Below are 71,182 nucleotides of genomic sequence, written 5' to 3'. Positions count from 1 at the left end.
ATGAAGAGTCAGTACACGCCTAGGCAAGTAGGCACCAAACTACTTCCTTTCTTGGCAGAAGCGGATTTGTAGCACCTGGGTGCTCCACGCCCCTATACGAACGTTAAACTCAAAAAAATAAGAAATTTGAAAAAGGAAAACTGAGATTTAGGGAGATCAAACCTGGGTTCCGGTCTACTCCCATGTGAAATTTCATAAAAAAAATCAGGAAACTTGACAAAAAACTGTTTGGATGGATTTTTGTTCAAACTGTATTTTCTTCGCCACGGATACATTTCCTGGTACTTTTTCATGAAATTTCACACGGAAGTAGCTTGAGAACCCTGATTTGATATCCCCAAATTTCAAAGTTTTTTGAATTTTTTTGGTATTTCTTTATGTTTTATATTCGCATAGGGGTGTGGAGCATCCATGAGCTCTTGTGTATTTTCCCTTTATTGCCTCCTTATGTTACGTCTCTCGATTTATTTATGTATTCGGCTATGTGGGCATCTTCTTCAAGAAAAGAGGGCAGATGCCGTATTGTCACGGCTGATGCAACGCTGGCACGGTCAAACCTCGCATTGTTCTTTCTGCAATTGGCAGTCTGGCGGAAAAGATGTTGTTCGTGCCTGTTGCCATCATCGCCATGAATGCGACGGCTTAGTGCTCGCAAAAGGACGACGGCTCGCAACTTTGTTTCCGGCAAGGAGCCAGCGGCTGTACGCTTAAGTTAGCGTTGAGAGCAGGGAAGTGCACAGTACATGCAGGTAATGTTTCCGCAGATATGATCAAACCTACAAATTTTTGACTCAGACAAATATTTTGGAACGGAGCGAATACCATTCAAAGTTTTATTTTATGAAAAATCACACGGAATGGAACTTCTCTAAAGAGCACTTTGGACACTGTTCGGACACAAAAACACCTCTCCAACGGAGGCCCCAACTGCCCACGTTTGTTCGGACTGTCCGCAAACCTTCAAACTTGCCATCGATGGTACATGTGCATTCCATGAACCAGACACGCCATCCTTTCTCGAGACAACTCATGGAAGACTTTACTAATATCTCAAACAAATGTGCCCATCTGAGATGTTTCAGTAGTCGCCATTAGAGCATTCACGACCATGGTGTCGGGTGGTAGCTGCGACATATGCCAACGGGTGGCTTATCATTGTGGGAACCAGTAAGACGTCGCCGGTGTCTGGAAGCGGGATGAGGCGAAGACATGCACGCCGGCGAATCTTACCCAGCTTCGGGGCTCTCCGTGGAGATAACACCCCTACTGCTGCTCTGCGGGATCTCCGCATGATCACTAGATGAACAAGTAGCTACACGATGCTCCTTGAGCTGTTTTGTGAGGAGAAGAAGTAGAGCACGGCTAGCCCTCCTCCCCTCTCTATGTGCTGTCTAGAACTAGCTTGGATCAACCCTTTGCATGGGTGTCCCGGGGGTTTATATAGGCCTACCCCTAGGGGTACAATGGTAATCCGGCTGGGCATGGGACCCAGCCGTCTGTGACTACACTCGCCGGCTTCTGCACCGGCTGCTGGGGCCCGCCGGATGGTGGGTCCCGCCGGCTGCCGGCTCCTTGATCGACAGGCAGGCCCCACTGTCCAGGGCCTTGTCGGTGGCTGGTTACTGTTGCTCAATCCTGGTGATGAGGGCTTCGCCGAGGTGGGCGTGGCTATAGTGCCGCCGTCCGGCGGGTGATCATTGTAGCCTCACCGCGTCTTGTCTCCTTAATGGGGCGTCTCCTTCGAGGGAGGTGGCAAGCCGGCTGTGGAGAGCCGGCTCTGTCTTGGGCCGACTAGGGGAGGCCTGGCCGCCTTCGGGTGTCTCTCTGCCCGAAGGGGCCCACCGCTCGTGGGCCGCACTGGCAGCGCGTCGTGGATGACATCACGGTCAACGTGGCAACAGTGTCGTGCCGGACGGGCCATGGCCACCCGTACGACGCACTGTGCCAGGCATGCTCCGGGATTTGAGGGTGGCAGGCTTTACTGTAGCCACGCCCCGTCACATCGCCGTTATGTGGATGCAGACTTCGAGGGTACGATCTTGACCGCTTTGTGGGAGCCAGCTTCTTGGAGTCGGCCTTCTCGCGGCCGGCTTCTCGGAGCCGGCCCTCCCGCGGCTTTCTTCATGAGGGCTAAAGTCGGGTCGCCTTCCGATAGCCGGCCTGGGAGACAGCCGGCAAGGGGAAGGCGGCCCCACGTCTTGGATTCTCGAGGGCCGGATCGGCTTGTAATTTTTCAGAAGAGCCAGGGGGAGCCGGCTAGGCTACCCGTGGTCATTTACTCCGACAGTAGTCCCCGAAGCTGATCAAGCTTCGAGGCTGACAAAGGGACGAGAAGCTTGGTCAGCTTCCTATCCTCAGGGGCCGGCTTTGCTTGTGCGCGCCGTCTTCGGAAAGCCCCGTTCCTCGTAGGCGGGAACACGGGTCGGCCTGCGAGCTGACCGCGCGCCATCACGCGGGCCACGTGGCAAGGAAATCCTGCCAACGCACGCGCGCGACGGTACGCCGCCGCAGGCCCGGGCCCGCCACTCCCAGGCCTCAGCCCGAGCGCGGATCTTTTGCGGCCCACACGGACCGCTCGCCTTCCCACGGTGGTTTTATTACGCCATCAGGGCGCAGTAATCGCGGGACGTGGGGGAGTGGGCGCAGTTGATCCCCACGTTCCCCCATGCCACGCCTCCTCGGCTCCGCCGCGCGGGTCTATAAGTAGGGGGAGGAGGGGGAGTGGCAGAGGCTCGCACGCTCTCCCTCGCTCCGCCCCTTCTCGCCTTCCTTCTTCTTCCCTCCGCCGCCGCAGCAACCTATTGTCGTGCCGTTCCGCCGTCGGACCTCTCGGTTCCTTTGGTCCCGCCGTAGCGGGGTCATGCGCGTCTACGCCGTCGCTTCGTCTTGCTCCCCGCCGCATCGCTCCCATGGCGCTGTCGAGCTCGTGGAATGGCTCCAACGTCCACGAGGGCCACGTTGAGTCCCTCCGCCGGACGCGGCGCCTGCCGGGCGAGAACTTCTTGCGGGTTCGTCAGGCGCCGGCGAGGGAGATCTCGCCGGCACCGGAGGAGGGCGAGCGGGTGATCTTCCTCTCGCACTGTCTGCGCGGCTTCGGCCTCCCGGCGAGCGGATTTCTTCGAGCTTTCCTTGAATTCTACCACCTCCAGCCGCATCACCTCACGCCCAACGCGGTGATGCTGCTGTCGGCTTTCGTCACCCTGTGCGAGGGCTTTCTTGGGGTTCTCCCCACTCTCGAGCTCTGGGAGGAATTCTTCCAGAGCAAGCTCGGCACCGTCGTCGCGGGCGTGCCCGCCCCCTGCGGAGCCTTCATTGCCATGAGGCGGACGGGCGAGAACAATCCGTTCCCGCCCATCCCGCTGATCCAATCGGTGAAGCTCTGGCAGAAATCCTACTTTTACGTGAAGAACGTCGCCCCGCAAGGCGACTACGTCAACCTGCTGGCTTACGTAGCCGGCCCGCCGGCTGGGAGGCAACCTTCGTGGAGCTACCGGGCCAGGTCACTGTCTCAGGCCGGGAACGCAGCCGTCTCCCGGCTCCGGGTGATGATCCAGTCGGAGGGCCTGACTGGAGCCGACTTGGTGGCCGCCTTCGTGGAGCGCTGGGTACTTCCCCTCCAAGGCCGGCCTCACATGATTTGCCAGATGAGCGGCCGCTTCGACCCGTGCCGGCTAAGCACCAGGGAGATGCCTCATGCAGAGGTGTCTTACATGGTGAACTATATCTCCAACTGCAAGCTCGCCGAGGATTGGCGATACGGCAAGGAGCCGTATTCTCGCGCCAACCCTCCGCCTGCCGTAAGTTTTTCTTCTTTTCTTCCTTTTTGTAGCCGGCCTCGTGATAGCCGACCTTTGATCAGTTGGTTTTCCCTTAGCGGAACCCTCTTCTTCCGCCGACGGCCGGGGCCATAGGGGTAGAGCGTCAGCTCCTCCCCGACCGCACAGTGGACGACGCCGACGACCCGGACCTGGGAGCGGCCGCCATGGAAGACGCCATCGTGGGGGAAGGCGACGAGGCAGGAGGTGCGGGGCCCGGAGCCGGCTTCGAGGACTGGCCGGATGACGACGAGGTCGAAGCCGCCCCGCACTGCCGGCCGGCGCTTGATCATCAAGGCGCGGGCCCTTCTGCCGCGCCGGCTGCCCGTGGCGGCGCGCAGAAGCGCTGGGCCGCGTCGACCTTCTTCGGCAGCCGGCCAAAAAATCCAAGGCTTCCACGGCGGCGACCAAGCGGGATGAGGCGGCCGTGAAGGCGGCCCGCTTCCGCAAGGCGGTGAAATAGCCGCAGGCGATCTCGGCGTAAGTCGTCAAATGTCTTGTATATATATATATTTCATTGTCCTTTTCGATTGAAGCTCTTCTGAACCTTTCTTTGCTCGCCGGGCAGGGCACCGCTTTCCCTTGAGCGAGGTCCTGGCGGCTCCGTAGTCGGGCCGACTGGAGGGTCCTCCAGCTCCCGTCGCGTGGATCTCCGCGCCGACCTTAGGGAGGCCACGGAGCGGAACGCACGGGAGGCGCGGGAGGAGCGGGAGGCGGCTGAGCGAAGGACCGCCCAGGCGGCGAAGGAGAAGGCCGATGCGGCGGCCAAGGCCCGGGCGGAGGCGGCAGCCGCGGAGACGGAGGCAGAGGCCTCGCACAACCAGCCTCCGTTGCTCGTCGTTCCCCTCCGCGTCGTGGCCCCCGACATCCCCGTGCCCCCGTCGGAGGAGGTCGACCAAGACCCGCCGGTGGTGGAGAGGAGGGAGGACCACGTGGTCTTCATGAAGGGGGCGCCGCAGACGGCGCCGACTGGGGCGGGCCAAAGCGGCCAATCAGCCGCGGCGCCAGAGCAGCCGGCCGGGGGCGAGCCGGAGGCAGGGGCCGGCCTCGAGGTGCAGCCGGCATTGCGCCGGCGCGCAGAGGGAGGCACCTCCGCACCGGAGCCGCACCGAGCTGCGGGCGCCAGCCAGACGGCGGAGGCCCTGGAGGCGGCTAGCGTCAGCACGTCCAAGTGGACTCCTAGCGGGGGGACAGGCGAGCTGAATGCGGCGGCCCAGGAGGTCCGGAACCGGCTTCAAGCCCAAGCCGCCTCGCTGCAGCGATACACCCAAGAGTTCCTCGCGACGCGGGCTGTCATCCGGGTGAGTCTTCTGGCTTTGGTTGTTTTGCTCTTTTGATTTCTTCCATGGGGGCGCGTCAGCGCACCCACTGGGTGTAGTCCCCGAGTTCCGAGTCGGCTGCTGCGCAGGCGGCTTGGAACTTACTAGGTCCTGACAACTATCTTATTCTCGCCTCCTGTCTGATCTTCCAGGAGTATCATAACCTCCGCGCTGCTGCCTTCAACTCCCAGGCTCGGGAGCTGGGCCGGAGAACCGAAGACCTGACCAGCAGCCGAGTGCGTGCTTTGTTTCGTTCATCTCCTGTGGGGGCGCGTCAGCGCACCCACTGGGTGTAGTCCCCGAGATTTGGGCCGACTGCTGAGCAGTCGGGTCGGATCTTCCTTGACGACTTCTTCCTTATTGATTTTCCTTTGTCTTCATGCTTGCAGGGGCCAATGCCGACTTGAGGGGGCAGCTCAGCGGGGCCCAGGCCACCCTTCGCGCCAAGGAAGCCGAGTACAACGCCTTGGTCCTGGAGCGTGACCGCCTGGCCAAGAAGTTGGCCGACCAGGAGGAGAGCCACAAGGCGGCCCTGAAGAAGGCGCAGGACAGCGAGGATGCCCTGAAGGCCGAGTTCGAGACCGAAGCGGCGGGCTGGGCTGAGGCAAAACAAGCGCTGAGCGAGGGCTTCGGTCGTATCGAGGATCTGATCGACGGTAAGCCGCCTTCCTCACTCCTTGCTTGCCCCTTGCCCCCTGATTTGTGTTCTGATTTGTGTTGCTTTTTATTCTCTGTGCAGACTACTTTCCCAGCTACTCCGTCTTCGCCACCCAAACCATCGAGGCCCATCGCGAGGCGCGCCGGCAGGCGGGGGCTGAAATCGCGCCGGATGCGAGCCGGACGCTTGAGGAGCAACTCTTGGCGGTCCAAGCCCGGCTGCAGCCGGCTCACCGTATGCTCCGCCGCCTCCAGCGCGCTGGGGCGCAGGTGTTGGCCGCCCTCTGGCCAGGCGAGATGATTCCCCGTACCCCGAGTTGGACTGCCGACTGGCTAGAGGTTGCGGTTGGCCGCTTCGAGGCCTGGAAGGCATCGGCGGCCCGGCTTGGAGCTGGGCGGGCGCTGGAGTTCGTCCGAGCCTGGTATCCCGGGCTGAACCTGGACCAGCTGCGCACCTGGCGGCTGGAGGCCGACGAGGAGATGGAGGAGGTGCGGCCGGCTATCGCTCAGCGTGCCTCGACGATCACCGAGTGTACTGACATCAGCGTCTTTGCTTCTGAAATAAATGACGACGGCGTTGCCCAGCCGGAGGAGTGGTTCGGGCTGGACCCGGCAGCGGGTGAGGACTCGGCGGAGGAGATCGCCTCCAGCGATGAAGGCGAAGACGACGAAGGAGAGAAGGGCGAAGACATTGAGCCGGCCGGTGAAGCGGCCAGCCAGCCTCAGCCTGACCATGCTTCCAGCAACGAGGCGCGTGATAGCGCGCCCTCTGCGGGAGGCGGTGATCATGCCGAGGTTCGCCAGCCGGCCACTCCTCCAGCCAGCACTGTCGTCTCCACTGACCTGCCCGACTCGCCAGTCGCTCCCCTGGCTTAATCTGCCTTCCTTGCTTTTCCTGCTTGTTACACTTTGAACATTTTTTATTAAACTTGCGCATTTCCACCCACTGGGGGTGTATTCGGATTATGTTGAATGTTGGCCTTTTGAAGGTCTTTTGTGTAAATATGATCATGTGCGTGTTTGGTTTCCATTCATGTATGCTTTTTATCCTTAGGTTGTTTCCTTTGCCGCCTTCCCCTTTTGGGAAGGCAAGTACTCGAGCTTTCTTAGATTGAAGCAAGGCGAATGGAAGCCGGCCGGCCGGCTACTCTGGTAGTCGGTCGGTGGTGGGAGAAAAAACGGCTTTTGTTATATTAGTCCGTTAGTCCCTAGCCGTTTTTCGTGTGGGCGTCCTTTCCTGCCTTTAACTCTTGCCAGCCGGACAGCCGGTTCTTCGAACTGCGACTTTTGGCAAGAGAAGGCTTGGGTGCCGGCACACTACTTGTCTGGCCGCGGGTAGGACTTTTAATATAACTCTAGGCGGCCGGTCCCCGGGCCGACTAGTCGAACCCGGTGCCGGACGAAAAAAGTGAATGTAATGACAAGGTCATAAGCATGATATTCTTCATTCATAGATAAAAGATGGAGTCCCCGAGCTCTCCTCGGGGGGCCTACTGTCTCGTACTTAGTACAAAAGTTAGCGTGATACATACTGCATTTCAACTGTAAAATCTTCGGAGGAGGTTGGCGTTCCATGGTCGTTCCGACTCCTTGCCGGAGTCGTCTCTCTTTCGTGCCTTCGGCTTCTGCGCGTCGATCAGGTAGTAGGAGTCGTTGCCTAAAGCTCTGCTGATGACGAAGGGGCCCTCCCAAGGGGCCGAGAGCTTGTGCTGGCCGGCTGTTCGCTGGATCAGCCAGAGCACAAGATCGCCCTCTTGGAAGGATCTTGGCTTGACCTTCCGGCTGTGGTAGCGGCGCAGGCCCTGCTGATAGATGGCGGACCGGCTGAGGGCTAACAGTCGGCCTTCTTCCAGCAGGTCGACGTGGTCTTCTCGTGCTTCCTTGGCCTCCGCCTCCGTGTACATGGTTACCCGAGGCGAGTCGAACTCGATGTCAGTTGGGATGACCGCCTCGGCACCATACATGAGGAAGAAAGGAGTGAAGCCGGTTGACTTGTTTGGGGTAGTGCGCAGACTCCAGAGGACGGCCGGCAGCTCATCGAGCCAACAGCCGGCCGAACGCTCCAATGGTACGACCAGTCGGGGTTTGATGCCGGAAAGGATGAGGCCGTTGGCTCGCTCTACCTGGTCGTTTGACTGCGGGTGGGCAACGGACGCCAAGTCCAACCGGATGCCTTGCGTCACGCAGAAACGTGCCAAGGCTCCCTTGGCGAAATTCGTGCCATTGTCGGTGATGATGCTGTGTGGCACGCCGTACCGAGTTGTTATTTCTGCGATAAATGTCACGGCAATCGGCCCATTCAGCTTCTTGATCGGCTTTGCCTCAATCCATTTGGTGAATTTGTCCATAGCGACAAGCAGATGTGTCATGCCGCCGCGCGCCGTCTTGAATGGGCCCACCATGTCCAGTCCCCAAACGGCGAAGGGCCAAGTGAGGGGAATGGTCTTGAGTGCTGAAGCCGGCATGTGTTGCTTGGAGCTGAAGAGTTGGCACCCTTTGCAATGTTTAACTAACTCCTTGGCGTCATCCAAAGCAGTCGGCCAAAAGAAACCATGGCGGAAAGCTTTGGCGACGAGTGATCTTGAGGCCGCATGGTGGCCGCATTCTCCTTGGTGGATGTCTCTGAGGATTGCAATGCCCTTCTCTTGCTCGACGCATCGCTGGAGGACTCCAGTGACACTGCACTTGACGAGCTCTCTGTTGACGATTGTGTATGCTTCGGCTCGGCGTTGGACTTGTCTTGCCTCTGTTTCGTCAGCCGGCAGATCTTGGTTTATTAGGAAGTTGAGGATGGACTGAGCCCATGATGGATCTGCGACTTCTTCTATTGCCAACACGGCTACTGCGACCAGGGCGGGCAGGCTGGGTGGTGAAATGCTGGAGTCGGCCGCCGCCTGCTGCGTTGGTGCAGCCTTCGGGCCGACTACCGCAGTCCCCGAGCCGGGTGTGGCAGTCCCCGGGTTGGGCGTAACTACGGAAGTCCCTGAGCCGCCTGCTGATGTCCCCGGGCCGACTATCGAAGTCCCCGAGTCACCCACTTGGTTCTTCGAGCCGGACCCGGCTGTATCGGGGTCAGGCGGCACGAAGATGGAATCGGACTCTGGAGATGGCTTGATAGACGGCTTGAGGAGGCGTTGTAGAGAGACACCGGTTGGTATTGCTTGTCGAGTGGAGCCTATTCGAGCCAGGGCATCAGCTGGCTCGTTGTCGGCTCGCGGTACGTGGAGGAACTCGCATCCTTCAAAGTACCCACTGATCTACTGAACGAGGAAGCGGTAGCTTTCCATATTTGCGTCCTTGGCATCCCAGTCGCCGGATGATTGCTGGACCACCAAGTCCGAGTCGCCATACATAGGATCCGGCGAATGCCGAGCTCTTTGGCAAGCCGGAGCCCGTGTATGAGCGCCTCGTACTCGGCCACGTTGTTGGAGGCGGCAAAGTGAATTTGCAGCGTGTATCTGAGCTTGTCGCCTTTGGAAGAGGTGAGGATGACGCCGGCTCCCAAGCCAGTGCGCATCTTGGACCCATCGAAGTGCATGCGCCAATGAGTGGAGTCGGGAGCTGGCGGCAGGTACTGGGTCTCGGCCCAGTCGACGAGGAAGTCGGCCAATGCTTGGGACTTGATGGCGGTGCGAGGCTGGTAGAAAATCGTGTACGGGGCCAGCTCGATGGCCCATTTCTCCACCCTGCCGGATGCATCCCGGCTGCCTATGATCTCGGCCAGCGGGGCGGTGCATTCAACCGTGATGGGATGCTCTTGGAAGTAGGGCTTCAGCTTCTTGGCGGCGAAGTACATGCCGTAGCACATCTTCTGGTAGTGCGGGTAGTTCTGCTTCGAGGTAGGCAGCACCTCGCTCAAATAGTACACTGGCCTCTGGACCGGCTGGGCTCGGCCCTCTTCTGGGTGTTGGACTACGATGACGGTGCTGACCACCTGGCTGGTTGCGGCAATGTAGAGGAGCATGGGCTCTTTCTCAGTCAGTGCCGCCAGGACAGGCGGCGTGGCCAGCATCTTTTTCAGCTCGTGAAAAGTTTGGTCGGCTTGGTCATTCCACTCGAAGTGAGTGGTCTTCTTCATGAGGCGGTAGAGGGGGAGAGCTTTCTCTCCGAGCCGGCTGATGAAGCGGTTCAGGGAGGCCAAGCATCCGGTGAACTTCTGGACGTCTCGAAGTTTGGTGGGAATCGCCATTCTCTCAATGGCCTTGATCTTTACTGGGTTGCATTCGATGCCGCGTTCGGAAACCAGGAAGCCTAGGAGTTGGCCGGCTGGCACTCCGAACACGCATTTCTCGGGGTTGAGCTTGATTTGGAACCGGCATAGGTTCTCAAATGTTTCCTTGAGGTCTTCCAGCAAGGTGCCGCGCTTCTCCGTCTTCACCATAATGTCGTCTACGTAGACGTGGGCATTTCTGTCGAGCTGCTTCAGGAGGCATTTCTGCATGCAACGCTGAAAAGTGGCACTGGCATTTCTCAAGCCGAATGTCATAGTCAGGTAGCAGAAGGCTCCGAATGGCGTGATGAAGGCGGTCTTCAGGCGGTCTGCCGGATCTAACTTTATCTGGTGGTATCCTGAGTAAGCATCCAAGAAACTCAACAGCTCGCATCCGGCCGTGGAGTCTATCACTTGATCAATCCTTGGCAGGGCAAAGGGATCTTTGGGGCAGGCCTTGTTGAGGCTCGTGTAGTCTATGCACATGCGCCACTTGTTGTTCTTCTTTAGCACGAGGACCGGGTTGGCGAGCCATTCTGGAAAGAAAACTTCCATAATGAAGCCGGCTGCCAGAAGCCGGGCTATCTCTTCTCCTACGATCCTTCTTTTCTCCTCCGACAGTCGACGGAGGGGTTGTTTGACTGGTTTTACGTCTTCTCGGACGTGTAGCTTGTGCTCGGCGAATTCCTTCGGAACACCCGGCATGTCCTTGGGGGACCATGCAAAGATGTCCCGATTCTCACGGAGGAAATCGGCGAGCTCGCTTTCCTATTTGCTGTTTAGGTTTGCCCCGATGACGGCAAACCTCTCTGGGTGCTCGGGGTCAAGAGGTATCTTCTTCGTCTCCTTGGCCGGCTGGAAAGATCCTTGGGCATCATACTCCTTGGGATCGGGGGACAAGGCCGACTGTTTGCCGGCCATGGCCACGACTCGGTCCAACATCTTCTTTTCTTCGGCAATCACAAGGGACTCGGCCAGCCGGCTGCTGGCTGCTGCGCACTCGGAAGATTTCTTGTAATCGCCGGCTATGGTGATGATGCCTTTGGTGCTCGGCATCTTCATCTTGAGGTAAGCATAGTGGGGAACAGCCATGAACCTGGCCAAGGCAGGTCGGCCAAGAAATGCATGGTAGGGGCTCTCCAGGTCCACCACTTTAAACCAGATCGCCTCCCGGCGGAAATGCTCCTTGTCCCCAAAGAGTACATCAATCTTGATCTTGCCAATGGGGGCGCAGGACAGGCCGGGTACGATGCCATGGAACACAATCCGAGTAGGCATGAGTTGCTTCGTCTTGACGTTCAGCTTCTCCAGGGTGTCACGGTACAGGATGTTGATGTTGCTCCCGCCGTCTATCAGCACGCGGGAGAAACGGGTGGCGCGTCTGTCCGTTGCAAGGGTGGCATCCAGAACCAACGCATAAGAGCCGGGAGATGGCATCACCTCTGGGTGGTCGGCCCGGCTCCAGCTGATAGGTTTTTCTGACCAGTGCATGTGCTCGGCAGGGTTGGCAGCGAGCATGCTGACCTCCTGGTGCTCTCGGCGTCTGCCGCGCCGGTCTTCGGGCTAGCTTGTAAAGACGACATAGGCGGCATGCTCGTCGGGGAACTCATCGTGCACGGCTCCGACTGCAGGCCGAGCGGTCGGCGGCTGTGGAGCCGGAGGCGGCGGACCGGCAGGCGGAGGCGGCGCGAGCCCTTCGCCTTTGGAGATTCGGGTGAGCCAGTGGCACTTCCGGGTTGTGTGGTTGGACGGCTTCGCGCCGCTGTGGAACTTGCATGGGGCGTCAAGAGTTTGCTCGTAGGAGAAGGCCGGCTGCCAAGCCGGCTTGCCGCCCCTCTGCTTCTTGGGTGCGGGCCGCCCTTCGGGCTGCTCGTCTTCGACTGTGGCCACCTGCCGACTGGTGGAGGGCGGCACGGGGCCCTTGCGCTTGTGGTCGTTCTGGTGTGGGCGTCGGCCGGAATCCCCAGCCGGCGTCTTGGGCGTCGGGTTGAGTACTTTCCTGGACGCGTCTACCCAGAGCTCGGTCTTCATTGAGGAGTCGGCGGTGGCGTACTTGTCCGCTATGTCCAGAAGCTCGTCGAGGGTAGTCGGCTCGTCGCAGAGAAGCTTGTGCTTGAGGAGGGTGCCTTCTCGGCACCCGGCAGTGAAGTATTCTATGGCTTGCACCTCGTGCACCCCTTCGCAAGAGTTGCGGAGCTCGGCCCAACGCGTGAGGTAGTCGCGAGTGGACTCGGCGGGGCCTTGTACACACAAGGAGAGCTGTCTGGGCTTGGGAGCCCGCTTGTAGGTGCTGGTGAAGTTGCGGACGAAGGCTTCTGTGAAGTCTAGCCAGCTGTTGATGCTGTATGGCTTGAGGCTGTTGAGCCAGGTCCGCGCCGTGCCTTGCAGCATGAGGGGCACGTACTTCACGGCAACGCGCCTGTTGCCGTTTGCTATGCTAACCGCCGTGGAGTAGTCGATCAACCAATCTTCCGGCTTCACAGAGCCGTTGTACTTGGGCGTGTCTCTTGGGAGCGAGAACCCTTTGGGGAAAGGCTTGTCGCGGATGCGGGGGCCGAAGCAAGGCGGGCCGACATCATCTTCTTCTTCCAGCGCCAAGGGTCGCGCTAGGCGGTCGATCCGATGGCGGGCGTCGTTCTCGCCGACTCCTTCGCGGCGACCTAGTCGGCCGCTGAGAGTCGGATGCGCAACAGGCAGTGGGGTGGGATATCTCTCCCCACGGGGCCGAGGCGGAGGCGGGTTGCCCCGCCACTCCACGGCCCGAGGATGGCCTTCTGCGTCTCGTTCGATGGAGATTCGGGTTCGGCTTCGGCTGGCAGCCGGCTCTTTCTCGTGCCGCGCGTGGGTTTTACCCGCAGTCGGCGTCCGGAACGTCGCGCCGTGATCTCGGCGCGGGGGAGGGCTTTCCGCGCGGGCGTTGGCTTCGTGCCGCTGCGCGGCCGCATCGATTAGCTGCTGGATGCGTCTGGTCATGTGGGGGAGTTCTTCGGCCCCCAATCCGTCTAGCTCGTCTACGGCCGCCTGGGCGGCACGCAGGTTCTTGAGTGGAGTGGCGTAGACTGGGCGGTCGACTCCTAGCGTGTCAGCGACGACAGCGTCGCGCTGCCTGACAACGCCGGCCCGGCTGGGGGCGGCGTGCCAAAGGTGGCGCGGTCGGCTTCACGCCGGTGGGCCTCAGTGAGGCGTCTCATGGAAGCCAACTTCCGGCCCTCCGCGAGGAGAGCGAGGCGGCGAGCCTCCAGTGCTTCGGCATCGGCATCGGCCGGGAGGGGGATGGTCAAGTCGTGGACCGCCGCATGCGGGGCGTCGTGAGCGCTCTCGTCAGAAGCGTCGCCGTGGCCGATGACCATCACCTCGGTGGTGACAGCGTCGCAGCCATCGGCCCGGGAAAGCGGGTCGTTGTAGATCGTGACGTCGGTGGGGAAAGTGTCGAGTGAGGCCGTGTCGGAGTCGACTGGCATCGGATCAGTGGAGCCAACCGACTCCAAGTCCACAGCAGGCTCGCCGGAGACGTGGAGCTGGCCGAGGAGGTTGACGAGGTGGTCGGTGCCCGCGTCAGAGGCGAGCTCGTCGGAGATGAGGGTCTTGTCAAGGAGATCGGCGAGGCCGCTCGCTGCGCAAACGTTGGTGACGCCTTGCAGCGCGTCGTGGCAAGCGCCATCGGGCGTGCCGGGCTGGCTACGCTCGCTGGGGAGGAAGAGGGTTCCCGTCCAGAACAGGTCTCCGGACGACGGTGCACCTGGCCCCACGGTGGGCGCCAAATGTCGGGTGGTAGGTGCGACATATGCCAACGGGTGGCTTATCATTGTGGGAACCAGTAAGACGTCGCCGGTGCCTGGAAGCGGGATGAGGCGAAGACATGCACGCCGGCGAATCTTACCCAGCTTCGGAGCTCTCCGTGGAGATAACACCCCTACTGCTGCTCTACGGGATCTCCGCATGATCACTAGATGAACAAGTAGCTACACGATGCTCCTTGAGCTGTTTTGTGAGGAGAAGAAGTAGAGCACGGCTAGCCCTCCTCCCCTCTCTATGTGGTGTCTAGAACTAGCTTGGATCAACCCTTTGCATGGGTGTCCCGGGGGGTTTATATAGGCCTACCCCCCGGGGGTACAATGGTAATCCGGCTGGGCATGGGGCCCAGCCGTCTGTGACTACACTCGCCGGCTTTTGCGCCGGCTGCTGGGGCCCGCCGGCTGCCGGCTCCTTGGTCGACAGGCAGGCCCCACTGTCCAGAGCCTTGTCGGTGGCTGGTTACTGTTGCTCAATCCTGGTGACGAGGGCTTCACCGAGGTGGGCGTGGCTACAGTGCCGCCGTCCGGCGGGTGATCGCTATAGCCTCACCGCGTCTTGTCTCCTTAATGGGGCGTCTCCTTCGAGAAAGGTGGCAAGCCGGCTGTGGAGAGCCGGCTCTGTCTTGGGCCGACTAGGGGAGGCCTGGCCGCCTTCGGGTGTCTCTCTGCCCGAAGGGGCCCACCGCCCGTGGGCCGCACTGGCAGCCCGTCGTGGATGACATCAGGGTCAACGTGGCAACAGTGCCGTGCCGGACGGGCCATGGCCACCCGTACGACGCACTGTGCCAGGCGTGCTCCGGGATTCGGGGGTGGCAGGCTTTACTGTAGCCACGCCCCGTCACATCGCCGTTATGTGGATGCAGACTTCGAGGGTACGATCTTGACCGCTTTGTGGGAGCCGGCTTCTTGGAGTCGGCCTTCTCGCGGTCGGCTTCTCGGAGCCGGCCCTCCCGCGGCTTTCTTCATGAGGGCTAAAGTCGGGTCGCCTTCCAATAGTCGGCCTGGGAGACAGCTGGCAAGGGGAAGGCGGCCCCACGTCTTGGATTTTCGAGGGCCGGATCGGCTTGTAATTTTTCAGAAGAGCCAGGGGGAGCCGGCTAGGCTACCCGTGGTCATTTACTCCGACACATGGAGCAGTGAGATGCAAGGACCATGAACAACTTTACTAACATATAGATACATCCCCTTTTATTCATTTTGATGACAAGTATTTCCAGACGGAGAGAGTAATTTCCTTTCCTGATCCTTTTTTCTCTTATAAAGAGACATGAGATGGTCATCTTACAAGCTGAGTCGAAATACGGCCAGCCTGGGCATCCTTGGCTGGGGTCAGAAAATTTGGAAAGACAGACGTATTTAACATTAACAGTGACATATCCTTTGCAGCACATACCTGGTGTTTTTGTACAGAAATAACCTAAATCCTGCATTGCCTGTTTGGCCTTTACCTTTTTACACGCCGTGTCGTGAATCATGATATTCATCGACAATGAGCTCAAGGCAGGGGTTCTTCATAACATTGGCTGGAGGCCTTCTAAATCCTACCTATGGAAATGAAACTGAGTTGGTAATAGCAGTATATGTTGGCTTTGCCTTGTAATTTCTTGGCTAGTTTTCCCGATCATCACGACAAAGATCACATGATGTACAATTGATTTTATGGTATTCCATGTAAAATCTTTGATAGTTAAATCAAACTTGTATATATTTACCGAAGGCAACTTCAGTTAGACTGATGTTTCATGATGCTCTTCATTTCACGGATTCAGAAATATGGCAAGGGATATCTGAGGCTGTTCTTTCAAGGTTCAGTAGTGGTATTTAGTGCCTGTGGGCCGTGGCATACAAAACTATCTTTGTTTTCAGTTAAGTGGACAGAGCATTATTTATCACAGCTGCATCTGTTTCTTCCTTGCTTATGACAAGCACCATAACTCTGATCCCATAGTATGTTTTGTGGGTCTGACTATGCTCAACTTTGTACAAGCTAAGTTGGCACTATCAAATACTCCCTCTGTAAACAAGAATAAGACGTTTTAGATCACTTAGTGATCTGAAACCTCTTATATTTGTTTACAGAGGGAGTACCCCCTCCGTTCCAAAATAAGTTTCCACGACACTTATTTTGGAACGGAGGGAGTAGAACACAATGTGATGAATTAAATCCCCTTGCTGAACAGCTAATTACACAGGTTAAAACTAAAAGGTGCACACCATTCTTCATCATTGTCTCAGACTTTAACCAATATTCCAAATACTGCAGGAAGAGGTGGTACCTGGCTATATAACTCAGTAAAAGGTGCACACCATTCTTCATCATTTCCTCAAACTTCAATCGTGTAATATGCACATATTCTGAATGCCAAACACATGACTCTTCTCAAGAGGCATGGAGGCTGTTCTTCTACTGAGCTATAGTACATTATAATGCATTTAATTTGTTCTGCCAAAAAAGCATTGGCATTTGATCTACCATACCACTCTTTCTATAATATTTGTCATGTCATTCTTTCATAATTCATATCCATAGAGGGACGGGCGCAACAATGCATGCCTCTCCAATCTAGTTGCTTGTATATATTTCATAATAAACCACACTGGTTCTTACCAACAACAGAAACAGAGCAAGGTTTACTGTCCACTAAAAAAATTACTAACCAATCATGGTGGGAGTAGCATGCTATGCCTTGACACTTTGAAGGCTGAAAAACAGCTAGTACGACATGTTCAACAGATCCCAATACGTAAATTAGTCCAATCACAACTGAACGCTCGATGTAAAGTTCTGCACTTTATCTACTACATTCAGTCAGCTGCACATACCATGACGCCATAACAGATAGATGAATGTAGCAGCAGTTGCGAAGGAACTTCTGGTCGATGCAAAGGAGATGCACTTCTAATGCAGGTTTGGCAGGAAAACCAAAGCAGAACATGACACCTGATTTGTCAGGTGAACACTCCAGCTTCATCCTGACACAAACTCTCCTTACCAAACTTAACAATGTTAAACTGTTACACTCGGCGCACCCATTGTTCCAACCGCAGCTGTATCATCGGAGGTCCAACATTGGGCTTGCCTTTACGAGGGTGCTTCCATTTGCCGCTAATCTCCAGTGATGGAGCTCCAGCAACTTCTGAAATATTGGTCCTATCTGACATGGGGCTTCTAGTGCTACCTTGGCCCAAAGGTGTAGTCCCCGAAATGCAGCGGTTCTCTTGCAATGTTGTGTTCTCTCTTCCTGTTGAGACCTTGGAAATCTTGTTTGTCCTGCAATTCTCAGCTGACTTCACCTTTGTCCTGATGGCAACGAAACCATCCGCCGCAGCTGTTTCTTCTGTTTTCTTATGCTCCAGTTTACGCTTGCTTCGGCTGATTTCATCTCTAGGAAAGCTTTCTTCTGTGACAGCTGAACCAATACCATTAGAATTAGCAGGCAGCATGTGGTGTTTGATGCCAGTTATCTCAGTATCAGCTACGAGTTGACTATGAGAATTGACTGGTGGTTCGCTGTGTTCAATAGCTTCTAGGAAACCATCTTCAGTATCTGCTAATAAACTCATTCTACCACAGTTAACAGGCAGTCTGTTGTGTTCAATCACCCGGCCTGCTTGGGGATTTTCTCGAGTTTCAGCTATACCGATGACTTCATGATCTGCCAGTAGCTCACTGTATCCGACTGCGCCTTCATGGATATGTTCAATGTGAGGCAAGCCTGCAGCATTGCAATTTGACAGAGGCTGCACTGCATTTCTCTGTACAGCAGACACCACCCGAGTTTCCGATTCATTAGCTTCATCACAACCGTTGAGAAAACCTGCTCCAAACAATTTTCGCAGACTTCGCTTAGGCTTCTCACTACCCGCTAGGCCTTTACTAGGAAAATTATCCGGCAGGTTGCTATGTTTAATGCCATCTTCTAGGCTAGTATCTGCTGCTAAACTAGTACCAGCACAATTAACTGGCTGTTTGCTGTAGTTGGTCTGCTGACCTCCTGGGGGATTTACTTGAGTTTCAGCTATACAAGTGCTCTCACTATCCGTCAGCAACTCGCTGTCATCAATTGTGCCTTCATGGCTGCGCTTTCTATTCTGTAAGCCTATCCAGTTGCAGTTCCAATGAGGATCCACTGCACTTCTCAGCACAGGCAACACTGCCTGACTTTCAGTTTGAGTAGCTTCATCATGGTTGTCTAAAGAACCTGCTCCAAACAACCCTCGTAGACTTTGCTTAGTTTTCTCAGCATGTGCCAGGCCTTTACTGTGAGAATCAACTGGCAGGTTGCAGTGTTCAATGTCATCTTCTAGGAAACCTTCCTCAATACAAGCTAAACTAGTACCGCCGCAATTAACTGTCCGTTTTCTGTGGTCAATCTCCAAACCTCCTGCAGGGTTTTCTTGAGTTTCAGCTATACAAGTGCTCTCACTATCCGTCGGCAGCTCGCTGTATTCAACTATGCCTTCGTGGTTGCGGTTTCTACTCCGTAAGCCTATCCAGTTGCAGTTCCACGGAGGATCCACTGCACTTCTCAGTGCAGCCGACACCACCGGATTTTCAGTTTGAGTTTCAGCTATACAAGTGCTTTCACTATCTGTCTGCAGCTCGCTGTGTTCAAGTGCGCCTTCATGGATGCGCTTTCTACTCCGTAAGCCGACCCAGTTGCGGTTCCACGGAGGATCCACTGCACTTCTCTGCACAGGCGACACAACCTGACTTTCAGTCTGAGTAGCTTCTTCATAATCGTCTAGAAAACCTGACCCAAAGAGCCCCCGCAGGCTTTGCTTCCTTTTCGTGCCCTGTTCCACCGTGCTCCTACAAATCGGAAGGATATCTTCTCTGGCAGAAACCTCATCAGGTTCAGCTTGGCTCCCAAACCAGCCCCCCTTCAAATCGGTACTGCCATCCCGAGGGGCGTGCTTCAGAAACGAATGCCCAGCCACCCGGAACTGGATCCCAGCATGCACAATTCAGAAAATTGAATCGGTGAGAATACAATTGGGATAAGGTAGCAAGAGAAGAAGCAACTTGGGTGCAATCTGATAAACATAAATCAGCAATTCTTTACCTCCAACGGGTCTTGGGTCTCGCTGCTGTTGTCAACAGCAGGAGGGTCAACAGCCAGCTCCGGCACCTCCGGCGACTCGTACTGGTAACTCGAGAACCAGTTCCTGATGTCCGGCGGCTCTGACGAAAAACACCGAATACAACATGAGCACGTTTCAGAGATCTAAAATTGTCGGAACAGCACTAGGATATAATTCATCAGGATTCAGGGGAGTAGAGTGCACCCACGGGAAGGGAACGAGAAGGGGTACGAGCTGCATCCATGGGCCTGCAAGAACAGCGAAATCCGGTGAGACCGACGAAGGGCCCATTGCGCCGCAGCGCCGGCAAACGGGACGGCGGAACAGAAGCAAGGAGCGGAGATAGGAGGAGACCCTCGCGAAGAAGCATACCTGGGTTTGGGTGGCGGATTCGTCGGGGACGTCGGCCATGGCGGAGGTGGGGGTAAGCGAGCGGCGGGGATCGACGGGCGTGTCCCCGGGGAAGCGGCTCTGTTTTGGTATTGCCTCGCGGAGTCAAATTCCGAAGAACCCGGGAAAAAAGGCTCCCGAAAAAGGGAGAGCCCGCGCAATACGGAGCGGGAGTTTTTCGTTTTGGCGCTACGGGCTGAATGGGCCCAACAGCCCAGAAAAGGTTCACCGGGCTGTTCTTAGGCCTAGTTTCCCAAACACGAAAAATGGAAGCCTGCAATAAACACCGAGGAAACTTTGCCGTTTACTAGCAGGAACATCGCTGTTTGACGGGAGCAACTAGTTAACAAGCGCTCTTTCGGAAATCTCGCAACGATCAGCGTCATTTGGCGCGCTCTCAGCCATTTGCCACATGTCGCACTCTGGACGCTCCCTTCGGATTTTGTTTTTTTTTTATTTTTCCGCACGTGTTTTCGGCTTTTTAAACGGTTTTTTTCCGGGTTTTTTCGACGTTTTGGTTTTCCCCCGGTCTTTCTTAGCTTTTCGATCAAAAAAAATTCAAAAAAAATTTTTGCATGAAAAACGCGTTTTCTTTTTTTTTCCTTTCGCGAAAGTCACAGTTTTTCTTCCGCGAGAGGCACGGTTGTGCTTTAGCAAGAGTCATGTCCGTGCCTTTCGGAAACGAAAAAAAACGCGTTTTCTGTTTTTTTTTCTTTCGCGAGAGTGACGGTTTTGCTTCCGCGAGAGGTACGGTTGTACTTTCGCGAGAGTCACGGCCGTGCCTCTCGGAAAGGAAAAAACAAAACGCGTTTTTTGTTTTTTTTTCTTTCGGGAGAGTCACGGTTTTGTTTTCGCGAGAGGCACGGTTGTGCTTTCGCGAAAGTCACGGCCGTGCCTCTCGAAAAGAGAAAAAAATACGCGTTTTTTGTTTTTTTTTCTTTCGGGAGAGGCACGGTTGTGCTTTCGCGTGAGTCACGGTCGTGCCTCTCGGAAATGGAAAAAAACGCGTTTTCTGTTTTTTTTCCTTCCACGAGAGTCACGGTTTTGCTTTCACGAGAGGCACGGTTGTGATTTCGCGAGAGGCACAGACATGCCTCTTTCGGAAAGGGAAAAAAACCATGCTTCCGGTCCGGTTTTTTCGCCCGATTTTTTTCATCCGGTTTTTTCGTGAAAAAAAAAAGTTCGTCAAAACCTATCAGCATGGGATCTAATTTTGAAGATCTCGACGCGAGGAATCCAACGATGAAAACGGTTCGAGATTTGGACACACGGTTTAAGAGATAAAATGTTTTGAATAAACGGATCTAAAAAAAGGGAAAACTCTCGGGTTGCGACAAGTGGCGCGCTGCATGTACGCCACTTGTCGCGACCTGGGAAGTGGAGTGCTCTCTACAACGAGTACTCCTTAATTAGTGATTTCGCTATTTGACTCGGTATAAACTATTTGAAATAAGAAAACGTAAAATGTCAACAAAAAAGCTCCTTGCTAGCTCGGGCATCAGTTGATTAAAAAAAACTTGGCCATCAGTTGAGCATTGAACCTTTGACCTCTCGTAGTTGACCGCATTGACTTTTCAAGAATTCAAAAAGTTCATTGATTTTGAAAAACAATTCACAATTTTGGGAAAACATTCATCGATATAGAAAAAAGTTCATCAAATTTAAAAAGGTTCAAAAATCTTACAAAGTTCATCGATTTTCGAAATATTTATTTTTTTTGAAAAAAACTCATCCATTTCTAAAAAAGTTCACCATTTTTTAAAAAAATCATCAACTTTGAAAGGAGTTCATCAATTTTGAAAAAAGTTCATCACTTTCATGGAATTGAATAGTTCATCCATTTGGAAAAAAGTTCATCGATTTTGAAAAAAGAGTTCACAAAATTGAGCGCATTTGGCAAAAGAAAAACATAAACAAAAAATAAATAAAATAAAAAGAAATAAAAAACCTAACAAAGTCATTCTAGAAAAGAGAAAAAAAGGAACAAGCAAAAAGCAAAAATGAAAGAAGAAACGGAAAAAGAAAAAAGAAAGAGAAAAGAAAAAAAGTGAAGAAGATGTAAGTAAACACATCATATAAGGGTGGCGTGTTGGCTACTGTAGCATACATCGACAAGAAAGTCGCCAGTTCAAAAAATGCGAGCTGGTTGATGGGGTGTGCGGCCTTTTACTAAATGTACTATAATGAGCGCCTGAAGCACCAAATAGGAAATGCCTAGTTTCTGTTTGTTGTTAACGGGAGATGATTGAAAGAAAGAAGTCCACCCCAAATGTGTCTCGTGGACAAATAACCCTCTGAAGTCAATTTTGATACAATTTTAACCCTGGAATCTCTAAAACCGAATAAACTTGCCCCTTGAGTTGTTTTGTTATGATTTAGATTGTTTTGGGACATATGACATCATCTTCCTTCTTTCTCCCTCTCTCCTGCTTGTAATTCATCCGACCACCATGGATGTCGATGCTCACCACTGAGGTGCTACAGCACTGCCGAGGGACTATGGGCCTGTTTGGTTGAAGGCCTGGAAAGTATGCCTGGAAAAAAATAGTGCCTGGAGGAAGCCTGGGATGGCATCATTTTTCGCCTGGCCAGGATAGCCTGATGCATAAGCGTTTGGTTCCCTTCCTTGCCTGTTAATTTGTCCTTTTGTGTTTAAAACATTTCCAACACTGCTCTCGTTGCTTGTTTACTACCAGGCACACAGCCAGGCTTGAAAAGTTGGACGCCTGGTTCAGGCGGATCACACTGCCTGAGCTTAATATATTATTTTATTCAAATGTTTGAACCAGACCAAGCTAACCATGTTTCAAGCGACAACCAGGCCAGGCAGCCATTTTCTCTCCCAAGCATCAACCAAACAAGAGTCAGGCAAGAACCAAGCACATGATAGGCCAGGCTTGCGATCACGTGGACTCCAACCAAACACGCCCTATATAGCTCGCCCTCAGGTGCCCTCGCCCCCTCTATCCCCTCCCTCTGCCTCTCGCAGCATAAATCATGCGGCCCGCACGCTCCCATGTTGCAATCACCGCCACCATCATCGGCATCCACACGGCTATCGTCCACCTTGAGCCACACCGCCATGTCAAAAAGCTTTGCTGCACCTCCCTCATTTACTCTGAGAAAGCGATTAGAGCGAGTCATCCCCAAATTACAGTCTGGATATCGTCTTCCTCATCTTTGGGCTACCACCGTTATGGCTGATTCCCTAGCATCGACGAGCTCTGGCGCCTCTGCCACATTCCCTGAGCTCCCTCTAGTGTTCCTAATGCTCCTGACACCTCCCGACAAGACCATCGGCCCCGAGCTCCTCCATCCATGATGTGGTGCTCCGATGGTCGCTGCAACCTTCCATAGTGTCGTTGTCGTCCTCCCTGACCTGGTGTGTGAGCCCAGGTTAGATCCTCTCTGTTGAAGTGAGAGCCCCTAGTCTAGTTGCCAGGGTTGTGCATATGAACCATAGAGGTGGAACCCATGTGCTCCTTTCTCGCTTTTCTTCGACTAGATTGCGTCCATAATTTGCTCTCGTGGCTAACCTATTTTGTTTCCCCGCCTCTAACTGATGAACCAGGGATGTGAATGATCCACGGATGGCCACCCAAACGGAATAGCGGATCAAAGCAGACGCGGCGCCTACCGTCGTCGGGTCGGTGCTTGGCGGCTCCATGCAACGCCTATGTCCTCTAGTGGGCACCCACCCTTCCCGCCTTCAAGCTAATCCATGTCCTCATTCCGGTCCTAGCTGTGCCCACGCCACATACTCTACAGCTCATCCTGCCCCTCTCTTTCTCCCTTGTTGATTCCACCCACTTCAGTTAGTTTTGCGCCATGCTCACCATGTGTTTTTGTATGGGTCTGTGTAGGACTTGACTTTAGTGGAGAGAAGTGGAGGACAACGTCATTTCCCCAAACCACCTAAATCATAGCAAAACTTCTCAAGGAGCAATTTACCCGGTTTTAGAGACCTAAATCATAGAAAACTTGTAGCAAAATCGACTTCAGAGGGGTATTTGTCCATTGAGCCACATTTGAGGGTACAAATGGACTTGCAACAAGGATATTTATTTATTGGCAATTATACTAACAATGCCACAGAAGTTACGATCAGACCATTAATGAAATCAAGCTTAGATCAAAAAACTTCAAATGTATCTTTAGTTTTGAAGGTCGAGCTTCTAATTTTGAAGTTCATTCGCTAGCCAAGCTCTCCCATTCATTAGATCGGGCCGTCATGTTTGCTTGGGCCAACCCATGATCCTATTTGTATTCCAAACTTTGTAGTCTTTGAGTAATAAATTCTTGGCTTCCCTAAAAAAACTAACAATGTCGAGTTATTAAGCATCATAGTATTGCCTCAAAAAATATTACGCATCATAGTGTGTTTCTTGCTGCATGTATGCCATGGACTTCAAGACTTTGAAGACTTGTAAGAAGAGGGAGAGGGAGGCGGCAAGATGTCCCCCCAGTTGCTGGAAGAGCTTGTTCTCAAGATCATTTTTTGGCTGCCAATGAAGTCCCTCCTGCGGTTCAAGTCTTTCAGCCAGGTCTGGTCTGCAACCATCTTCGACCCCATGTTCGTTCGCTTCAACAACCTGGAAGATGAGATGTTCTACGTCATTCGACTACCGGATACCTTTGTCATTGGGTCGTGCACTCGATGAATCCTTTCTGTTGGACGTGATGCAGCAAGGCGAGTTGTGCCTAAAAGATTTTACCAGGAGTGGGTGGAAGTGGGGATCTGGATCCTGGTTGAAGATGATGCTACCGTGAACTTGAGATGGAAGCATCGTTACTCTCTATATATTAGGTCTGGTCCAACCAATGTCACTTCTTCCAGGGGCGCGATCATGGGACGGGTTGTCCCAATTTCTACCGCTACGAGTTGTAGACAGCTTCTAACTCAAAACTGACCAATGTGTGTGCGTTGTAAGGGTTAAGATACGAGCGTCGGAGGGGACGTGCTACTAAGCAGAATATCCTTTTCTTCAACGTAATGTCCTACATGGGAAGTCTTGCTTGAATTGCGTCTTAGCTGGCCCAACTTTGATGGCTGTGTTTCGGCTTGGGATAAGCTTATGCTCGTTATCTTTACTTAATGTTAAAGGCTGTTTGGATTTGTTTAGAAAATTGCAATAAAAACACTGAAGGATATTTGATTGGTTGTAATCTTTATTGTCCTTTATTTTTCAACCATGGTATTGACAGATTTAATATATGTCCTTGGCCTTCTCGTAAAGGAAAAAAACAATGGAGCAGCATCTTGACTCATATGAACCATAACACTAAACCATTATTTGATAAAAAAAAAGTGGTGACTTGTATGAACTCACCTCTTTAGATGAAAATCGGCGAAATCGTGTTGGTTTGGCGTATAAAGGTTCTTAGAAATTTTATGGACAACACTGCAAAGGATGTATCTACCATCTCATCAAATTTTGAATTCAGACTTGATCCACACATTTAGGAACATAAAACGACAAATTCTACCATGGATACTAATAGGTTCAAATTATGTTACTATTCTTATTTTTTCAAACCCCCCCCCCCCATTCCATAATGTAGTGCATATAGATTTTTTTTTAAATCAAACCTCACAAACTTTGACCAAGTTTGTGGAGAAAAAATCTACATCTAGAATACCAAACATCTATCATTAGATTTCATAAGATGTAGTTTCATATTTATATATTTGGTATTGTGCATATAAATAGTTTCCTCTATAAAGTTGGCCAAAATTTGTGAAGTCTGACATTTCAAAAAATCTATATGTACTCCTTACGGAACAAAGAGAGTATTAAGTAGCACATGCCCTTAAAAAACACCCTTGCAAAAATAAGGCATTTATGCTTTCATAATATATTTAGACCAAGATTGGTGTTTAAAGAAGATTTTTCCTTGCATTTGATGTAGATGAAGCACACTACATATTGTGATATAGGTTTCAGCATCCAACACCTTCTCTCTTAACTACATTGAAGTCAGCATTACCATACTCCTGCAATGAAGTCTGCAAAGTAACGACATTTCTAACCGATCCCCTAATTTCACTCCACTAACCGGCACCTAGCCGATCCCCTATCTACTGTTAGTGGAGTATATTTTTACTTCGGCCCCAAAAATTTCTCTATTTTTACTCCACCGATAGGCAGCCGAGTAAAACGTTGCGGCTCTCTCTCGCGTTCACGCCGCCGCTGCATCTTCGCCAGTGCGCCTCCCGCCAGCCCTGCCGCTACCTCATTCCATCCCTTACCCTCCGCCGCCGTTCTGCCCGTCGTCCAGCCCGTTCGGCCCCTGTCGCCGTCACCGGAATCAAGGTGAAACGCCGCCGCTATCGCCATTGTTGATTCGTCCGTTTTCTTTCGAGTTTCTTCTTTCTCTAGCAACTGCCGCATCTCACCTTGCTTGCGCACCACTGCAGGTCACACGCTGCTCACTGGTTCGGTCTAAACCATGTCGGCCGGCTTTTGCACCACCACCGCACCCCAAGTGTTCGAAGAATTGCCTAGGTGAGTTTTTTGTTTGTTTCTCTTTGAACCGAGCCGTTTGGACTGAACCGAACCATTTGAATTATAGATGAAGAGGTTGAGGAAGATGGCGTTGGGGCACTCGTCGTCATCCGAAGAGGAGGAACAAAACGACGATGACTTTGACACAGTTTTAGGCATGATTTTCAACGATGATGTTCGACGACCGAGGAAAGGATCACAATTTGGCCGCATACACATCAACCGTGATAGAGCGGAGGGCTGCTACCTCTTTTAGCACTGCGTTGGTTTTTCCCGAAGAGGAATGGATGATGCAGCAAAGTAGCGTAAGTATTTCCCTCAGTTTTTGAGAACCAAGGTGTCAATCCAGTAGGAGGCTACGCGCGAGTCCCTCGCACCTGCACAAAACAAATAAATCCTCGCAACTAACGCAAATAGGGGTTGTCAATCCCTATAGGTCCACTTACAAGAGTGAGATCTGATAGATATGATAAGATAATATTTTTGGTATTTTTATGATAAAGATGCAAAGTAAAATAAAGGCAAAGTAAATAGCAAAGTAAATAACTAAGTAGTAGGAGATTGATATGATAAAGATAGACCCGGGGGCCATAGGTTTCACTAGTGGCTTCTCTTGAGAGCATAAGTATTCTACGGTGGGTGAACAAATTACTGTTGAGCAATTGACAGAATTGAGCATTGTTATGAGAATATCTAGGTATGATCATGTATATAGGCATCACGTCCGAGACAAGTAGACCGACTCCTACCTGCATCTACTACTATTACTTCACTCATCGATCGCTATCCAGCATGCATCGAGAGTATTAAGTTAAAAATAGAGTAACGTCTTAAGCAAGATGACATGATGTAGAGGGATAGACTCATGCAATATGAAGAAAACCCCATCTTGTTATCCTCGATGGCAACAATACCATACGTGCCTTGCTGCCCTTATTGTCACCGGGCCGCAAGATTGAACCCAAAGCTAAGCACTTCTCCCATTGCAAGAAAGATCAATCTAGTAGGCCAAACCAAATTGATAATTCGAAGAGACTTGCAAAGATAACCAACCATACATAAAAGAATTCAGAGAAGATTCAAATATTATCCGTAGATAGACTTGATCATAAACCCACAATTCATCGATCTCAACAAACACACCGCAAAAAGAAGATTACATCGAATGGATCTCCACAAGAGAGGGGGAGAACATTGTATTGAGATCCAAAAAGAGAGAAGAAGCCATCTAGCTACTAACTATGGACCCGTAGGTCTGAGGTAAACTACTCACACTTCATCGGAGGGGCTATGGTGTTGATGTAGAAGCCCTCCGTGATCGATGCCCCCTCCGGCGGAGCTCCGGAACAGGCCCCAAGATGGGATCACATGGATACAGAAAGTTACGGCGGTGGAATTAGGGTTTTCGCTCCTGCTCTGATCGTTTGGGGGTACGTGGATATATATAGGAGGAAGAAGTACGTCGGTGGAGCAACAGGGGGCCCACGAGGGTGGAGGGCGCGCCTGAGGGGGGGTAGGCGCGCCCCCTACCTCGTGGCCTCCTATTACGTGTCTTGACGTAGGGTCCAAGTCTCCTGAGTTGTATTCGATGAGAAAATCACGTTCCCGAAGGTTTCATTCCGTTTGGACTCCGTTTGATATTACTTTTCTTTGAAACCCTAAAACAGGCAAAAAAACAGCAATTCTGGGTTGGGCCTCCGGTTAATAGGTTAGTCCCAAAAATAATATAAAAGTGGATAATAAAGCCAATAATGTCCAAAATAGTAGATAATATAGCATGGAGCAATCAAAAATTATAGATACGTTGGAGACGTATCAAGCATCCCCAAGCTTAATTCCTGCTCGTCCTCGAGTAGGTAAATGATAAAAACAGAATTTTTGATGCGGAGTGCTACTTGGCATAATTTTAATGTAATTATTCTTAATTGTGGTATGAATATTCAGATCCGAAAGATTCAAGACAATAGTTCATATTGACATAAAAATGATAATACTTCAAGCATACTAACTAAGCAATTATGTCTTCTCAAAATAACATGGCGAAAGAAAGTTCATCCCTACAAAATCATATGGTTTAGTCATGTTTCATTTTCGTCACACAAGAATGCTATCATCATGCACAACCCCGATGGCAAGCCAAGCAATTGTTTCATACTTTAGTAATCCAAACTTATAAACTTCCACGCAATATATGAGCGCGAGCCATGGACATAGCACTATAGGTGGAATAGAATATAATGAGGGGGGTTATGTGGAGAAGACAAAAAAGGAGGAAGTCTCACATCAACGAGGATAATCAATGGGCTATGGAGATGCCCACTGATTGATGTTAATGCAAGGAGTAGGGATTGCCATGCAACGGATGCACTAGAGCTATAAATGTATGAAAGCTCAACAAAAGAAACTAGTGGGTGTGCATCCAACTTGCTTGCTCACGAAGACCTAGGGCACTTGAGGAGGCCCATTGTTGGAATATACAAGCCAAGTTCTATAATAAAAAATTCGCACTAGTATATGAAAGTGATAACATGAGAGACTCTCTACTATGAAGATCATGGTGCTACTTTGAAGCTCAAGTATGGCAAAGGATAGTAACATTGTCCCTTCTCTCTTTTTCTCTCATTTTTTTTCTTTTCTCTTTTTTGGGCGTTTTCTTTTTTTATGGCCTTTCTCTTTTTTGGGGGCCTTTTCTTTTTTTTATGGCCTTTCTCCTTTTTTATATTCTTTTTTTTGTTCCTCACTTGGGACAATGCTCTAGAAAATGATGATCAGCACACTTCTATTTATTTACAACTCAATGATTACAACTCGATACTAGAACAAAGATGACTCTATATGAATGCCTCCGGCGGTGTATCGGGATATGCAATGGACCAAGAGTGACATGTATGAAAAATTATGAATGGTGGCTTTGCCACAAATACTATGTCAACTACATGACCATGCTAAGCAATATGACAATGATGAATGTGTCATGATGAACGGAATGATGGAAAGTTGCATGGCAATATATCTCGGAATGGCTATGGAAATGCCATAATAGGTAGGTATGGTTGCTGTTTTGAGGAAGATATAAGGAGGTTTATGTGTGAAAGAGCGTATCATATCACGAGGTTTGGATACACCGGCGAAGTTTGCGCCAACTCTCAATGTGAGAAAGGGCAATGCACGGTACCGAAGAGGCTAGCAAGGATGGAAGGGTGAGAGTGCGTATAATCCATGGACTCAACATTAGTCATAAAGAACTCACATAATTACTGCAAAAATCTACAAGTCATCAAAAACCTCGGTACTACGCGCATGCTCCTAGGGGGATAGATTGGTAGGAAAAAACCATCGCTCGTACCCGACCGCCACTCATAAGGAAGACAATCAAATAACACCTCATGTTTCAAATTTGTTGCATAACGTTTACCATACGTGCATGCTACGGGACTTGCAAACCTCAACACAAGTATTTCTCAATTTAACAACTACTCAACTAGCACGACTTTGATATTATTACCTCCATATCTCAAAACAATCATCAAGCATCAAACTTCTCTTAGTATTCAAAACACTCTTAAGAAAATTTTACTAATCTTGAATACCTAGCATATTAGGATTTTAAGCAAATTACCATGCTATTAAGACTCTCAAAATAATCTAAGTGAAGCATGAGAGATCAATAGTTTCTATAAAACAAATCCACCACCGTGCTCTAAAAGATATAAGTGAAGTACTAGAGCAAAATTATATAACTCAAAAGATATAAGCGAAGCACATAGAGTATTCTACCAAATTCCAAATCATGTATGGCTCTCTCAAAAGGTGTGTACAGCAAGGGTGATTGTGGTAAACTAATAAGCATAGACTCAAATCATACAAGACGCTCCAAGCAAAACACATATCATGTGGTAAATAAAAATATAGCTCCAAGTAAAGTTACCGATAGAAGTAGACGAAAGAGGGGATGCCTTCCGGGGCATCCCCAAGCTTTGGCTTTTAGGTGTCCTTAGATTATCTTGGGGGTGCCATGGGCATCCGCATCCCCAAGCTTTGGCTTTTAGGTGTCCTTAGATTATCTTGGGGGTGCCATGGGCATCCCCAAGCTTAGGCTCTTGCCACTCCTTGTTCCATAATCCATCAAATCTTTACCCAAAACTTGAAAACTTCACAACACAAAATTTAAAGTAGAAAAACTCATGAGCTCCGTTAGCGAAAGAAAACAAAATACCACTTCAAGGTACTGTAATGAAATCATTCTTTATTTATATGGGTGTTATACCTACTGTATTCCAACTTCTCTATGGTTCATAAACTATTTTACTAGCCATAGATTCATCAAAATAAGCAAACAACACACGAAAAACAGAATCTGTCAAAAACAGAACAGTCTGTAGTAATCTGTAGCTAGCGCAACATCTGGAACCCCAAAAATTCTAAAATAAATTGCTGGACCTGAAGAATTTATCTATTAATCATCTGCAAAAATAATTAACTAAATATCACGTTCAAAATAAAAATGACAGCAGTTCTCGTAAGCGCTAAAGTTTCTGTTTTTTACAGCAAGTTCAACAAGACTTTCCCCAAGTCTTCCCAACGGTTCTACTTGGCACAAAAATTAGTTAAACACAAAAAACACAACCAAAACAGAGGATAGATAATTTATTTATTACTAAACAGGAACAAAAAGCAAGTAATAAAAAATAAAATTGGGTTGCCTCCCAACAAGCGCTATCGTTTAACGCCCCTAGCTAGGCATAACAAGCAAGAATAGATTTAGGTATTGCCATCTTTGGTTTTCAACTTTTTAGCGGAATCAAGTTTGAATCCGGGAGGTTCTTTACGTTTCCCTTCATATTCTGAAAATTTTAGATCTAACGAATCCAACCGCTTATTGCAAAAGGTAATCAACATATTCATACGGTGAATATTTCCACTAATGTTCTTAAGAGGTTCAAGAGATTTCTGCAAGATTTTAGTAACTTCACAATTTTTTTCAAAAACTTGTGTCTCTTCCTGGGTAGGATGAGGCCCCTTTTGTTGAGGTAGTGTTCCCACTATACCTTCTATAATTTCAAGTGCAATATGGGGATCGATTTCAATAAAATTGCCTTTGGCAACGCAATCCAAGAGTTGTCTATGAGACATATTTAATCCAACATAAAAATTGCGAAGCAAAATTCTCAGATTTATTTCAGAGATACAATTACGATGAGATTCCATTATTCTCAACCAGGCATCTTTTAAGTTTTCTCCTAACCTTTGTTTAAAGTGAAAGATTTCGAACTCAGGGGTCAAGGAGAAGATAAGGGACTAGCCATAACGACAAGCAAGCAAACCAACACACAAGCAAACAAAAAAGCAAGCGGGCAAAAAGAGGCAAATAGAGTGAGGATAGAGAGACAGAGAGAGGGAAAATAAAACGGCAAGGGTGAAGTGGGGGAGAGGAAAATGAGAGGCAAATGGCAAATAATGTAATGCGGGAGATAAGGGTATGTGATGGGTACTTGGTATGTTGACTTTTGCGTAGACCTCCCCGGCAACGGCGCCAGAAATCCTTCTTGCTACCTCTTTTAGCACTGCGTTGGTTCTCCCCGAAGAGGAATGGATGATGCAGCAAAGTAGCGTAAGTATTTCCCTCAGTTTTTGAGAACCAAGGTGTCAATCCAGTAGGAGGCTACGCGCGAGTCCCTCGCACCTGCACAAAATAAATAAATCCTCGCAACCAACGCAAATAGGGGTTGTCAATCCCTATAGGGCCACTTACGAGAGTGAGATCTGATAGATATGATAAGATAATATTTTTGGTATTTTTATGATAAAGATGCAAAGTAAAATAAAGGCAAAGTAAATAGCAAAGTAAATAACTAAGTAGTAGGAGATTGATATGATAAAGATAGACCCGGGGGCCATAGGTTTCACTAGTGGCTTCTCTTGAGAGCATAAGTATTCTACGGTGGGTGAACAAATTACTGTTGAGCAATTGACAGAATTGAGCATAGTTATGAGAATATCTAGGTATGATCATGTATATAGGCATCACGTCCGAGACAAGTAGACCGACTCCTACCTGCATGTACTACTATTACTCCACTCATCGACCGCTATCCAGCATGCATCTAGAGTATTAAGTTAAAAACAGAGTAACGCCTTAAGCAAGATGACATGATGTAGAGGGATAGACTCATGCAATATGAAGAAAACCCCATCTTGTTATCCTCGATGGCAACAATACCATACGTGCCTTGCTGCCCTTATTGTCACCGGGAAAGGACACCGCAAGATTGAACCCAAAGCTAAGCACTTCTCCCATTGCAAGAAAGATCAATCTAGTAGGCCAAACCAAACTGATAATTCGAAGAGACTTGCAAAGATAACCAATCATACATAAAAGAATTCAGAGAAGATTCAAATATTATTCGTAGATAGACTTGATCATAAACCCACAATTCATCGGTCTCAACAAACACACCGCAAAAAGAAGATTACATCGAATGGATCTCCACAAGAGAGGGGGAGAACATTGTATTGAGATCCAAAAAGAGAGAAGAAGCCATCTAGCTACTAACTATGGACCCGTAGGTCTGAGGTAAACTACTCACACTTCATCGGAGGGGCTATGGTGTTGATGTAGAAGCCCTCCGTGATCGATGCCCCCTCCGGCGGAGCTCCGGAACAGGCCCCAAGATGGGATCTCATGGGTACAGAAAGTTACGGCGGTGGAATTAGGGTTTTCGCTCCTGCTCTGATCGTTTGGGGGTACATGGATATATATAGGAGGAAGAAGTACGTCGGTGGAGCAACAGGGGGGCCACGAGGGTGGAGGGCGCGCTTGAGGGGGGGTAGGCGCGCCCCCTACCTCATGGCCTCCTATTACGTGTCTTGACGTAGGGTCCAAGTCTCCTGAGTTGTATTCGATGAGAAAATCATGTTCCCAAAGGTTTCAGTCCGTTTGGACTCCGTTTGATATTCCTTTTCTTCGAAACCCTAAAACAGGCAAAAAACAGCAATTTTGGGCTGGGCCTCCGGTTAATAGGTTAGTCCCAAAAATAATATAAAAGTGGATAATAAAGCCCAATAATGTCCAAAATAGTAGATAATATAGGATGGAGCAATCAAAAATTATAGATACATTGGAGACGTATCAAGGGCCATGCCAAGATCATGAAAGATTACTTTGATCCAAACCCAACCTATCCAAAGAAGTATTTTCGCCGACGCTTTCGGATGCACACAAGTCTTTTCCTGGCCATTGCAAAAGCCGTTGAGAGATATGATGACTGTTCAAACTCCGGAGAAATGCATTTGGAGAGATCAGTTCAAGCCCTCTGATGAAATGCATTGCGGTTGTTCGAGTCTTGGCATATGGGTATTCTGCCGATGCAATTGATGACTATGTACGCATTGGCGAAGATACAATCTTGGAGGCTGTTCGAAGGTTCACCAAAGCAATGATCGGTGTATTTGGCCCGGATTACTTGAGAGCACCAACATAGGAAGACACCCAAAGGCTGATAACTGAGAGTGAAGTAAGACGATGGCCAGGGATGCTTGGATCACTTGACTGTATGCACTGAAGATGGAAGAATTGTCCTACAGGTTGGAAGGGTCAGTACAAAGGCCATGTCAACAATCCAACGATCATTCTTGAGGCATTTGCATTGAAGGATCTTTGGATATGACATTCATTCTTTGGTCTGTCTGGCTCTCACAATAACTTGAATGTGCTATCAAGATCACCTATGTTTTCTAGGCTTATAAAAGTTGAAGCTCCCGCTTGCGAGTACTCAGTCAACGGGCACAACTATTCGATGGGTTACTACCTTACAGATGGCATCTATCCATCATGAGCCACCTTGGTTAAAACAATTCTGCATCCAAAAGGTAACAAAAACACTAACTTTGCCCAATGTCAAGAAGCTGCAAGGAAAGATGTGGAAAGAGCCTTCGGTGTGCTTTAGAAGCGCTTTGCAATTGTTTGTGGCTCTGTCGAGTACTGGAACTCCAAGGTTCTATGGTGAATTGCATAACATGATCATTGAAGACGAGAGAGATATGCCTGAGAACTTTCGGTACATCACCAACGGGACTCCGGTTGAGCCAGAGTATGATACAAACAGGATCTTGACATTCCTTGAGGGGCATCGCAAGATCGAGAACCGTCAAGTTCATACTCAGCTGCAACAAGATCTTGTTGAGCACCATTGGCAACATCTAAGCGATCCTAGTTGTTCTATGAAATGCTATTTGCTACATTGGAACCATTCAGCGTGTTTAAATTCGGTTGTAAACTATATTCATTATATTTAGGGGATCGGCTAGGTCCGGCCAAAACTTAGTGGCTCAAGCAGGACTGGGTTCAAAGCGTTTGGGTTTGCAAGGCACATGCCTGGAGCAGCCTATGCACAGGTATGTGGTCCATCAAGAACTTGTGGCCGGAGCGGAAAGTCTTCGACGGGAGTTGTACGAGTTGGCTAGGTGAGGTGCGTAGGAAAGCTTGATGCGAGGCACGAGATTCGTTTGTTGAAAAAAAAGGATCCGCTTGTGTACATGAAGCTAATGGCATTGATGGACATGCAGAAGAAATTGTGTAGAGGCGGGGCTATCATGGTCAGAATTGCATAGATAGTTTTCTTTGTCTCTTGGCCAGGTTTGCTAAGGAGCTTGGAGCACGTACAGGAGGATGGCGATGCGTATGTAAGATTTGAAGGAGCCTCGGGAGCGTCGTGGAAGGATCATGCATACACAGGACGTTAAGCAATGCACAGGGATGTACGAGGCAAACACGATGCAGGGTGGAGCATGGTTGCAGTCGGATAATTTCAGCTGGGTCGGACTGGATTGTCTGATGGACTGACGTGGATGTTGGTCAAAGCAGAAGATGGCAGTGACTTCAGCGACAACGACATATGAGCATGATGCTGATGGTGGCAGCCAACTTCTGGGGCGTGGAAACACGCGGCGCATGACCGAGAGCTTGTGCGGCTTTGACAAGACTATGGCGCGGGGTTGATTCAAGGTGATGCATACATGGAGCTTGAAGTTGACAGGGCATGTGGGTGGACTGATCATCTACCATGGAGTCATGTTGAAGGTGAAGCTGGAGTTTGATGGACGACTTCACTCTGTGTTGATGGAGGGGCTATGGTGTAAGGATCCAAAGAATCGTAGCCTATTTCAGTGGGAAGGCGAGAGACACGTGGTTCAGACTGGGTACCAGTGGTCTGATGGAGACGTGATACTCGGCATCGGTCGGTGATAATCGATGGTTCTCTGCAGTGGGCCGGTTTGAGGCAGAGGGGCTAGCTACCCGGGAGACTCGACCAGGACAGCAGAGGCTCGACGCGGTGATAGCAGCGAGGCGTGCAGTAAGCACGGGACACAGCGACATGCCAAGGCACTAGTGGTTAGACAAATTGTGCAAGGGGTGCTGAAGCAGTGTTGACGAGTACCAGGTTCAAGTTGGTGACTAGATCTGTCGAGTTTGACATGTCAGATGGATGACAATGGACCATAGGGAATCTAAGAAAGTGACGGAAAGTCTGAAATTGTCAAAAGCAAAGAGAGTACATGGCCATATATTCTGTGGTGTTCAGTGCACATGGCAAAGTGCGGATGACAAGTACATAAGGAGGTGGAGTGCTATAGATGTGGGACATGTCAGAGACTATCTGGGAAAAGGGTAAGACAATTGTGAATTTGACTCGGGGTGACACAGGGCGACAGTGAAATTCCTTAAAGTTTGGACAAGCAGTACAGAATGAGCGGTGACGTTGAGTTCAGGTAACTCTTATATGTGGTGTCCAATATGTGAGTTGTTCATTTTCACGCAGACAGTGGTCGGTGTGTGATGGTGTTGAACGGATTCTTCGAAAGTTGGGAGCACAAAGTAGAGTAATGAGGAACTTAACTTTGCTCGAGTGTTGACTGTGAAGAAGACGAGGAGGGACTACAGTTACAGGTGGAGTCACATGGAGACTGGGAGTAGCGGTGGTGCTTATGGCGTATCTCAAGTCCAATGTACAAGGAGGTTCAATGCATGGATGAATTCAAGGTGGTGAAGAATATTCACCAAGGTGGAGTATGTTAGAATTGTGTCGAATATTATTGTACAAGGTAAGTTACAGTTGGACTTGGTTTTGGACTGTGTGTAGATAGGGTAAAAGTTGTGTCCTAATAGGACACCTGTATCCTAGGCCTCTCATATATATCGGGGGTAGACACACGATGTAACCTATACCAACATAATAGCACGGGCACGCGGGGGAGCCGGCGGCGTGTGTCGGCGCTCGGGTGGCCGGGGTGCGGTATTATAGCGGTGTCATGGGGAGGAGCGCCCGTAGTCATATGCCTCGGGATGTAGCCATAGCGGTGAATCTCGTTAACAAATCTCGGTAGCGTGCTTGTGCGATTGTTTGATCCTTGGTAGATCGACGGAGCGCCTCGAATTTATTCTAACATTTTCGACACGGCAGGAAAAAATGACTACAAAAATTGGCTTTTTTGTTTGTGAATCCCCGTTAGATATCTGTTGACTACAAATAATGCAGGTCTTCATAATGACTGAAGATATAAACACATGGTATAATCTAGGTGACTAGGTCGAGATGATGATGAGTATTAGGCTGGTCATAGTGGGGAGTAACTTAGACTAGTGTCATGCATATAACACTAGTCTAAGTTACTACCTTCATAATGCAAAGTAACATAATAGTAGTATTATAGATGGCTTCATTTATTAGCTCGTAGACTCATCTTGTCTTGAAAAGCGCTATGTTACAGTAACATATTATGTTACCATATCTCATTAATTATTTGCCACATAAGCAGAATTTTCTTGAAGTGCGTTATGTTACTAGCTAAGTTACTCCCGCTATGACTAGCCTTAAGGCAGAACGTCGGTGCGTACCTTGATTTTCACCTGTAATTAAGATGGTTATTTCATAGCACACGCACGTATCATCACTTGTAAAAAACAGAAATGAGCAGACTGTGTTGGGAAATTAGAAGAATCAACGGGATGTGCCAAACAAGAATTTTAAGAGTGCACATCATAAATGTTCATCTTTGGATAAGAAGTTAGTTAATGAGACATCTACTCATATACAACACTACATTTTATCATTTCTTGAGGATCAAAGATATGGTAATACCACGGTGTAGAAACTAGTGTATGGAAAAATGCTGGGGCCATACCATCCTTTCCGGGACACCTCATCAAACTTCATAGACTTGAGATGAAGCATGTAGACGGAGTGGCCGGCGCAAATGAAGATCACATCGGCATCTTCAGCGAAGGCAATTGCCTCCACTGGAAACCTCCTAGGCCTCAGCACCACATCCGGAGCAAGAAACTTTCTCAGATCAATGGTCCTGCGAAGCATCCAGACCAGCGTGCCGTCAATGGCAGCCACCCTTGAGAACAAAAGAAGATTGAAACCTTCAACTGTTGCAAAGCCAAGGCCTCCACCCTCTGCCGGCATGAGGACAATTGTGCCTTAATAGTAGCAAAACATATCGTTTGGCACCTCAGTTATATGCAAGCTATGCTTGTCCATATCAAGTGCCAGGATGCAACTGGCGGACATCAGCTAGTAGAGTGTGTTCCCGACCAGAGCCGTCGGGTGCATCTCTACATCCTCTACTGTGGGGATGGAGATGATGTCGCCCCAGACATCGGTCTCGGACGAGTAGACGCAGGCGGAGGTTAGGCCAGCATCGTCGCCGTGGGTGAACGCCATGGCCACGAGGAACGGGCAGGAGCGGCAGTCGACGCAGTCCTCGTTGCCGGCCGCGCGAAGAACCGCGGCGTTGAAGCCGTATCCGAGATCGTAGTCATCGAGCGCTGGCGGCGTTCGCGGCAAGCAACGCCTCTCGCCGGACATGAGGTGCCAGACCAGGAGATTCCCGGAGTTTCTGTTTTGTAGGAGGGCGCGGCCGTGGCGGCAATCTAAGGCCCACCAGGAGTCGTGGGACATCGCGGAGGAGGGGACAGCGAAGGCGGCAGAGGTGGGGACGAAGAGTGGAGCCTCAGGCTGCTTGTTGAGGAAGCCGAGCACCGGAGGCGTCCCGTGGAACACGCGGGAGCGGCGGAGGAACCGGGCGTTGTGGACGAGGCGGTGTTAGAATAAATCCGAAGCATACCGTTGATCATCCGAGGACCAAGCAATCACACGAGCACGACACCGAGATTTGTTAACGAGGTTCACCGATATGGCTACATCTCCGGGGCCTGACTACGGGCGCTCCTCCCCATGACACCGTCACAATACCGCACCCGGTCGCCCTGGACACCGGCACATGCCGCCGGCTTCCCCTGCGTTCCGGTGCTATTATGTTGGCATATGTTACATCGTGTGTCTACCCCCGCTATATATGAGAGGCCTAGGATACAAGTGTCCTATTAGGACACGACTCCACATCCTATGTAAACACAATACAACTCCTAGTCCAACTGTAACCTACCTTGTACACAATATTCGACACAACTCTAACAAACTCCACCTTGGCGAATATTCTCCACCACCTTGAATTCATCAATGTGTCAAACTTCCATGTACATTGGACTTGAGCTTATCCCATGAGTACCGCTGCTACTCCAAAGACTCCATGTGACTCCACCTGCAACTTGTAGTCCCTCCTTTTCCTGACCACAGTCAACACTCGAGCAAAATTAAGTTCCTCTTTACTCTAGTCCGTGCTCCCAACTTCCAGAGTATCCGTCAACATTATCACACATTGATCACTGACCTGCATGAAAGTGAACAACTCACATATTGGGTGTCACACATAAGAGTTACCTGAACTCAACATCACCGCTCCTTTCTTAACCGCCTGTCTAAAACTTGAAGGAATTTTACCATTTCTTATAGTCATCCCGAGTCAAATTCGCAGTTGTCTCACCACATGTATGACCACCAGAGCCCTGGCCCGTCTCCATGCCCCATGCATACCGCACGCCTCGCCGCTATTACCGTGTCGAGCCTCCGCTGTCCCGGTCGAGTCTCAAGAGTCGCGAACCCACACCACTCAACCCCACTGCAGAGTACCACCGATCATCACAGACCGATGATGAGTTTCACGCCTCCATCAGACCACTGGGCTCCAGTCTGAATTACGTGTCACTCGCTTTTTCCCAGCTGAATAGGCTTCGATTCTCTGGATCCTTACACCATAGCCCCTCAATCCAGCTCCACCTTCAACATGACTCCATGGTAGATGATCAGTCCACCCTCGCGCCCCGTCGGTTCCAAACTCCGTGTGTACATCACCTTGAATCAACCCCGCGCCATAGTCTTGTCGAAGCCACACAAGCCATCGGGCCTGCGCCACGTGTTTCCACGCCCAGAAGTCGGTCACCATCAGCATCACGCTCCTATGTCATCATCGCCGATCCCACCACCATCTTCTATACCAACCGACTTGCGTCGATCCGTCAGACTGTTCAAGTCTGACCCAGCCGAACTTATTCGACTGCATGACATGCTCCAGGCTCGCAAATCATCTTCCTCGAATTTCCATCCATCACATGATAATTCCATCACCGCTGACATCACTTCCCGCAATGCCTGCTATTGGGGATATTACTACTGGAGGTAAACCAGTCTTATGTAGCCGGATTGACTCTTTGAAGATTAGAAGCCCATGAAGATATAAAGATGATGGCGCTTTACGGAGGGCCCAAAGGCGGGTTACAGTCTGTAAATGTAAACCGGCCTAGTCATGTAACTTGTATAGTAAGATAGAAAGAGAGAGGCCGAACCGGATACGTTTATAATCCGGTTTCGGGACTCTGTAGCCCGGCGGGCGTCAACCTATGTATATAAAGGGACGACCCGGCTGCGGTTTAGGGACAGACAACAACAACTCGAGAGCCAGACAAAGCGGATTCGCTCCCTGGCCTTCGAAACCCTAACAATACCAATCACAACTAGACATAGGCTTTTACCTTCATCGAAGGGGCCGAACTAGTATAAACTCTCGTGTCCCCTTGTCCGGTTTAACCCCTTTAAGCTAACCCGTTGCGATGGCTCCATGACTAAGTCCTTTCACGAAGACATCTGCTGTGACAAACCCACGACAGTTGGTGCTCAGTTGGTGGCAGCTCTGCATGCCATACCGGATTGGACGATCCCATATCTGGATTACATGAACTGGGGCGAGTTACCAGCTGAGGAAACGTTGGCTCGACAGATAATCCGGCGGTCCAAGTCCATGACCATACTCAACGGGGAGTTACATCGTTACAGTGTTTCAGGAGCAATTCAGCGATGTGTTTCTCCTCAAGAAGGTTGTGAGATTTTGCGAGAAATTCATGAAGGGGATTGCGGTCACCACACCGGTTCAAAGTCGTTGGTTGCCAAATCTTTTTGCCATGGTTTTTACTGGTTGACGGCGCATGCTGATGCGGAGGATTTAGTCAAAAGATGTGATGGATGTCAAAAGTTTGCCCGCCGTGCGCACGTTCCGGCTCAAGAGTTGCGGGTGATTCCAATTACGTGGCCGTTTGCAACTTGGGGGCTGGATATGGTTGGACCCTTCAAGCGCTCCAAGGACAAGAAGACCCATCTGTTAGTAGCAGTTGATAAATTCACTAAATGGGTAGAGGCAGAGCCAGTCAGCAAGTGTGATGCAGCCACGGCGGTTCAATTCATCAAAAAGGTGATATTCCGGTTTGGCTTTCCACATAGCATTATAACAGATAATGGTACTAACTTATCAAAAGGAGAGATGGAAGAATTATGTCAACGTGAGCACATCCGGCTTGATCTAGCATCAGTGGCTCACCCCCAATCTAATGGTCAAGCGGAAAGGGCAAATTAAGAAATTCTACGGGGTATCAAACCAAGGCTTATGGTTCCCTTAAAGCGGACGCCAGGTTGTTGGGTCGAGGAGCTACCTTTTGTGTTATGGAGCATCAACACCACACCCAATAGGTCTACGGGTTACACGCCTTTCTTCATGGATTATGGAGCGGAGGCGGTTCTTCCTAGTGACATCCGTCACGATTCGCCCCGTGTGGCAGCTTATGTTGAAGCTGATAATGAGAAGGCACGTCAGGATTCTCTGGACCTGTTGGATGAAGAGCGGGATCTTGCAGCAGCACGTTCGGCGATTTATCAACAAGATCTTCGACGTTATCACAGCCGCCGGGTTAAAACTATAACCTTTCAAGAAGGTGATTTGGTGCTCCGGCTCATCCAGGATCAGACTGATATGCACAAGTTATCCCCCCCCCTTGGGAAGGACCCTTTGTGGTCAGCAAAAATCCGCACAACGGATCTTACTACCTCATTGATGTTCGAGAGCATGAAGACTCACGTCAATCGGAGGAGGAGACAAAGCGGCCATGGAACATAGCTCTCCTTCGGCCTTACTATACTTGAAGCCATAGGCTCTTCACCTGTACATATTTATGACAGTGTATATACCATATAATAAACTGGAACCTCTGTTATAAGCGGGGTATCTGTTCTTTCTTATATCATATGTGTGCTTTTACAAGTTAATGATCAAAGCGGAGTCTTTGTTAAACCGGCTTTAGCAGCTGCATAAAGATAAAGAAAATCACTAGGGGCTTGGTCATGTTTGAACCACAACTACACCTCTTGATAGGCATTTCAGCCACACAAGGAAAAATTGGTGGAGCCAAAGAGAGTATTGTACACAGTACAAACTCAAACATAGGCACACGCTGAGCATCGCTCACAAAGTTACTTGGGGGCTCTTTTTTGCAAAGCAACAAAGAGTTTGAAAGGACCCTCGTAATTGGCTATCAAGCCACGACTTGGAAGCCTGGTGTATTCACCTAAAACCCCAGGTTAACCTGCCTTCATCAAGTAAGCCACTCCTATCCAGGTAATCCTGGCATGACCCATCGAACGTTTGACAAGTCAATCTTTTACAGACCCTGAACTTGTCACAGTTAAAACGATGATTGGTTAATTGGAGGCCCATCTTAAAAGGCTTTGTTAAATGGTTTAACTCAGAGGCCTGGCAGCCCATGAAAAGCCTCGATTTGGAGCCTGGCAGCTCGTAAAAAGCCTCACATATTTTCCTATTTGAATTTTGTTTGTTAACAATCACAAGTATTTTTTGATAAACCGGCATCCTTGACCCGGCTTGCTTTCCAACCACCAATTGTTGGCACATGATCAATTATAAATCGGTGGTCATTGACCCGGTCTGGTTTGACTAAATCATCAGTGTTATAAAGAAAATCCGGTAGTTATACCGGTCCGGTTTAATAGATAGACCAGCATTATGAAGATGAAATTATCAAATGTATCGGGTTGGTGTTAAACACCTTTGTTGTATACTGTTGGGGAACATAGCAGAAATTCAAAATTTTCTACGCATCACCAAGATCAATCTACGGAGTAATCTAGCAACGAGGGGAAGGAGAGTGCATCTACATACCCTTGTAGATCGCTAAGTGGAAGCGTTCAAGTGAACGGGGTTGAAGGAGTCATACTCGTCGTGATCCAAATCACCGGAGATCCTAGTGCCGAACGGACGGCACCTCCGCGTTCAACACACGTACAGCCCGGTGACGTCTCCCATGCCTTGATCCAGCAAGGAGAGAGGGAGAGGTTGGGGAAGACTCCATCCAGCAGCAGCACAATGGCGTGGTGGTAGTGGAGGAGCGTGGTACTCCAGCAGGGCTTCGCCAAGCACCGCAAGAGACGAGGAGGGAGAGGGGTAGGGCTGCGCTAAGAAGGAGAGGAACTCGTGTGTCTTGGCCAGCCCAAACCTCAAGTATATATAGGGGGAGGGGAGGGGCTGCGCCCCCACCTAGGGTTCCCTCCCTAGGGGTGGCGGCAGCCCCCAGATCCCATCTGGGTGGCGGCCAGGTGGAGGGGGAGAGGGAGGCACACCAGGCATGGGCCTCCCTAGGGGTGGCGGCAGCCCCCAGATCCCATCTGGGTGGCGGCCAGGTGGAGGGGGAGAGGGAGGCACACCAGGCATGGGCCCTAAGGCCCATCTGCCCTTAGGGTTTGCCCCCTTCCTCCCCTTAGGCGCCTTGGGCCCTTGTGGGGGGGCGCACCAGCCCACATGGGGCTGGAACCCTCCCACACTTGGCCCATGCAGCCCTCCGGGGCTTGTGGCCCCACTTGGTGGACCCCCGGGACTCTCCCGATGGTCCCGGTACGTTACAGATAAACTCAGAAACTTTTCTGGCGACCAAAACAGGACTTCCCATATATAAATCTTTACCTCCGGACCATTCCGGAACTCCTCGTGACGTCCGGGATCTCATCCGGAGACTCCGAATAACATTCGGTAACCACGTATATCTATTCCTTATAACCCTAGTGTCATCGAACCTTAAGTGTGTAGACCCTACGGGTTCGGGAACCATGCAGACATGACCGAGACGTTCTCCGGTTAATAACCAACAGCGGGATCTGGATACCCATGTTGGTTCCCACATGTTCCACGATGATCTCATCGGATGAACCTTGATGTCGAGGATTCGATCAATCCCGTATACAATTCCCTTTGTCTAGTGGTACGATACTTGCCCGAGATTCGATCGTCGGTATCCCGATACCTTGTTTAATCTCGTTACCGGCAAGTCTCTTTACTCGTTCCGTAACACATCATCCCATGATCAACTCCTTGGTCACATCATGCACATTATGATGATGTCCTACTGAGTGGGCCCAGAGATACCTCTCCGTTTACACGGAGTGACAAATCCCAGTCTCGATTCGTGCCAACCCAACAGACACTTTCGGAGGTACCTGTAGTGTACCTTTATAGCCACCCAGTTACGTTGTGACGTTTGGCACACCCAAAGTATTCCTACGGTATCCGGGAGTTGCACAACCTCATGGTCTAAGGAAATGATACTTGACATTTAGAAAAGCTTTAGCATACGAACTACACGATCTTTGTGCTAGGCCTTAGGATTGGGTCTTGTCCATCACATCATTCTCCTAATGATGTGATCCCGTTATCAACGATATCCAATGTCCATGGTCAGGAAACTGTAACCATCTATTGATCAACGAGCTAGTCAACTAGAGGCTTACTAGGGACATGGTGTTGTCTATGTATCCACACATGTATCTGAGTTTCCTATCAATACAATTCTAGCATGGATAATAAACGATTATCATGAACAAGGAAATATAATAATAACCAATTTATTATTGCCTCTAGGGCATATTTCCAACAGTCTCCCACTTGCACTAGAGTCAATAATCCAGTTCACATCGATATGTGATTAACACTCAAGGTCACATCCCCATGTGACTAACACCCAAAGAGTTCTGGGTTTGATCATGTTATGCTTGTGAGAGAGGTTTCAGTCAACGGGTCTGCAACATTCAGATCCGTATGTACTTCGCAAACTTCTGTGTCATCTTGTAGATGCAACTACTACGCTACATTTGGAGCCATTTCAAATAACTGTTCTACTTGGATCTTTTCTAAATTGTTGCTCCACTATACGTATCCGGTATCCCTACTCAGAGCTATCCGGATAGGTGATAAGCTTGCATCGACGTAACTCTTTACGTCGAACTCTTTATCACCTCCATAACCGAGAAACATATCCTTATTCCTCTAAGGATAATTTAGACCGCTATCTGGTGATCTACTCCTAGATCACCTTTGTACCCTCTTGCCAAATATGTGGCAAGGCACACATCAGGTGTGGTACTCAACATGGCATACCGTATGGAGCCTATGACAAAAGCATAGGGGACGACCTTCGTCCTTCCTCTTTCTTCTGCCATGGTCGAGCTTTAAGTCTTAACTTCATACCTTACAACTCAGGCAAGAACTCCTTCTTTGACTGATCCATCTTGAACACCTTCAAGATCATGTCAAGGTATGTGCTCATTTGAAAGTACCATTAAGCGTTTTGATCTATCCTTATAGATCTTGATGCTCAATGTTCAAGTAGCTTAATCCAGGCTTTCCATTGAAAAACACTTTCCAAATAACCCTATATGCTTTCCAGAAATTCTACGTTATTTCTGATCAACAATATGTCAACAACATATACTCATCAGAAATTCTATAGTGCTCCCACTCACTTCTTTGGAAATACATGTTTCTCATAAACTTTGTATACACCCAAAAACTTTGATCATCTCATCAAAGCATATATTCCAACTCCGAGATGCTTACTCCAGTCCTTAGAAGGATTGCTGGAGCTTTGCATACTTGTTAGCATCTTTCAGGATTGACAAAACCTTCCGGTTGTATCACATACAACCTTTCCTCAAGAAAATCATCGAGGAAACAATGTTTTGACATCCTATCTGCAAGATTTCATAAATAATGCAGTAATCACTAATATAATTCCAACAGACTCTTAGCATCGCTACGAGTGAGAAACTCTCATCGTAGTCAACTCCTTGAACTTGTCGGAAAACATCTTAACGACAAGTCGAGCTTTCTTAATGGTGATACATACCATCATTGTCCGTCTTCCTTTTAAAATCCATATGTACCTAACAGCCTTACGACCATCAAGTAGTTCTTCCAAAGTCTACACTTTGTTTTCATATATGGATCCTCTCTCGGATTATATGGCCTCGAGCCATTTTGGAATCCAGGCCCACCATCGCTTCTCCATAGCTCGTAGGTTCATTGTTGTCTAGCAACATGACTTCCAAGACAGGATTACGTACCACTCTGAAGTAGTACGCATCCTTGTCATCCCACAAGGTTTGGTAGTGACTTGACCTGAAGTTTCATGATCACTATCATAAGCTTCCACTTCAATTGGTGTAGGTGCCACAGGAACAACTCCATGTGCCCTGCCACACACTAGTTGAAGAGACGGTTCAATAACCTCATCAAGTCTCCACCATCCTCCCACTCAATTCTTTCGAGAGAAACTTTTTTCTCGAGAAAGGACCCGATTCTAGAAACAATCCCTTATTGCTTTCGGATCTGAGACAGGAGGTATACCCAACTGTTTTGGGTGTCCTATGAAGATGCATTTATCCGCTTTGGGTTCGAGCTTATCAGCCTGAAACTTTTCACATAAGCGTCGCAGCCCCAAACTTTTAAGAAATGATAGCTTAGGTTTCTCTAAACCATAGTTCATACGGTGTCATCTCATCGGAATTACGTGGTGCCCTATTTAAAGTGAATGTGGTTGTCTCTAATGCCTAACCCATAAACTATCGTGGTAATTCGATAAGAGACATCATGGTATGCATCATATCCAATAGGGTGCAGTTATGATGTTCGGACACACCATCACACTATGGTGTTCCAGGCTGTATTAGTAGTGAAACGATTTCCACGATGTCTTAATTCTATGCCAAACTCGTAATTCAGATATTCATCTCTATGATCATATCATAGATATTTTATCCTCTTGTCACGACGATCTTTCAACTTCACCCTGAAATTACTTGAACCTTTCAATAATTCAGACTCGTGATTCATCAAGTAAATATACTCAACATCTACTCAAATCATCTGTGAAGTAAGAACATAACGATATCCACTACACGCCTCAGCACTCATTGGACTGCACACATCAAAATGTATTACTTCCAACAAGTTGCTTTCTAGTTCCATTTTACTGAAAACGAGGCTTTCAATTATCTTGCCCATGTGGTATGATTTGCATGTCTCAAGTGATTCAAAATCAAGTGAGTCCAAACAGTCCATTTGCATGGAGTTTCTTCATGCATATACACCAATAGACATGTTTCGCATGTCTCAAACTTTTCAAAACGAGTGAGCCCAAAGATCCATCAACATGGAGCTTCTTCATGCGTTTTATACCGATATGACTTACGTGGCAGTGCCACAAGTAGGTGGTACTATCATTACTATCTTATATCTTTTGGCATGAACATGTGTATCACTATGATCGAGATTTAATAAACCATTCATTTTAGGTGCAAGACCATTGAAGGTATTATTCAAATAAACAGAGTAACCATTATTCTCCTTAAATGAATAACTGTATTGCAATAGACATAATCCAATCATGTCTATGCTCAACGCAAACACCAATCTCGATGGTAGAGGGAGCGTGCGATGCTTGATCCCATCAAGCTTGGAAAAAAACTTCCAACACATATCGCCAGCTCACCTTCAGCTAGTCTCCGTTTACTCCGCAGCCTTTTATATCGAGTTACTAACACTTAGCAATCGAACCGGTATCTAATACCATGGTCCTACTAGGAGTACTAGTAAAGTACACAATGTATATCCAATATACTTCTGACGACCTTGCCAGCCTTCTCATCTACCAAGTATCTAGGGTAATTCTGCTCCAGTGGCTGTTCCCCTTATTACAGAAGCACTTAGTCTCGGGTTTGGGTTCAACCTTGGGTTTCTTCACTAGAGCAGCAGCTGATTTGCCGTTTCATGAAGTATCCCTTCTTGCCCTTGCCCTTGCCCTTCTTGAAACTAGTGGTTTCACCAACCATCAACAATTGATGCTCCTTCTTGATTTCTACTTTTGTGGTGTCAAACATCGCGAATATCTCAAGGATCATCATATATGTCCCTGATATATTATAGTTCATCACGAAGCTCTAGCAGCTTGGTGGTAATGACTTCGGAGAAACATCACTATCTCATCTGGAAGATCAACTCCCACTCGATTCAAATGATTGTTGTACTCAGACAATCTGAGCACAAGCTCAACAATTGAGCTTTTCTCCCTTAGTTTGCAGGCTAAGAAAATCGTCGGAGGTCTTATACCTCTTGACGTGGGCACGAACCTGAAATCCCAATTTCAGCCCTCGAAACATCTCATATGTTTCGTGACGTTTCAAAACGTCTTCGATGCCTCAACTCTAAACCATTTAACTGAACTATCACGTAGTTATCAAAATGTGTATGTCAGATGTTCGCAACATCCACAGACGACGTTCGAGGTTCATCACACTGGGCGGTGCATTAAGGACATAAGCCTTCTATGAAGCAATGAGGACAATCCTCAGTTTACGGACGTAGTCCGCATAATTGCTACTATCAACTTTCAACTAAATTTTCTCTAGGAACATATCTAAACAGTAGAATTAAAGCGCGAGCCACGACATAATTTGCGAAGACCTTTTGACTATGTTCAGAATAATTAAGTTCATCTTATGAACTCCCACTCAGATAGACATCCCTCTAGTCATCTAAGTGATTACATGATCCGAGTCAACTAGGCCGTGTCCGATCATCACGTGAGACGGACTAGTCATCATCGGTGAACATCTTCATGTTGATCGTATCTACCATACGACTCATGCTCGATCTTTCGGTCTCTTGTGTTCCGAGGCCATGTCTGTACATGCTAGGCTCGTCAAGTCAACCTAAGTGTTTCGCGTGTGTAAATCTGGCTTACACCCGTTGTATGTGAACGTAAGAATCTATCACACCCGATCATCACGTGGTGCTTCGAAACGACGAATTTTCGCAACGGTGCACAGTTAGGGGGAACACTTTCTTGAAATTTTAATGAGGGATCATCTTATTTACTACTGTCGTTCTAAGCAAATAAGATGTATAAACATGATAAACATCACATGCAATCAAAAAGTGACATGATATGGCCAATATCATTTTTGCTCCTTTTGATCTCCATCTTCAGGGCTCCATGATCATCGTTTGTCGTCGGCATGACACCATGATCTCCATCATCATGATCCCCATCATTGTGTCTCCATGAAGTTGTCTCGCCAACTTATTACTTCTACTACTATGGCTACCGGTTAGCAATAAAGTAAAGTAATTACATGGCGTTGTACAATGACACGCAGGTCATACAATAAATAAAGACAACTCCTATGGCTCCTGCCGGTTGTCATACTCATCGACATGCAAGTCGTGATTCCTATTACAAGAACATGATCAATCTCATACATCACATATCATTCATCACATTCTTCTTGGCCATATCACATCACATAGCATACCCTGCAAAAACAAGTTAGACGTCCTCTAATTGTTGTTTGCGTGTTTTACGTGGCTGCTATGGGTTTCTAGCAAGAACGTTTCTTACCTACGCAAAAACCACAACGTGATATGCCAATTGCTATTTACCCTTCATAAGGACCCTTTTCATCGAATCCGATCCGACTAAAGTGGGAGAGACAGACACCCGCCAGCCACCTTATGCAACTAGTGCATGTCAGTCGGTGGAACCGGTCTCACGTAAGCGTACGTGTAAGGTTGGTCCGGGCCGCTTCATCCCACGATGCCGCCGAATCAAGATAAGACTAGTAACGGCAAGATAATTGACAATATCGACGCCCACAACTACTTTGTGTTCTACTCGTGCATAGTAACTACGCATAGACCTAGCTCATGATGCCACTGTTGGGGAACGTAGCAAAAATTCAAAATTTTTCTATGTGTCACCAAGATCTATCTATGGAGAAACCAGCAACGAGGGGAAGGAGAGTGCATCTACATACCCTTGTAGATCGCTAAGCGGAAGCGTTCAAGTGAACAGGGTTGAAGGAGTCGTACTCGTCGTGATCCAAATCACCGGAGATCCTAGTGCCGAACGGACGGCACCTCCGCGTTCAACACACGTACAGCCCGGTGAAGTCTCCCATGCCTTGATCCAGCAAGGAGAGAGGGAGAGGTTGAGGAAGACTCCATCCAGCAGCAACACAACGGCGTGGTGGTGGTGGAGGAGCGTGGTGATCCAGCAGGGCTTCGCCAAGCACCGCGAGATATGAGGAGAAATAGAGGTAGGGCTGCGCCAGGGAGAGATCAAGAACTCGTGTGTCTTGGGCAGCCCAAACCTCAAGTATATATAGGGGGAGGGGAGGGGCTGCGCCCCCACCTAGGGTTCCCTCCCTAGGGGTGGCGGCAGCCCCCAGATCCCATCTAGGTGGCGGCCAGGTGGAGGGGAGAGGGAGGCGCACCAGGCATGGGCCCTAAGGCCCATCTGCCCTTAGGGTTTGCCCCCCCCCCCTCCTCCCCTTAGGCGCCTTGGGCCCTTGTGGGGGGGCGTACCAGCCCACCTGGGGCTGGTCCCCTCCCACACTTGGCCCATGCAGCCCTCCGGGGCTGGTGGCCCCACTTGGTGGACCTCCGGGACCCTCCCGGTGGTCCTGGTACATTATCGATAAAACCCGAAACTTTTCCGGCGACCAAAATAGGACTTCCCATATATAAGTCTTTACCTCCGGACCATTCCGGAACTCCTCGTGACGTCCGGGATCTCATCCGGGACTCCGAACAACATTCGGTAACCACGTATATCTATTCCCTATAACCCTAGTGTCATCGAACCTTAAGTGTGTAGACCCTACGGGTTCGGAAGACATGCAGACATGACCGAGATGACTCTCCGGTCAATAACCAACAGCGGGATCTGGATACCCATGCTGGCTCCCACATGTTCCACGATGATCTCATTGGATGAACCACGATGTCAAGGACTTAATCAATCCCGTATACAATTCCCTTTGTCTAGTGGTACGATACTTGCCCGAGATTCGATCGTCGGTATCCCGATACCTTGTTCAATCTCGTTACCGGCAAGTCTCTTTACTCGTTTCGTAACACATCATCCCGTGATCAACTCCTTGATCACATTGTGCACATTATGATGATGTCCTACCGAGTGGGCCCAGAGATACCTCTCCGTTTACACGGAGTGACAAATCCCAGTCTCGATTCGTGCCAACCCAACAGACACTTTCGGAGATACCTGTAGTGTACCTTTATAGCCACCCAGTTACGCTGTGACGTTTGGCACACCCAAAGCACTCCTACGGTATCCGGGAGTTGTACAATCTCATGGTCTAAGGAAATGATACTTGACATTAGAAAAGTTTTAGCATACGAACTACATGATCTTGTGCTAGGCTTAGGATTGGGTCTTGTCCATCACATCATTCTCCTAATGATGTGATCCCGTTATCAACGATATCCAATGTCCATGGTCAGGAAACCGTAACCATCTATTGATCAACGAGCTAGTCAACTAGAGGCTTACTAGGGACATGGTGTTGTCTATGTATCCACACATGTATCTGAGTTTCCTATCAATACAATTCTAGCATGGATAATAAACGATTATCATGAATAAGGAAATATAATAATGACCAATTTATTATTGCCTCTAGGGCATATTTCCAACAGAATATGCATTTGAGTTTTCTCTCTCACTAAGCCATGTAAAATCTGTCACATAAGTGAATGTCTCTACTAAGGCCATGCATTTAAGTCTTCTCTCCTACTAAGTCATGCAAAATCTGCCACATAAGCTAATGTCTCCACTAAGGTCATGCATTTAAGTATTCTCTGCCACTAACCTATGCAAAATCTGCCACATAAGCGAACTTACAAATTACAATTATTTTTGCATTCACATCATACATGCATGTTAGTCATCCTTCACATTTTTTTTCGAAATGATGTTTTTAACAGTAATTCAAAAATTTATACTCTATTTTTAGAGACTTTTTGTATTGATTTTCAAGCCTATATTTTCTTTTCATTAGGATTAGTTATTTTTTTGGCAACCATTTACGCATTTTTTAACGAAAGTATTGCAGCAACACGTGAGGTATCTAGTTATATTAATTGTAGCTCCTGCATGGAGCTACCCTCCTCTTTGATTTTGCAAAGCTGGTTGAGATTTCCGTTGGATTTTCTTGGACGAGACAAATATGCTCTTTTTCTCGGAACTTTCTGCTTTTCAACGTAGGAAAACTGTCACGTGGTACCACCGTGCTAGGGTTGTGTACAACCAGGGGCGGCCATATGTACCGGTATTACCTCCACTTTTTGTGTTCGCTTGGAACACAACGCATGCGTTGCGCCCACGCTCGGTTCGTCGTCCGTCCATGCACACATGCAGGGCCGTGACTTGGTGAGTGGCGCGATCACGGCAGAGACGAAGCGGCCGAAAGCAAAATCCGCCGTAGAAAAATTGGAGCCAGATTGCCAGCCGCTTCAAGCTCGTGCGAATATATTCATGCAAAATCTGGCAAAGCTGCCATGCATGAGAGCATGACACATGAGCTAGCTTGTCATCCAACCCCTTATAAATAGCCGACCAGACCTTGCAGCAGAAGCTTACGGCTCTCACACGCAGCACACACAAGCAACAGCTCAACGGAGACAACGCTGTGAGTGTCATCTCATCTCGATCTCCATGCCGACGATGATGCGCAAGCTTGTGGTGACCATGCTGTTGGTTCTCATGGCCACGACGCCCGGCTCATCGGCCCGGGCGGCGGCGAGGCCGTTGCAAGGCGATCAGGTGCGCGCCTGGGAGCCCTCCGCCGGCGGCTCCATCGACATTGTGCTGCCGTCGCCGATGTGTTGGCGCGGACGCATGCTATCTCAGCTGGAGGAGAAGGGGGCCAACGGGTGCCCGAAAAGTCACGATCATAACACACATTGTTCCCCGCCATAGAGAGATGAGCGTCGTGTCTTTGCATGGCAGCCGATCGAGCATCAGGTTACTATCTTCGATGTGCAGATCGATGTGACGTAGGGATCGCTAGGCCTCAAACCTCTTGTCCGTTTTGTATCTGGTCGTTACTTGTAACCAAATAAAAACATACTTTCTCTGTTTTTATTTACTCTGTATATTAGCTTTGGTCAAAATCAAGCTTTATAAACTTTGACAAAGTTTATAGACAAAAATATTAACATGTATAGTAACAAATCAATACCATTAGATTCACTATTGAACGTACTTTCACATCATATAGATTTGTTATCTTAAATATTTATATTATTTCCTATAAATTTGGTCAAACTTTACGAAGTTTGACTTCACTCAACTCTAATATGCAGAGAATAAAAACGGAGAGAGTACTTTTATCCACTCTATTTTTGTTCTTGACCCTTTTTGATTTTCTTTTTAGCCGAAACAGTAGGTCAAAGCCCGACTCTGCAACTACGACAGATCCCCTTGCCGGGAGGACGCTCATTCAGTAATCACAAACCTGATATTGATATATGCAATCATACTACTACGGATCCCCTCAAAGACCGTTCGGTCTCTGGATTTTCAGAAATGTTTGTAATGGCCGAGCAGCACGTTCGGCTTTAGGTGTGCAAGGGCCCCCACGTTGATTGTCGCCCTCTTCTCTCTCTCTGTGAGCCTATGTTGTTGTAATCATCCATGTTCAGGTGGGCGATCGCCCTCCGCTGTTTGCCTCAAAGAAAGGAAAAAAAGAGGTGCATAACATTCTTCATCATTTGCTCAGAGTTTCTAGATACGGCAGGAAGAGGTAGCGCATGGCTATATATTAAACACACGACTCTTCTCAAGAGGCTGGAGGCTGTTCTTCTACTGAGTTATCCTACATTATAATGGACTCACTTTGTTTTGCCAAATAAAAGTGTTGGAATTTGATCTACCATACCACTCTTCCTATAACATTTTTATCATGTAATCCTTCCATAATTCATATCCATAGAGGGATGGGCACAGGCGCACAGCAACATGCGCCTCTCTGATCTAGTTGCTTGTATATTTCATAATTAATAGAACTGGTTCTTAACAACAAAAGAAACAGATCATTATTTATTTTCCACCAACAAAATTTACTGGTCAATCATGGTGGGAGCACCATATTATGCCGTGTCACTTTGAAGGCTGAATAACAGCTAGTAATACATGTTCAACAGATCCCAATTCACAACGCTTAAAAGAGCATAAACTAGTTCAATCACAACTGAACGCCTGATGTCAAGTTCTGCACTCTGTTTAGTAGATTCAGTCAGCTGCACGTACCACGACACCATAACAGAGAGATGAATGTAGCAGCAGGTGTGAAGGATCTTCTGATGGATGCAAAGCAGATGCACTTCTACAGCAGGCTGGGTAGGAATACCAAAGCTGAACATGTCACCGGATTTTTCAGGTGAAAACTCCAGGCTTCGCCCTGATGCAAACTCTCCTTACCAAAGCTAACAATCTTAAACTGTTACACTCGGCGCACCCATTGTTCCAACCGCAGCTGTTTCATCGGAGGGCCAACGTAGGGCTTGCCCTTGCGAGGGCACTTCCATTTCCCGCTGACCTCCTGTGCTGGAGCTCCTGCAACTTCTGAAATATTGGTCCTATCTGACAAGGGGCTTCTAGTGCTACCTTGGCCCAAAGCAGTAGTCCCCAAAATGCGGCGGTTCTCTTGCAATGTTGTATTCTCTCTTCCTGTTGAGACCTTAGGAATTTTGCTTGTCCTGCATTTCTCTGCTGGCTTCACCTTTGTCCTGATGGCAACGAAACCATCGGCCACGGCTGTTCCTTCTGTTTTCTTATGCTCCAGTTTAGGCTTGCTTCGCTTGATTTCATCTCCAGAAAAGCTTTCATTTGTGACAGCTGAACCAATACCACCAGAACTAACAGGCGGTATGTAGTGTTCAGTGGCAGTTTTCTCAATGTCAGCTAGGACTTTATTAGGAGAATTGACTGGCATTTTGGTGCGCTCAATGCCATCTTCTACAAAACCACCTTCAGTATCCCCTGCTAAACTCGTACTACAACAGTAAACAGGCAGCCTGTTGTGTTCAATCACCTGACCTGATGGGGGATTTTCTTGAGTTTCACCTGTACTGATGGCGTGACAATCTGCCGGTAGCTCACTGTATCCAGATGCACCGTCATGGGTTTGTTCAATATGAGGTAAGCCTACAGCGTTGCAGTTTGTCAGAGGCTGTACTGCATTTCTCTGTACAGCCAACACAGCCCGAGTTTCAGATTCATTAGCTTCATCACCGTCGTCAAGAAAACCTGATCCAAACAATTTCCACAGACTTAACTTAGTCTTCTCACTACCCGCTAGGCCTTTACTAGGAAAATTAACTGGCAGGTTGCTATGTTCAATGCCATCTTCTAGGCCAGTACCTGCTGCTAAACTAGTACCACCACAATTAACTGGATGCTTGCTGGGGTTGGTCTGCTGACCTCCTGGGGGGTTTACTTGTGTTTCAGCTATACAAGTGCCCTCACTATCCGTCACCAGCTCGCTGTATTCAACTGCGCCTTCATGGCTGCGCTTTCTATTCCGTAAGCCTATCCAGTTGCAGTCCCAACGAGGATCTACTGCACTTCTCAGCACAGACGACGCCACCCGACTTTCAGTTTGAGTAGCTTCGTCACGGTTGTCAAGAAAATCTGCTTCAAACAACCCTCGCAGACTTTGCTTAGTTTTCTCCGCATCTGCTAGGCCTTTACTGTGAAAATTAACTGGCAGGTTACTTTCAGTGCCATCTTCTGGTAAACCTTCTTCATTATCTGCTGCTAAACTAGTACCACCACAATTAACTGAACCTTTACTGTGCTTGGTCTCCTGACCTCCCGGGGGGTTTAACTGAGTTTCAGCTACACAAGTGCCCTCGCTATCCATCAGCAGCTCGCTGTGTTCAGCTACGCCTTCATGGCTGCGCTTTCTATTCCTTAAGCCCAACACCACTCGACTATCAGTCTGAGTTTCAGCTATACAAGTGCTCTCACTATCTGTCGGCAGCTCACTGTGTTCATCTACGCCTTCATGGCTGCGCTTTCTATTCCTTAAGCCTATCCAGTTGCAGTCGCACAGAGGATCTACTGCACTTCTCAGCGCAGGCAACACCACTCGACTATCAGTCTGAGTTTCAGCTACACAGGTGCTCTCACTATCCATCGGCAGCTCGCTGTGTTCAACTACGCCTTCATGGATGCGCTTTCTATTCCGCAAGCCTATCCAGTTGCAGTCCCATGGACGATCCATTGCACTTCTCAGCACAGGCAACACCACTCGACTTTCAGTTTGAGTTTCAGCTATACAAGTGCTCTCACTATCCGTTGGTAGCTCGCTGTGTTCAACCATGCCTTCATGGCTGCGCTTTCTATTCTGTAAGCCTACCCAGTTGCGGTTCCACGGAGGATCCACCGCACTTCTCTGCACAGGCGACGCCACCCGATTTTCAGTTTGAGTACCCTCTTCATGGTCATCCAGAAAACCAAACAGCCCCCGCAGGCTTTGCTTCCTTTTCGTGCCCTGTTCAACAGTGCTCCCACCAATCGGAAGGAAATCTCTCGTAGCAGAAGCCTCAGCATGCTCAGCTTGGCTCCCAAAACAATCCCTCTTCAAATCAGTGCCGCCATTCCCAGGGGCGTCTTTAAGAAATGCCCAGCCACCGGGAACTGGATCCCAGCATGCACAATTCAGCAAATATAATGGGTAAGAATACAATTGGGATAAGGTAGCAAGAGAAGCAATTTCAGTAGGATTTGGTTAAGACAGATCAGCAGATTCTTTACCTCCAATGGGTCTTGGGTCTCGCTGCCGTTGTCGACAGCAGGAGGGTGAACAGCCAGCTCCGGCACCTCCGGCGACTCGTACTGGTAACTCGAGAACCAGTTCTTGATGTCCGGCGGCTCTGACGAAAAACACCGAATACAACGTGAGCACGCTTCAGAGATCTAAAATCGTTGGAACAGAACATAGAATGGAAATTCATCAGGGCAGCAGAGGGCACCCACGGGAAGGGAACGAGAAGGGGTACGAGCTGCACCCGCGGGCCTGCAAGAACAGCGAAATCCGGTGAGACCGACGAAGCACCGATTGCGCCGCAGCGCCGGCAAACGGAACGGCGGTACAGAACCAAGAAGCGGAGATAGGAGGAGACCCTCGCGGCGAGGCGTACCTGGCTTTGGGTGGCGGATTCGTCGGCCATGGCGGAGGTGGGGCGGAAGCGAGCGGCGGGGATCGACGGGCGTGTCCCAGAGGAAGAGGCTCCGATTTGGTTTTGCTTCGGAGAGTCAAATTCCGAAGTTCCCGGGAAAAAGGGTGAGCCCGCGCGATAAGGGAGCGGGAGTTTTTTCGTTTTGGCGTTACGGGCGGCGATAACTGAATGGGCCGCCCGGCCCAGAAAAGATTCACCAGGCTGTCATTGGGCCTAGCTTCCGTTTGTTCTAACAAGAGATTACTGAAGAAAAAAAGGATATTTATTTATGGACAGTCTCCGACACGGTTTTGGAGGCTGTACAACGCGGAGCTATTATCAAGAATCGCACTAGTCTGTTTCTTGCTGCATGTACGCCATGAACTTGAAGACTTGTAAGAAGAGGGAGAGGAAGGCGGCAAGATGTCCCCCCGAGTCGATGGAAGAGCTTGTTCTCGAGATATTTTTTCGGCTGCCAGTGAAGTCCCTCCTGCGGTTCAAGTCTCTCAGCAAGGCCTGGTGCGCAACCATCTCCGACCCCATGTTCATCCGGAGTCACCTTGAGCACCAGAAACCATCGTGGCTCATCACTCCCCACGCCTTGGACAGTACTATCGAAGCTGAGGAGTGGCCAACCACCTTCTCAACCCAAACCCGCTTCTACCGGTGGCAGCTAGGGCTAGGTGTCTCCGATACAAGGCTGATGCACGCAACTGACTTTCCCGGCGAGTTCAGCTCAATCGCTCTCATTGCCCACTGCGACGGTCTGGTGCTCTTCCCTACCAACACCAAGCTCTACCTCTTCAATCCGGCCACCAGGGAGACAATGACGTTGCCTGCAAGTAACCGTACCAAAACACAGTACAAACATATGTTCCTCCCGACGGGGTTTGGTTTGGACCATCGCACTGGCAAGTACAAGGTAGTCCGAGCATTCGTCCGCTCCAAAGATCCTCTCACAGAAGTTTACCGCATGGGGATGGAAGTGTTCACTGTTGGTGATGGTGAGGCATGTACTTCTTGGAGGGAAACCACGACTGATTTGCCTTACCCTGTGGTCGAGTGGATAACCGAGAAATTCGTAAACGGTGGATTGTTTTGGGTCATCGACAGGTTCCATCTTGAGCATGATCGAAATGGCTGCGTCTGCTTCAGCCTGGAAGATGAGACGTTCCGCGTCATTCGTCTACCGGATACCTTGCCATTGGATCGTGCACTCCATGAATCCTTTCTGTTGGACGTGATTCAGCAGGGCAAGCTGTGCCTGACAGGTTTTACCAAGAGTGGGGGGGGGAGTGGGGGTTTGGATATTGGTTGAAGATGATACTAACGTGAACTCGAGATGGGAGCATCGTTACTCTCTGTGTATATCAGATCTGGTTCAGCCAATGTCATTTCTTCCAGGGGGCGCAATCATGCTACATTGTGGTCCCAATTTCTACCGTTACGAGCTGCAGACGGCTTCTAACCCGTTGACCAAAGTGTTTGCGTTGGAAGGGCTAAGATACAAGCGTCGGAGGGAACACACTACTAAGCAGAATATCTTCTTCTTCAACGTAACTCCCTACATGGAAAATCTTGTTCGTATTGCGTCTTAGCCGGCCCAACTTTGATGGTTGCGTTTCAGCTTGCGATAAGCTTATGTTTGTTATCTTTACCTAATTTGAAAGTCTTGTTAATTGCGATAAAAAGACTGAAGAATATTTTCTTGGTTGTAATCTTTATTTTCCTTTTTTTTGAATCCTGGTATTGATAGATTTAACATATGTCCATGGCCTTCTCGTAAAGAAAAAAATATCAACGGAGCGGCATATTGACTCGTATGAACCATAACACCAAACCATAATTTGATACAAACAAAAAAGGTGATGACTTGTATGAACTCACCTCTTCAGGTGAAATCGTGTCAGATTAGCGTACAAAGGTTTTTGAAAATTTTGTGGTCAGCACTACAAAGGATATATCTACCATCTCATCAAATTTGAATTCGGATTTAACCCACACATTCAGTAACATAAAATGACAAATTCTACCGTGGATGCTAGTAGGTTCAAATTATGTTAGTATTATTCTCTATTTTTTGGCCAAAAAGGTGAAAGGCCATATATTATGTAGCAGATACCCTTAAGAAACACCCTTGCAGAAATTGACAAAATACATTCAAATTCTTTGGGGTGTCGAAGTTTTCTCTCCTGCATCTATCGGCGGTGCGCAATGAGAAAAGCTCGTTTTCGCATTGGGGTGTACGTCTTAGCAGCGCAAACTTGTTTAAACCTATAAGCTTGTAGAAGCATGACCAAAAAGTCATCGATCTAGACCAGAAGATGTCGGCAACTGCTTTCTATGTAACAAATCACCACCTTGGAGAAGAAAACACTAGAGAGGGCCTGTATAATGCCCATGTATGGCCAAATGGAGTAGGGGGCACAACTCTCACGTGCTCCTCGACAAGGCTGAAACCAAGCAATCTTCGTCGATCAAAACTGGAACCAAAGGACCAAGACGTGCCGATGCCGGCAACGCACCATTAGCTCTGCAAAACAACACCACCGAGACAAACTTGCATAAGCCCCCCCCCCCCCCCCCCCCAAAAAAAACATGGAGAACTAACGAACACAGCACCCTCGCACATGCCTTCCAACGATGCGAAGAAGCACCATCAAAGCAAGGCGAGATAGGGAGGACTTATTCCACGTCGACGATGGCACCATCACTTCACCATCAACGACGGGGAACTAAAACATAACCTAAAAAAATCACCCTACCATAGCCGGTCCGAAACAGCAAGGTCCCCAAAATTATGTTTCTATTCATTCTTCTATTCAATTGCTATTTGTATCTATTATTTCACAGTGGTAAATCTAATACATGCATGAATTTTTCTGACATGATAAATGCATCTTGTCAGTGGCGGACCCACCATTGGGGCGAGCTGGGGCGGCCGCCCCGGGTCGCCGGCGGCGGAGAATCGCCCCCACCTACACATCTGCCGATCTGCGGGCTGCGGCAGCGCTGTTCTCAGTTTTAGAATTCAGAAAGCAATGGCGCTCTTCTCTGTTTCTTTTTTAGTGATCGAAGGGTTTTTTAGGTGAACTAGGGATTTATTCAACAATCACACCAGGAATACAAATGATGTCCGGAGGGTTCCCTAGCCACAAGTGGCGCCCTACAGGGAGAGACGAAGCTGCCTTTGTCAAGGCATGTGCTTCAAAGTTTGCCTCCCTGTTTTTAAAACAAAAAGTAATACTAACAAAATCAAAAACTCTGTCTCTAATTTCATTCAAAACTAAAGCATAAGAAGAGCTGATGGTGCATAGCGATCGAAGGGGTACGTGAGGGAGAAAGAGACTTGGGCTGGTTCGGTAGACTGCACTGGGCTACTACAGCCTACAGGCCCAAACAGACGACATCTTAGCCCAATCGATCTCTCCTTTCCTTTCCTTGTCAAACAGAAAAAGATCCCCAATCGATCCACAAACCGCATTGAGTGTCCCCCTCACGATCTATGACCATATATACAACTCTCATATTACTCAAAAAGAATAAATATATACAACTCTCATCACATTCATAATTTTGTAGGTCTGGTTCCAGAATTAAAATTATGGGATCATATTGTGGCTTAAGGGCATCTCCAAGGGAGACCTGCAAAACTCTGGTATATGTCTGGTCACACACTTTTGTTCACTTTTACAATCCAACGCGGTCTTACATCGATCCGTAAAGTGATTCGGACATTCATTTTCCGGCAAAGTGGAGACAAACATGAGGAGCTATACCTCCAGACATCTTTCGATCAACCAAAAGCCTTCGCGTGGTCCTACTCTCTTCTCTCTCCGCACATGCATGGTCACCTCTTCTCTGTCTCCTCTCAACCGGACACACCACAATATCCCACCCGGAATAGCTTCACACACGATGTTTTATGGACGTCACGTGGACGATTCTAGGATCTCACGTTCCTTATTTATGGATGGATTTCATCTAACAGTGATTAGTTACTGTCGTGGACGCATCAGGCGGAAACACGTCGGCTGCGTAGCACTGCTCTATCTCACCACATGCATGGTCCTCATCTATTTTTTCTCCTCCCAGCCGGATACTTTATAATTAGTGTTGGATGGCTCCCTTCCATATCATATCCGCGGACCACGTCTGAACACAAAAACGGACATACTCGAGGAATTTGCGGGTCAGTGTTGGAGATGCCCTAAGTGAACATTTCAAGCGATAATAGTCCACGTTAGCAGTTTATTAGTTTTTAAGAGCTTTTTTTATTCTTTTGTTGTTGAATGCTATGAGTTTTGGTTGAATAGAGTGGCGTTTGTACCAAAAAAGTAGACATTAAATGTTCGCCCCCAGCTAACTTTAATTCCTGGGTCTACCACTGATCTTGTGTAAAATGCTGTGGAATTTTTCTAGATATGTACTATTTTTTTGGACTTCCATCGTGTACAGTTTCACCGATTTTACCAAAAGAGGAGAGTGCACCCAAGTACTCCCTCCATTCCGAATTACTTGTCTTAAATTTGTCTAGATACGGAGGTATCTAGCGCTAAAATGAGTCTAGATACATCCGTATTTAGACAAATTCAAGACAAGTAATTCGGAACGGAGGGAGTATATATCACCCTAACAAAGATAGTATGGGGGAACAGAACCATGTCTATGTGAGCTGCAGTCTGTTTGCCTTGAGCAAACAAAGTCATTACTCACTTTGAATAACCATTTGATACATACAACCATATATACAAAATCATGGGTATGCCGCCAAACTGGAATTGATGAGTGATTGAAACCTGGATGGATCAAAAAACCACTATCAAATCAATTTGAGCGCACGTTTAATCTGTACACGCATGCTCATGCTCAACGCATGGATCGGATTTCAATCTTCCCTATCAAACAACATTTCATCCTCCCGCCTCTCTGTACACTTGCCGATCGACTGATAGATCACTTGAGAAATTTGAGGTAGTCCTTGAGGTCGGCGGGGATGCAAGGGTACTGCCTCCAGAACGCGCCGTGCACCCTGAGCATCCTCGCCACCTTCTCCTTGGTCGACGGCGAGCTGTCCGCCTGCAGCAGCGCCAGCAGCTTCGCCACGCCGCCGCTCGCCACCATGTCGTCCAGCACCCTCTCCGTGGGCCGCGCCGCGCACGACACCAGCCACAGCACGTTGACCGCCAGCCTCGTGGCCAGGCCGGACACCCGCAGCGTCGTCCGCACCACGGCCGCCACGGCGAGCCCGTGCTCCGCGAACGCGAGCCGGCCCTCGGGGCACTTGCACAGCCGCTTCAGGAGCAGGAGCGCCCGCTCGGCGACGTGCCGGTCGGCCTCCGGGAGGAGCTCCACGAGCACCCGCACGGCCCCCACCTCCACCACGCCCTTGCCGCGCCGTGCGCCGCCCCTCGAGCGCGAGCGCGCCGTGACGTCGATGAGCACGTCGAGCGCGCGGGAGCTGAGCTTGGAGGAGGCCCCGTCGGAGAGCAGGTCGAGTAGGGACTTGACCATGTCGTCGACGTCGACGTCCTCGGTCCAGTTGCGGGCGCCGCTGGCCTCGGAGACCTTGGCGAGGATGGACATGGCGTGCAGCCTCGCCTCGGCGCTGCCGCGCTGGACGAGCGCGACCATGGGCCTCATGCACTCGGGCCTCAGCACCAGGTCCACCGACTCCTCGTCTGACAGCGGGAGCGTGGCGAGGACGGCGGCGGCCTCCTCGCACGTCCGGAAGGCCGAGAAGTCCCCGCCGGCGCCGCTCTCCGCCAGCGCCTGCGCCATGACGCGGCCGAGCACCTGGATGCCGTCACAGGCCACGAAATCCTCCCGCGCCGCCTGGTCCGCGGCCATGCAGAGCCTGAGGCCCTTGAGCGCCGTGACCTTGAACGGCGTGCCCTCAATGCCGGCGAGCACTGACGGCAGCCGCTCCCGCGGCATCGGCTTGAGCGCGTCCGCGGGGCTAGAGGAGGAGGAGGTGGAGGCGCGGTCCTGCCAGGAGGCGATGACGCGCTTGAGGGTGTGGTTGGGCGTGAGGTCGAACGAGGCGACGCGCTGCATGGTGGCCGGGCACGTGGTCTTGCCGTACTTGAAGAACCACCGCTCGATGCTCCGGCGGTCGTAGGTGACGCCGGTGGACACCGTGACGGGGTCCTCCATCAGCTCCATGGAGATCGGGCACAGGAACAGTTGCGGCGACTCCTCCGTGGCCATCGCCTCCTGGAATGGATCTTCGATCGATCGACGCGCCAAATCACGCAGTGGCGAGCAGCCAATCAAGCGGCCTGAATTCCTTGTCCTGAAATGAAATGCAGTTTGTCTGGGAACCAATAGGGATGTTGGTTTTATACTATCTGCAACTGCAACCTGCGCGTGCGTAATGCTGAAGTCATGCAAGCTAGCCCGTAGGTAGCCCGTAGAACTAATCCATGTGCAGCAGTAGTTCTGAAATCTGAATGAGGCATCCACTCTCCTCAATCAAACTGTATATCATAAATTATACACAGCGTCGTCACAAACTTATATTTAAATTAAAAAATCCATGCGAAACCCTATAGAGAAACAGGGTAAACCGAGCAGCTCGCGGTATTCGCACCTTATCGGTTTGATTTCTGCGGATCGTATGCGCGTATAATAATACCCCGGAGTCAATAGTCAGAGGGCCAGAATGTATTGAGTGCAAGGTTGGCAAATATGTTTGTATATACTTATAAAACTAAAAAATAAAGATAAAGGTGGCGCGACGATATGGGTTGCTGCCACGATCTTCAGCCGGAGACTCCGTCTCACGCCCAGCGGTAACCCTTCGGCGTTTTGACGGGACTTTTAGCCACATGCATGGATTCCATGGGCGTCGACTCAAGCAACCCAACAGCTCGTCGGTTAGAGCGGAAATTTACCAACGACTTGGCGTGAATTGTGATCGATGCCGCTTACCAAGCTGCCACAAACAAGAGGAAGATGAAATGTTTACTTCTTCTCTGCTGCTAATACTACTGCTACTTATCTTTATCTTTTCGAAGGGCATTGATTTTTATTTTCTAGGGTTGAAAATCTTGAGATGCAGGTTGGAGTTGTTAAGATGAGGAGGTAGGCCGGTGATGACAGCAGGGTTTTGTAGTGTTAAATTATTCCTGATCCAGCTCCGTTTCTTCTTATGTTTGCTCCGTTCATTGTTAAGTTCAGTCGGGAGAGCGGTTGGGCGTTTCCTTTGACTATGACCGGGCATTTTCCTATTCAAATTTCCCGGCCGGATCCTCAACTCCTCCTCTAAAGACGAATTCCTTAATGGCTAGCGGTACACTGCATACCTTCTATAATATAATGCGCATTTCTTGAAAAATTCAAATTTCGTAATGCCCAAGTTAACTGTACATGCATGAAAATGCATCCAAGTTCATTGAAAAATATATCTTAATGCACAAGTTAAATTCTTATGGAATAAAACTCTTTACCCTCGCAAAAAAAAATAGTATAGTAAGGGGTCAGTTTTTTCCAAAAAAAAATGGGTTCAGTTGTAACCTACGGTGAAAGTTTATCCACACTCGCTGATGCTAAATCCCACCCAAGCAATTCCACATGTGCGCCGAGGATAAAGCATTATGGACGCCAAGATACTACAGGCCAATTTCGTGAACTCTCTTGCCTTTTTTTTCGCGGTTTAGGTGGGAGTCTGATGTGATTGCGGTATCTTTCCCGATCATCACTGTCTGCCTGCCCACTCCTGAAATCAGAACCACTGCAAGCAGAAGAAGACGCCGAGCAACGAGTGCAGTCTCAACCAAAACGCTGGCTGATCGACGCATGAGTCACGAAGATCTGTTTCATCACAGGTAATCTGTCGGTTGTGCAGTCCATTACCATGTGGCTCGTCATCGGCTTACCTCTAGTGGCGGTGCCAGGAATTCAATCATGTGTAGTCAGTTGAATCTTGTGTAGCCAGGAGTACACATTTGTAGGATATTTTGCATGGTGTTTATTTGTTGCAGGATGTTTTTTTGCAAAAAAGTTGTGTAGTCAATAGACTACACAGCTCATGTGTGGCTTCGCCACTGCTTACCTCAATTTGCAAAGCAGAACAATTGCTTTTAACCGTCACAATTTCTTGTACGAAATGCATAATGTATTGGGAGCATAGGTCATGGATGGATGCAAAGGGTCGCTTGGCTGCTTTACTATGTTTATTTATCCTGCAAACGCAAGCACAAAATCGGTTGGCCTGAAGCTGTCCATTAGATTAGTGCATCACCACTTAGCAAAATCTGCTGCAATTTTCCTAGGCACAAACCAAAACTCGCACCAAATCCGTGTCGAAAAATAGCTCTAATCCAACTTGCACATGAATAATCGCCCGTGACAGTTCTAATTAACAGCCACTTGCCGATCCGACGTGCAGCACGCCGTGATGTCCAACCGCCGGCCCGCTGTTTCTCGCCGTCGCCCGCCCGACGACTTCGAGCGTCTGCCAGGCCGCCCCCACATGCTATGCTATCCTTCGGGCGTATCGTCTCCAACCAACGGGCGCCTCCCGATCGGTTTGACCGCCCCGCGTTTCCCCTGTTTTTCTGAAGAAATGCTGCAATCAGCACGTACAGCTGCCTCCTGATCATCAAGAAATCCGTTGACGAATCCGATATGGAAAACAAATGAACGCGTCCTCGTCACCACCGTCACCGGCCTAGGGCTAGGGGATTAAAACTTAGGCCTCTTTTGGTTCATAGGATAGGATTATCAAGGCATCTTCAGCCGTTGGCCTCTCAGGAGGGGCAAAAAATCGCCCTCTGGGGACGCACCGGCGCTAAACCGCGCACTGGGGGCATCACGCGGCCCCATGGGTTTTCAAAATGTTTAAATTCGGCGCAAACACAACGCAAACATGTTTGAGTTCGTTCAAATTTAAACATATTTTACAAAAAAAAAGGAAAAACTACCGCGGGCTACCCCGCCGTCTTCCTCGCCGCCCGTCCACGCGGTTCTACATGCCGAGGAGGCTGTAGAACCGCGTGTAGTCACCGCCGTCGTCGTCGCCCCCGCCGACGCCTTCGCCGTCCCTGCTGCATCCCTCCCCCGGTTGGCGCGGCAGGTTGGACGGTCCGGGGGCGTCGTCGTCGTCGTCGCTGTCGAGGACCATGACGCCGTGCTCGTCCTCGCGCCCACGCTTGCGGGCGGCGATCTCCTCCAGGGCCCGGCGCTGCCAGACCATCTCGTCGCGGAGGTAGTCGTCCCGCGCCCACCGCAGGGCGTCCTCGTAGGAGAAGCCACGCCGGGCTATCTCCTCGTACTCCACGGGGAGGCCGGGCTCCGGCTTGGGCTCCGGCTTGAACTCGACGAGGACGAAGCGGCCGGTGGGGGAGGTGTTGTCGCCGATGCGGACGCCGGAGCTGCGAGTGCGCGCACTGACAGGCGTGCCCTGGGGCTCCGGCTTGACGGGGCGGAGGTGGAGGCAGGGGGAGCCGCCGGACGAGGAGGAGGACCCCCCGGTTTCCATGCGCCTCGGGGTCCAGGAGCTTCCCCGGCGGCGTGGGAAGGACGGGGGAGCGGGGTACTCGAGGCGCGGCGTGTTACCGCCCTCGATGTACTCGAGGACGACCTACAACGTGCGCCCGGACACGCCCCACCACCGACGCCGGCCGACGGCGTTGAGCCTGCCGGAGGGCTCGACGCCGTTGATGGCCTCGAGCTGCTCGGCGTGACGGCGGCGGAAATAATGCTCCCAGAGCGGGCTGTCGGGGACGTACCGTGACCCCTCCCTCGCCGCACGCGACAGAGACGAGCGGATGCGTGCGATCTCCGCACGCCGCGCCGCGCCGGTGGGTATCGGGGGCACCGGCACGCCGCCGACGCTGATCCTCCACGCCCCGGGCACCAGCATGTCCGGCGGGACCGGGTACTCGGCCTCGAAAAGGAGGCGAGCCTCGTTCTCGTGAAGATGGCGGCAGCCGAAGCCGTTCACCGCCGCGCCGTCGCCTGGGAAGCGCTCGGCCATGGGTGTGATGAACTGAAGACGGCGAGAGAGAGGAGAGGGAGGAACGACGACGGCGAGAGAGTGCGAGTCGTCGAGTGCGCTGGGGCGCGTCTTATATAGGCCGAGGCGCCGCCCGTGCGCGAGCCGCCGTGAGTACGCGTGGCGGGCGAGGGAGGGCGAGGGACGCGCGTCATCCGGTCTTCACTGCGCCGCCCGTGAGGCATGGCGCAGGTTGACCGGCGCGGCAACGCGACAGCTTTGGCATTGATTCGCCGCGGGAAACGAGGCGATGAGGACGACGAAGGGGCGAGAAGAGGGTAGAGTCGTTGACGCGGCGGGTCCGCGGCTGTTTCGCGCCAAAACAGTTCGCCCCGGCGCCCCCGGGCGCCCCACAGCACGCCGGGTTCGGCCTGGGTCCGCCGGCGCTGTTTTTGACCCAAGCCGACGAAAATCGGGCTCCTGTGTGGGCCGATTTTTCGGCGCCGGCGCAAAAAACACGCCTGTGGAGGCCTTCCTGGGGGCGCGGTTGGAGATGCCCTCATAGGAATAGGAATCTTGTAGGAAATGAGATGATATGTATCTCAAATCCTATGAGTAGGAATAGGAAACAAGATGTCATTTGGTTGACACCAAAGAAATAAGAATCTTGTAGGAAATGAGATGACATGTATCTCAAATCCTATGAGTAAGAATAGAAAACAAGATGTCATTTGGTTGACACCAAAAGAATTTTTTCATTGAGTCTAGGCTCTTTTTTATTTTTCTATAAAATGTGGAGGATAGAAACCAATCCTATATAGAAATAGGAATGCATTCCTATGAACCAAAGGGTTTTAAAGGAAAAAATCCTATCCTCTAAAATTTCTATGAAATTCCTCTAAGCCAAGCCAAAGGAGGCCTTACTGTACTATATTAATACCGTCAGACTCAGACATTGGGGATGGCCTCACAGGTGAGTAATATCCATGATACACATGGATATTACCAGGATTTACATATACTTCCGAGCCGTAGACTTCCGTTTTTCCCCACAGTTTTTGACCCTGCAGACCCAGTTCCCTCTGAGCGGAAGCAACGTTTTGCCGCTGACAGAACCGCGTTGACAACTGCAGATAGACTGGTTTTACTTTGATTGTTCACACTCGAGAGTTTCTCCTCGAGAAGACACCCGCCATATTTTAACTCTTGGCTCAGCGCACAGCATTTTGGCACTGCGTCAGTTTGCACACACCATTTTGACATCTACTAACAGATTGCTTGCTTGCCATTCAGGCGAACATTTCCCAAAACGTATGGCAGCAGACCGTGGAGAAACATGGTAGTTGGATGATGCGCAATCGTTCACCGAATTAACAAAAGGGTGCCATCAGGAAATAATTCGCAGAGCTACCATGACCAACAAGATTCCATTCAAACATCGTTCTTCACACAGTGCCGCTTGCAAGTGAGAACTGATGCCGACTGTTCGGATTTGACCGGTCAAACCCTTATTTATGAGCTCGTCCGCATGAATATCCGAGAGAATACACAGATCGACAGAGAAATCAGTTCATCCACAGGCCAATAATGCAAGGTCGCCATCACCATGCAAGACCATGCTAACTTGCTTCCAAATGTGTGGTACATCAAAGTCAGAACTCACAAGTCACAGGGATAAAAAAAGGGATGATGTTAATGTGCTACTCAAAAGGCTTCCATTTGGCGCTGCCGACACCGGACTCGGATCACTCCATCCTCTGGTGGTAGACATTGAGGACATAGCTGTTCAGGAGGTCGCCGAACGTCTTGGTCGAGAATTCCTGCACCACGCGGTCGCGTGCTTGTTTGCCCATCCGGACCGCTAGATCGTGATCGCTCACAAACTTCAGCATGGCTTTTGAGAATTCGATGGGGGAAGGATCGCACAGAAACCCTGTCGCCTCGTTCACTACTGTTTCCACTGGACCACCGCTGTTGCATGCGATTACAGGCTTGTATGCTGCCATGGCTTCAAGAGGAACAATGCCAAAATGCTCGTCCTGGACATAGTAGTGTCAGACATGTAGGCTGAATTAGAATAATCTGCTTAGATTGGTAAAAGTCTTGCGCAAATGGTGGTACGCATTATTTACCTTTGGAGTGTACAACACACAAAGGCAGTTGGAGAGAAGCTCGTTTCTTTCAGATGAAGAACAAGATGTCACGAATTTAACATGTTCAGAAACACCCTCAGTCGCTGCCAATCTTTTGAGCTCCTCAAGGTATTCAACGTTTTCTTTGAGGCGCTTATCGTACCCACCTTCAGCATAAAAAACGTAAGAAAACAGTGGCCAGTGGTTAATAGTTTAATACTGTTTAATAACTCAAGATGTAGTACCGTTAAACCTGTGAATAAAGGGGGGAAATAACACATAAACAAACATCACCTGCCACTGTTAAGCTTGCTTCCCGCAGAGCATCACCAGGTTGCTTAGAAACAACTGACCGGAGCAAAGCAAATGCTGAAATGGCTAGACCAAGATTCTTTTTTCTCTCAAACCGGTTAATTGAGAGGAAATTCAACCTGACAGAAAGATGACAGTTCAGCTTCGCTACACCAAACGAGGACAAAATACAAGAGAGACAGCTATTGTATACTAAAATCTGAACGAATAGAACCTAAATGAGTCACAAAGAGATATACAAGCATGAAGTTACTTATAATCATGAGGTTCATGAAACTGCTCAACTGAGACCGCTGGGTATAGGACACCAGGCTCGACTCCTCTAGCATGAAGACCACAAAAGGTCCTGGCAAAAGTTGCCGCGGTGAACTTACTGTTGACTAGAATCAAATCTGCCATACCTAATATATATGCAAAAAAGAATAACCGCTACAATTAGGATGCCAGTAGATCTCTCAACATATAATCAAAGGAAAGTCAAAACATAAGTATAGATACAGTTCCGGATGCCCAGGACAATACCAGTCGTGGCTTCCTCAATCATGTCAATTGGCTTGCGATATAACCTCCGAAGAATTGTTGTATGTTGTGCAAGCAACAGATCAGGAAAATGGCAATAAAAAATTGTCTGAAAATGCAACAAAAAAGTATCTCAGCACATAGCTGCAATTAGAGCACACTAAATTACTTCAAATAAGATATAAGTACCTTTGATGATGCCTTTAGTTTAAGAAGTGGAATCACAACAGAAACCTGGTCTACCAATATGATATCAAAGGAGGGCCACCAAAGTAGCACGCAGAGTGCAACAAAAATGCAGCGAAGATAAGCACAGACAGCATGAAAGCGGTAAAACACATGACGAGGCAGGAAATCTCCATATACTGTAACTGGGAATGTACCTGGAAAAGAGACAGAGAAGTCCAATAAAACTTGTATACACGCATCATAAGCATTGCTTACCATAAATATTACCCAATACTATACATGTGGAATATTACAAAAACACTCCCTCCGTAAATAAATATAAGAGCGTTTATATTTCTTTACAGAGGGAGTACTATGCATGGAACATTTTGCAGGAACTGATGGAAATAGAGTAGAACATCTACTCCAGATCAAGTCTGCCACAAATACTTACAAAACATCAATGCAAAAAAAAGATGTAATGCAACTCAGACATGGATAAATTTGAGAAGCAGGTCTATCAGACTTTCAGCGAAATAACATAGATATAGTTCAGAGATTTACCAGAGACTGTTTCCTCAAAGCACCGATTTCTGTCATGGTGTGATGTGAAAACGTGAACATCGTGCCCATGGGCAGCAAGCTGACATGCCGCATCAACTATCAATCTCTCAGCACCACCTACATCAAAAGCGTTCTTTAAATCCTATTACAGGTGTTATCATACATTGTGCATATGCTATATCACGCCTGCTACAATGCTTCTGTACACACTTTGTAACTGAAAGTGTCATATTGCTGAAGTGCAATCCCACGCTGAAGTCATGTAATTGCTCCTAGTTTCTTCAAGTAAGCTAATTATAAGCTATCACTAGAAACACCAATTCGTATGAAAAGGAAACATCACTTCGCATACTCTTATACCACACCTGAATGACCACCAGTCTACTCGAATCTGGTACAGAATTGGGGATCTCCTAGACGTGCGGAGAAGCTCAGTGATGGCGTCCTCCTTGAAGAATCTAGGGACACTACCAGATCAGGGACTCAAGCTTCTAGCTGGGGGAGTTTAAGAAGTCACGTGATCTACTCGATCCTCCCAACTCCATGGCGTCAGATTCAGACGAACTGCATCTAGCGATCGGGTGTGGTGAGAGGAGGAGGGTGAGGGGTCCGTACCGATTCCAAGGTCGGGGTGGATGACAGCAATCTTAAGCTTCTTCGTCTTCGTCCCCGACGACTCCCCGGCGACTCCTGCCGCCGCCGCCATCGCTTCCAAGGACGGCGCCGCGGCAGGAGAAGGCAGGGCGGGACGGGGCCGCGCGGAGATGGTAGAGAGGGATGGGATTCGAGGGGCTGTGAGGCCGCAGGGGGGGGGGGGGGGCGGGGGGGGGGGGTGGCTGGGGAGAATCGGCGGACCGGAGGGCGGAGCTCCGTCGGCGGAGGAGCAGTCGAGCGGGCCAAGGAAAGCGGGGCGGCGTGCGTGCGTTGTTTTCAGCCAGGGGTAAATTTGTCCTTTTCCATCTGTAATTGAGGTCTATTTCAAAAACTATCTCTAATTGAGATAGAATTAACTACATGTTTATTGTCAAAAAAGTACTAGTAATTTAACTAAAGGTTGATGTTGCTGTAAAAATTACTCCCTAAACGCTCTTATATTTTTTTATGGAGGGAGTACTAAATATTGATACTGAAACTGCTGTGCGGACGACAGTTGATCGTTCGAACTTTCGTGAAT

General features: G+C 49.3%; 4 protein-coding genes across 4 annotated transcripts; all 4 read right to left on the bottom strand.

Annotated features, from left to right (window-relative positions):
* Positions 1–16,111: 16,111 nt before the first annotated feature.
* LOC125541606 lies at positions 16,112–19,385 on the bottom strand. The gene is made up of 4 exons (XM_048704970.1): positions 19,253–19,385; positions 19,089–19,128; positions 18,862–18,980; positions 16,112–18,742 (listed from the first exon to the last, which is right to left on the bottom strand). Exons 1-4 carry the CDS (start codon positions 19,289–19,291, stop codon positions 16,811–16,813), a joined length of 2,130 nt encoding a protein of 709 aa, XP_048560927.1. The 5' UTR covers positions 19,292–19,385; the 3' UTR covers positions 16,112–16,810.
* A 33,845-nt stretch (positions 19,386–53,230) lies between these two features.
* On the bottom strand, positions 53,231–56,491 carry LOC125541605. Its single transcript, XM_048704969.1, is given in 5 exon segments — positions 53,231–55,836; positions 55,839–55,852; positions 55,970–56,088; positions 56,192–56,231; positions 56,356–56,491. Coding segments are annotated over 5 exon segments (2,388 nt in total). The 5' UTR covers positions 56,386–56,491; the 3' UTR covers positions 53,231–53,651.
* Positions 56,492–61,179: 4,688 nt separating this feature from the next.
* On the bottom strand, positions 61,180–62,704 carry LOC125541604 (E3 ubiquitin-protein ligase PUB23-like). Its single transcript, XM_048704968.1, has one exon. The coding sequence runs from the start codon at positions 62,581–62,583 to the stop codon at positions 61,330–61,332; it is 1,254 nt and encodes a 417-aa protein (XP_048560925.1). The 5' UTR covers positions 62,584–62,704; the 3' UTR covers positions 61,180–61,329.
* Positions 62,705–67,868: 5,164 nt separating this feature from the next.
* On the bottom strand, positions 67,869–70,824 carry LOC125537614 (alpha-1,3/1,6-mannosyltransferase ALG2). Its single transcript, XM_048700940.1, has 8 exons — positions 70,624–70,824; positions 70,009–70,125; positions 69,466–69,659; positions 69,280–69,385; positions 69,011–69,158; positions 68,740–68,876; positions 68,446–68,612; positions 67,869–68,352 (listed from the first exon to the last, which is right to left on the bottom strand). The coding sequence occupies exons 1-8, from the start codon at positions 70,712–70,714 to the stop codon at positions 68,059–68,061; spliced, it is 1,254 nt and encodes a 417-aa protein (XP_048556897.1). The 5' UTR covers positions 70,715–70,824; the 3' UTR covers positions 67,869–68,058.
* Positions 70,825–71,182: the final 358 nt, after the last annotated feature.

This window comes from Triticum urartu, chromosome 2 (genome assembly GCF_003073215.2).
Source record: "Triticum urartu cultivar G1812 chromosome 2, Tu2.1, whole genome shotgun sequence".
Taxonomy (NCBI): Eukaryota; Viridiplantae; Streptophyta; class Magnoliopsida; order Poales; family Poaceae; genus Triticum; species Triticum urartu.
The sequence above is the reverse complement of the archived record's forward strand: the minus strand, read 5'-3'. Positions and strand labels throughout refer to the sequence as shown.

Bases quoted from the DNA above. Each gene is read 5' to 3' on its own strand.
- LOC125541604 (XM_048704968.1), bottom strand. From the start codon at position 62,583: ATGGCCACGGAGGAGTCGCCGCAACTGTTCCTGTGCCCGATCTCCATG.
- LOC125537614 (XM_048700940.1), bottom strand. From the start codon at position 70,714: ATGGCGGCGGCGGCAGGAGTCGCCGGGGAGTCGTCGGGGACGAAGACG. The intron at 69,386-69,465 runs GTACTTATATCT...TTGCATTTTCAG, and splicing joins AACTAAAGGCATCATCAAAG to ACAATTTTTTATTGCCATTT. The intron at 68,613-68,739 runs GTGATGTTTGTT...TTTATGCTGAAG, and splicing joins AGCAAGCTTAACAGTGGCAG to GTGGGTACGATAAGCGCCTC.
- LOC125541606 (XM_048704970.1), bottom strand. From the start codon at position 19,291: ATGGCCGACGTCCCCGACGAATCCGCCACCCAAACCCAG. The intron at 19,129-19,252 runs GTATGCTTCTTC...CTGTTCTTGCAG, and splicing joins AATCCGCCACCCAAACCCAG to GCCCATGGATGCAGCTCGTA. The intron at 18,743-18,861 runs GTAAAGAATTGC...GCTGGGATCCAG, and splicing joins AGACCCAAGACCCGTTGGAG to TTCCGGGTGGCTGGGCATTC.